The sequence below is a fragment of the Pipistrellus kuhlii genome, unplaced genomic scaffold (assembly GCF_014108245.1).
Source record: "Pipistrellus kuhlii isolate mPipKuh1 unplaced genomic scaffold, mPipKuh1.p scaffold_m20_p_18, whole genome shotgun sequence".
In the NCBI taxonomy this organism is placed as follows: Eukaryota; Metazoa; Chordata; class Mammalia; order Chiroptera; family Vespertilionidae; genus Pipistrellus; species Pipistrellus kuhlii.
The window spans coordinates 18,153,274-18,214,299 of NW_023425493.1; the positions used below are offsets into that span (position 1 = coordinate 18,153,274).

At 60.1% G+C, this 61,026-nt stretch overlaps 1 protein-coding gene across 2 annotated transcripts; it reads right to left on the minus strand.

The window, feature by feature from the left end:
• Positions 1 to 11,266: 11,266 nt before the first annotated feature.
• On the minus strand, positions 11,267 to 50,983 carry QSOX1 (quiescin sulfhydryl oxidase 1). 2 transcript variants are annotated; one of them, XM_045583169.1, is made up of 13 exons: positions 50,633 to 50,982; positions 41,670 to 41,770; positions 33,698 to 33,743; positions 33,058 to 33,160; positions 31,307 to 31,397; positions 28,816 to 28,961; positions 26,983 to 27,117; positions 24,771 to 24,900; positions 21,666 to 21,788; positions 20,765 to 20,912; positions 15,515 to 15,694; positions 12,846 to 13,135; positions 11,267 to 12,042 (listed from the first exon to the last, which is right to left on the minus strand). In XM_045583169.1, exons 1-13 carry the CDS (start codon positions 50,895 to 50,897, stop codon positions 12,034 to 12,036), a joined length of 1,767 nt encoding a protein of 588 aa, XP_045439125.1. In that variant the 5' UTR covers positions 50,898 to 50,982; the 3' UTR covers positions 11,267 to 12,033. The 2 variants fall into 2 exon arrangements, with proteins under 2 accessions (XP_045439125.1, XP_036298270.1); XM_036442377.2 differs by having other exon boundaries at positions 11,267 to 13,135; positions 50,633 to 50,983.
• Between the last annotated feature and the right edge of the window lie 10,043 nt (positions 50,984 to 61,026).

The following is a 61,026-nucleotide window of genomic DNA, read 5'->3' on the forward strand; positions in this document are numbered from 1 at the left end:
AGTTTTCAAACTTCTTTTATGTTGGAATGATAATATTTTGGTTAAACAAAACCCATTATTAATTTCACTTCTTTCTTCTGTTAGCATGGCTTCCAGAAAATTGTAAATCACGCACCTGGCAGGCCCTGTTCTTCTGTTGGGTGCTGCCGTGGGCATTCCGCACTGTATGCTCCGTGCACCCTCGCACCCACGCACCCAGCAGCCCCTTTCCTCCCAGCACCCACCCCGTGTCTGGCACCACGTACGGGACCCACAGGCTTTTGAGGAGGGGGGGTGCGCCCCGGTGGAGCCCCCGGAGAGTGGGGGCCGCACAGGCTGGTGCAGGGACCTCAGCTGCACGGCACGGCCCCAGACACTGAGCAGGTGGCTGTGCCTGAAGAATGACCATCTCCCCCTTGCCGTTGACCCTGACCCGCCACCCATCCATTCTCCCGAGCGCTCAGCCCCGCTCTTTTCAGGGCTTTGATGGCCGAGAGAATGGAAATCCCAGTGCTGCCTCCCCAGGGGCCGGCTAAAAGCACAGAGCACAGCCGGGGGCCGTCTGAAGTCCGGGGGGCCAGGCTTGCTGCCTTCCCTGAAGCCTCCTCAGCTCCCGCAGGGGGGCCACCCTTTTCCTCTGCTCCCTTCCCTCTGTTCTCTGTGTGGTCCTCTCCCCATTCCTGCAGGGGGGTGGGGTAGGGTAGGGATGAGGGGAAACCCAGGACCAGGTGCACAGTCCAGCCAAGAGCCTGCCCTGACCTCCCGGAGCCCCCGTCAGAGCCGGAGGGGCCCTCAGAGAACGAGACGGAAGGCGGCTCCTGAAGATGCTCCCCCGCTCCCACCTAGACGTTGCCAGGGAGAGAGAAAGGGCCGCCCCGAGCCAGGGCCTCACGCCCTACGACCCTCCCAGTGACTGGCCGGGTCTTGTGGCCACACAGCCTGGGGTCTGGGAGCACGGGGCCGTGGAGGGAGGGCCAGCACCAGCAGGAGCTCTGGGGAGCCAGGGGGTCCCTGGGGTGCCCTGGAGCTGGGCTCTGGGCGGGGTTCTGCCCCTGCCCTGGGGCCTGGTGTGTGCACACGGGGACCCATACCCTCCCACGTCGGTCTCTCTCTCCCTCTGCCCCTCTGCTCCTGTCTCCCCCGTCCCCCCCCCCACCCCCCCACGGCCTCAGACACGGAGCAGGACAAAGAGGATTCCCGGAGCATGAGCACTTACCAGAGGCCCCGGGAGGACTCCGCCTTCATGGTGAGGGCGCGGAGGCGGGCACGCCGGGTCCTGGCACGCCGAGGCCGCCGGGTGCTGGTGGCTCTGGAGGAGAGTCAGAGTGTCTGTCCCCCTCGGGTGGGCGCTGGGGAAGGGGCGTGGCGGGGGGAGGGGGTGTCTAAGGAGGAGGACGGGCAGCACCAGAGGAGGCCTCTCCTCAGTCCTCGGAAACGGGGGAAATGAGGGCCTGTCTGGGGGAGGGTAGCAGAGGGGCTGGAGGCCGCCTCGGAGAAAATTAAATTGCACTTGAGGGCAAATTCTATTAGGGAATAGAGCCTGTCTCTCAACAGCCTGCGTCCATTTAGGTGATTAGCTCAGCCCAGCACCTCCACCCCGAGCCCAGCGAGCTCCGGCCCTCAGCTGGGGAGCCAGGCTCCTGGCCTCTGGCCCCCAGCTCAGGCGCCTGCCCCCCAGCCTGCCCTGGGAGGACCCTCATCTGACCACTCAGCCCCCGGGCTCTTTGAGAGAGGCCAGGAGGGCATGAGGACCCCACGGCTCAGACACCGGGATCTCCCCTGCTTAACTCCGGGGCAGGGCCGGGCAGGTCAGGGGTCAGAGGCGGAAGAGACCAGTGGGCACGGGTGGCCAGCTGGCTGGAAGACAGGGAGGATCTGGACGGGGGGAGAAGGGAGCGGAGGGAAGGTGACCTGTGAGGGCAGGGGCAAGAAGAAACGTGCAGAGCTGGACCAGAGGAGGGTTTGAATCGGCACCATTTAGAACCGGGGGTGGGAGGGTGGGGGGGAAGATACAGAAAACTAGGAGTGGCTGCGGTTGGGAGGATGTCCAACGTGATGGTAAACCGATACCACGGCACGGTCAGCGGTAACACACATGGTGGGACTTGCACGCTGCATCCAGGCTCTGGCAGAAGCATCCAGACCTGAGGCCCCCTCACCAGCACCCTTGGCACCCAAGTCCCCGACTGACAGGCCAGTCTCAACCCCTAGATTCTCCTCTGGACCCTGCCACCCGTTTCCACCAGTGGACGAGTCTGTCCTACTCCTTCCGTTTCTGGCGGCAACACGACCTCATTTGCTTAACAAAACATCTTAACCGTCTGAAGAGGGCAGCGCAGTTCCAGAACAGGGAGAAAACCCAGAGCCTGTGTACCCTGTCCCGGACCCGGGACCTGAACGTTCTAGAGCAGGGGTCGGCAAACTGTGGCTCCAGAGCCGCGGTCTGCCGCTCTGTTGACTAATGAGTTTGCCGACCACTGACCTAGACTCTCCATTCCAGTAATTACAGGTTGTTGTTCCTTGTGATTAAGCCCCTATCCCAGTGGTCGGCAAACTCATTAGTCAACAGAGCGGCAGACCGAGGCTCTCGAGCCACCGTTTGCCGACCGCTGTCTAGAGTAAATGCCCTTCCTCTCTCAGGCCCCCCTCAGGCCCCCCAAGTGCCCCGGGGACCTGGAATCGCAGCCCCTCATGAGCTTAACCCGTAAACCAAGGGTTACACGGGTGGTTACACGGCTCTCGTAGTTGCCCTGGTCCACGTGGCAAGGGCTGTGCTCCGTGGGGCGGGCAGAGGCCCGAGGAGGGAGAGTGTGGGGTGGAGGAGGGAGAGTGTGGGGTGAAGGAGGGAGAGTGTGGGGTGGAGGAGGGAGAGTGTGGGGTGCTGGGGACCGGGATGTCCTGTCTCCCGGCGGCCTGCAGCTAGTAGTGAGGCTGGCTGTGGTGGAGGGAGAACCCAGGTCTCTCAGCCGGGCTCCTGCTCGGAGCGGGCTCCAGGGAGAGCCCAGTGTCAGGGCTCGGGGTCAGCGTGTGAAGATGCCTGGGGCTGTGGATGGCCTGCCCCACGCCCCCCCGTCTGCCAGCCTCAGACACACTGAACAGCTCTGGCAAGAACGCCCTGTCCCCTCGACACCCTTGCTAACGAGGGGCAGGGCCCTCCTTGGGGGTCCAGCGGCCTCCATGACCAGAACATCCCCGGAGCACATGCCTCTGCTCTTTTTTTTTTTTTTTAATATATTTTTTAATTGATTTTGTACAGAGAGGAAGGGAGAGAGAGAGTTAGAAACATCGATGAGAGAGTCATCGCTCAGCTGCCTCCTGCACACCCCCTACTGGGGATATGCCCGCAACCAAGGTACATGCCCTTGACCGGAATCGAACCCGGGACCCTTCAGTCCCCAAGCTGACACTCTATCCATTGAGCCAAACCGGTTTCGGCAACACATGCCCCTGCTCTTGACAGAACCTGGGTGTGCCCGCCCTGTTCCAGCCGCCCCCTGCCCGGGCCTCTCGGGCTGAGTCTGAGGAGCCCAAGGCCAGGCAAGGAGGGCTGACTTCCATCAGCGTCCTGTCCCAGCCGTCCTCCTTCCAGGAGGCCTCCCAGAGACCTCGGGCGGCACGTCCTCAACCACAGGCAGGGCGGCCGCACCTGCCGCCAGGACTCCGGGGGCGTCGCCGCGCCCTTGAGCAGCTCCGCAGACGGATAAATGAGGCTCCGAGTCCCGGCCCCCCTCCCCACACCTCTCTCCCCGCAGGAAGGAGGCTGTCTGTTCACGGTGACATTGCCAGCTCCAAGGACGAGGCCCGGCAGACAAGCACGATGGCGTCTTACTTGCTCCATGAGCGGATGGATGGAGGAGGGAGGGAGCTCCTGATTGATCCTCCGGATCGGGGAGGAGCCTGAGAGCATCCTCCCGGCAGCAGCAGCAGCGGCAGCGGAGTGGCCGCGGGGGCCTGTCAGGCCTGGTTAGGCCGTTGGCCTGTTATTGGTGTGGTCGCCTCCGGTTAGAGACTCGAGGTTATGGCTGTCAGGACCCTGCTTGCCTCTCGCCCCTAATGGTCCCTGGCTTTTTATGGACTCCCTGCTCTCCCAGGGCGCTCTGCGGACTTCATTACACGGCCACGTGGGCCCTGTGATGAGAGCAGAAGGAGACGGGGAGAGCCGGGGATGAGGGCCGAGACACGAGGGAACGCCACCCGGGCCTCCTGCTCCGGCCGCTGGGGCTGGGAGGAGGCCGGGGTCCCTGCCTGCGAGCCCCCAGGGTGCCGACCCAGGCCTGGGTGCTGCTTCTCCCCGGGCCCTCCTCCCCCTCCACGGGCACCTCAGGACCGATCCCCCCCCCCCTCTCTCTCTCTCTTTCTCTCTCTCTCCATTTCCCCTCTCTTCCACTCTCTCTAAAAATCAAGAGGAAAAAATACCCTCCGGTGAGGATTAACACCAACAACAATAGACTGTGTCCTCTGTGTCAAACCCCGGCCCCTCCTCCCCCTCCCCCGCCCCCAGCCCCTCCTGCCTGCAGGATCTAGTCCAGACTTCCAGGCTGTTCCTTGGCCCCCTGTTCAGGCCTTGTCAGTGCTTTTCCCACCCCTTCCTTCCCCGCTCTCCCCTGCCCCTCATGCTAATCCCGGTGAAGAGGGAGGTGACTGCTGGGGCCCCACAGCATCCCAGCCCTTCGGGGGCGTCTGTCCACAGGCTGCACTGCCATGGAGCTCCTTACGGGGGGAGGGGAGTCCCCTCTCTAGGCTCCACGCTCCTGGAGGGCAGGACACACAGAACCCTGCTCAGAGTGTTCCTGCCCCTCAGGACAGGCCCACCCCCGGGCTCGCCCCCCAAAAAAAACAATACACACACACACACACACAACACCGGTTCCGTCTTCGCGGTCACAGGAACAGGACGGCGGTGACAGCGAGCGTTGCTCAGGCCACGGGCCCGGGACACACAGAGCACAGCGTGCCCCGCCCGCCAGCGCCCGGAGCCGACAGCTCCCTGGGCCGGTAATCCACCGTGAAGGCCCATTTCACACCCGTCCTCTGGAACAGGCCCCTGGGAGCGGCCCCGGGAGGCTGCAAATTGGAACTCGTCACGGCCATTTGCCCGTGGTACCGCACACGCTTCAGGGCTGACGCGCGAGGTCTGAGCCGTGGTGGCCCAGAAGGAAGCTGACCTCGGAGCCACGGGGGGGCTGGACCCCGCTCCCTCCCTCCCTTGGCGGGGGGACGCCTGGCTACGGGCCTGACACGGCCATCTGTCGGTGTGGCATCCGGTTTGTTCACCTGGCAGCCCCACCTTCCTTGGCCCCGGGGGCCGGCCGCCTGCCAGGCCTCCCCACGGGTAGCCATTGGGTCTACACCGGGTGGTGACAAGGGCCGTGCCGGACCCTGCGAGCGTCTCCTCCCTCCCAGCAGGCACCTCCCTGCTTCCTCGCCCATGGCATTCTCCCGAACAGCAGCTCTTCATTCAAATGCTTGTGACTTGGGGTCTTAGCCCACGGCTGTGGGGCTCTGTCAGTCTCCCATGGTTTATCTGATCGGCTTTGTAATATTTCTCTCTCATGTGCAGGTTTCTCATCCATCTCGAGTCCATCTCTGGATCGGGCAGAGGCCCGGGTTTTTGTTTGATTTCCTGCAGAGTGAGCCCGTGTCCCATCGCTGCCGACTGTCCTGTTGGTGCCCGATGCCACCTTTATCAGGTCTCACATTTCCACACCTTCACGGCTCTACCTTTGGACTTTCCTATGATCCATTGGTCCATTCATTCGTTCCTATGGTAAACTCACACTTAAAAGGAGTTCTTGCCCAACCAGTGTGGCCTAGTGGTTGAGTGTTGACCTATGAACCAGGTGTGATTGCCTGTGAGGGCACAAGCCCCAGTTTTGGGCTTGATCCCTAGTAGGGGCTGTGCAGGAGGCAGCAGATTAATGATTCTCTCTCATCATTGATGTTTCTCTCTCCCCCTCTCTGAAATAAAAAAATATATGTATGTTTTACAAATAAACACACACACACACACACACACACACACACTCTAAGTTAGGGGTGTCGAACTCAATCTAAAATCCAGCCTAAATCGCGGGCCGAATGGTTTACTGAACAGTCATAAACTGTCATTATGATGGAAACGCAGCGGAGTGCAGTGATGACAGCGCGGTGCGGGCCACATTGCAAGGCCTGGAGGGACGGATTTAGCCCGAGGGCCTTGTGTTTGACACATGTGCTCTAAGTGGCCAGATTATTATGATCTCTGAATGCATAATAATCTTGTCATTCAGTCTATGTATGTGTGTATATATGTATATAAATATTAGAGGCCGGGTGCATGAATTCGTGCATGGGTAGGATCTGGCCAGCCTGGCCAAGGGGAGGGGACATGGGTGGTTGGCCAGCCTGCCTGCTAGTCAAACTTCTGGTGGAGGGGACAATTGCATTTTAGCCTTTTATTATATAGGATATACACTGAGTGGCCAGATTATTATGCGTTCAGAGATCATAATAATCTGCCTACTCAGTGTGTGTGTGTGTGTGTGTGTATTTAATTCTTATAGTGCAAACTCCCTACTTTGCTTCAACAGAGTTTGGACAAACAGACCCGGGGCCACCCCTTCTCCCAGCCTCCGGCCACCCTCCATCTCCTATCCAGGCACCACCTTCAGCACCACCTCCGGGACCAGCCAGCACACCGGCTTCTTTTCTACGCTAACCCCTTATCGCCGGACAACCATGAGCTCCCAAATTCGTCAGAATTATCCCCCTGAGGCGGAGGCTGCCATCAACCCCCAGACCCCCTGCCTCTGCGGCCGCCCACACCTACCTCTCTCTGGGCGAGCTGGTGGAGGAGAGGGAGAGGGCTCTGAGCCGTCTGTAAAGCTGCAAACCCAGCTTGGTGGCCGCCCTCTCCCCCAGGATGAGCGGGCAGAACTCAGGGCGCCAGGGAGGCCGCCCTGGCCTTGGGGAGGAACCTGGCCCGGGCCCTTGTGGACTTCTGTGTCCTGGCTCTGCCCCCGCAGACGCTCAGCTCTGACTTCCTGCAGAGCCACTTCCGGGTGAGGAGGTGAAACTCATCAGGAAGATGGGCCACACCTGGCTCCCCTCCGCAGGCTGCGGCCCCCAGGCTGGGCGGGGCCAGAAGCTCCTGGAAAGGCTCCCCTCCAGCAGGACTAGGAGCCTGTGGAGCCCCGAGGCCTTTGAGGGGCCCCTCTGCATCCCCTGGTGCCTGAGCCTCTCCCCGAAACCACTGGCCATTCCTTTAACCATCCTGAGGCCCTCTCCCAGGCACTGGACCAAATGAAACCATAAAGCTTTTTGCAAGAAAAAGAAAAAAAAAAGGCACACTTAAGGCATTTTAAATTACATTATTAAAATATATTTGGTAATAAATATTGTAATAAAAATAGATTTTTGTTTATAGAAATATATCCTTGGACAGCTTATAGCAATACTTGCAAACTCATCTCATTTTAAGATTGCATATTTTGTAATAGTCATATCCCTTTGTCATATTTATGGCATATACGTATATATTTTCCCAGTTTTTAAATATAGCTTGATTTTATTTTTAACTTATTTTGAAAGTTGGCATTAAGTAGATCAAGTTCTCACCTGAGCTAGACTTTCTATTTAAAAAAATATATATATTTTTTTGAGTTTTTACAGAGAGGAAGGAGAGGGAGAGAGAGCTAGAAACATCGATCAGCTGCTTCTTGCACACCCCCTACATGCCCTTGACCGGAATCAAACCCGGGACCCTTCAGTCCACAAGCTGACACTCTATCCACTGAGCCGAACTGGTTTCGGCGACTTTCCATTGTTTTTATACTTACAAAATGAGTGAAATACTCAGTTATATTTTTCTATGCCTTATTATTATTATTATTTTTTTTATATCACTGGGATTTATTTGGGTGAAATTTACCGAAGTAACCAGTATTCCAGCATCCACTGCTAAACAATTCCTCCTGCTCCGAGGCGGAACTCTGGCCACCAGAAGCAAGAAGGTCTGAGAACCTGGTGGGGACCCGGCAGAGCAGGTCCAGGCCGGACGAGGCGGTCCCCTCACCACGGCGGCCGAAGCTTCCAGGCTGACCCGGGCAGAGGCAAGCCACGCTTCCGGGTGATGGGGGACGGCTGGCCAGGGCACCGAGGGCCCTCCTCCTGGCGGGCCACAGCCCCGAGAAGGCTGGGCGCTCTAGCCAAGAAGCACCTGGGCACTGGCCAGCCCTGCCAGGCAGATCTCTCCCCGGAGTCTGAACAGATGCTTCTTGAGTCGTCGGCAATGACCCCCAAGGCCAGTGCCCCATGGACTGTCCCTTAGCTTCATCTCCTCATGCTGGCAGAGGTCCCCGCCTTTGCCTTGTGACTTTGAGACTCTCTTTCCCTGTCTGTGACCCTCCCTTGCACACACCCCCTCCCACCCCCTCCCACCCACGCCCCCGCCCCCGCCCCGGGCAGAGGTGAAATCTGGAGGGAAGGGCCCGGAGGTGAGCAGAGGGCCTGGGCCATCAGCCTGTCACCCCAGTGACCCTCCTGAGGGCACCACGCCCCTCGATGAGGTGCTCTCCTCCAGGGCAGAGACCAGAGCTTTGGAAGGAGTCCTCCTCCGCCATGCCCTGGGCTCCAGGAGCTGGGATCTCAGTGGGAGAGGGAGTCGGGGCCCAGTCAGAAGGCCAATGAGGGATAGAGGGTGGGAGGAATGAGAAGGGGTCTTCTCTCTGGGTGTGAATGGCCACCCCCTCCAGGCTGGACAGCAGGGGAGAAGCCAGGGCCTGCACTGCTGTCTCTCTCTCTCTCTGTGTGTTTATGTGTGTGTGTGTGTGGGGGGGGGGGGGGTGGGAAGGTACAGATACAGGACGGAAGAGGGGGCAAGCCAGCACAAGAGGGCCAGGGGTAAAAATCAACTACTGTTTTTGGAGTCTGATGTAGTTCTTACAGTGGGGGGGGGGTGTGAGGTGTGTGTAGAGATGAGCTTCTGTCCTCACAGGAGGCTGGCCCTGAAGTGGGAGGGGGAGGCAGGGGAGGGGGGTGCCAGGGAAGGGGTGGGTTACGCTGCAGCTTCCCTGCACGCTGGAGGTTCGGAGGGGCCGTCTCGGAGAACTAGGCCGCCGGGCAAAGAGGCCTCTGGGTGCTCCTCCTGGGGCTGCAGCCACGGAGCCTCTCAGGGCTGTTCTGTGCGGACACAGGCCCCGGAGCTGTGGTCTCCTTTCCAGAAGGCCCTGGAGGCACAGCTGGCATCACCGGGGAGAGGAAAAGGCTCCGTAGGGACCATGAGCCCAGGCGGTGGCCTGCATCTTACGGAGGCGGAAACGGAGGCTCCGAGTTCCTGGTTCGCCAGGATTAGGGGCAGCCAGGGGCAGGAGCCAGGTCCTCCTCCTCCTCCAACCGCTGGGACTTCCCTCCAGGGCCAAGGCGGGTGGGTCCCCTGGAGCCCACTCCTCACCCCACCCTGGGCTCCCCACCCCAACCCTGCGCCAGGAAGAGCCAGGCCGAAGGCGGGACGCCTCTCGGGACTGATGGTGGCTTCTGAACGAAGGGGCCCCTCAGGACTGTGGTCCCTCCATGCCTACCCGTGACCCCCTCCACCCCTCCCACGTCTCAGAGCTCCTCACCCCCACCCCCAGCCCCTCAGAGTGCTCACCACCGTATCCTTTTCCCTCTCACCTTCCCTGGAGTGTAAGCTCCACACAATAAGGGGAGTTGCTTCTCTCTTCCTTTCACTCCCAGCTTCCAAAGTGCAACTTTGGAAAACTCCTCTAAGTGCTTTTTGGTTTTTTGCTTCGAAAGTGTTGTAATGACTCTCTTCCTCTGCTGGCCTCGGCCGCACGAGCTTTCTCCTCTGCCTGCGGTGCCCCTGTCCTCCTCCTTTCCTTTGCTCACACGTCTCTCAAAGCCCAGCCCAGGTGCTCCTCCAGGAAACCAGCCTGAATGCTCCTGCCTGGGCGCCGTCCGCCCAGGGCCTGGCGCCTTCGCCATGGGGGCCCCCGGGACCCTCTCCCGAGGGGAGCTCTCCCCCAAGGTGCAGAGGAGGGCCTGGAGCGGAGCGGCAGGTGGTTGGTGTTCAAGCCCCAGAAGGCCCAGCTCCAGGCCTGGCAGGCCGGGGCGGGGAGGGGACCAGCTGGCGGGAGGAGCCCGTTATCGATGCTGGATGCTGCCCAGAGCCCTGGGGAAATCAGGGTGAAAGGCAGCCGTCCTGCTGAGGAGGAGGAGGAGGCCGGGCCCTTGCTTATCAATCAGAGGGGCCGGGCTGCACGGTGGAGACCCACCCCCGAGGCCAGCCGGAGTTCTGGATGCCTGAGCTTGGTTCAGAAAACACGGTCCCTGGAGCTAAGAGCAGGCACATGGAAACCCTCCGCCTTGGCACTCCGGCAGCGCCAGGTGGTGGTGGGAACAGGTGTGCGCCAGTATCCTGGCCTGTGGAAGCCCTTCACCCCCGGGGCCAGGCCACAGGGCCCACACTGTGCGGGCCGGGCAGTCTCTCAGCCTGCCAGCCTGGGCCTGTGGGCAGGGGGAGAAGAGCAAGCTGGCCTAGGAGGACGAGCGGGCAGGGCGGTGGCTAGAGCAGAGGCACAGACAGGGAACCTCAGACAGGGGAGCAGCTCCAGGCGGGGATCCACCCGGGAGGTAACACAGGGCTGACACAACAGGGGAAGGGGGAGGGGGAGACCCCTGCTGGCCCCCCACCCCCCACTCCAGCTGCCCTAGCATAAGGGGCATGCTGGGAACCCACCCCCTCCGTCTGAGCAAAGTGAGGTCAAAGAGAAAAACCCCAAATCGGATTGGGGCTCCTGCTCCCTCTTAATGAGGTTCGTTATCAGCCGCTCTATCCCTGTAAAGCCCGGCAGGCAGGACGGATTAGGGGTAGGCCCTCAATCTGGCTGCCTCCTCCTCCGGCCTGAGCCGCCAGCCCAGGGCCCCTCTCCCTCCGAGGGAGCTGGAGATGCAGGATGCCCGAGAGCCAGGCAGGTGCAGACGAAGGTGCCTCCAGCAGAACGGAGAGTGCCTGGGCGGGTGTTCAGGGGAGACGGGGGTGCGGGGGTGGGGTGGGGTGGGGTGGGGGGGGGGGGAACTGCACCTCCACTGGTGCTGCCTGGTGCTCTGGGAGACTGCTGGGCCCAGAGCACCCAGCGCTCGGGGGCCGCGTGGGGAGGGCCCCTCGAGAAGGGGCTGTGATGGGGTGCTGTGTCCCCTTCAGTCCAGCAGCTCGGTGAGCCTGGGGGAATCGTGTCTCGCTGGATCTCTCAGTCTGCCCAGACCCGGACACTGGGCCTCCAAGTAGCAAGTGACAGGACACAGGGGCGCTTGCCTTAACAAAAATAATTTATTCCACAGCCCTCGGCAGCAGTGGGCAGAGTGAGACTCAAGCCATGTGTATGTACAGCGTCACCCGCCCCTCCGACCCTTTCACCTTCTCACGCCCGCACTCAAAGATTAGCGTCTATCTTGAAAATCAAAATCAAGGAAGATCCAGCTCCCACGGAGCTGAGCCGAAGGAAGGAGAGCCAAAGAGCACACGTGAAGCTTGTTCACGCTACCTCCCCCAGCTCAGCCCCGAGTAAGGCACTACAGGTCCCCACACCCCCAACCTCAACCCCACACCGCCCCTCACCAGGTCCCGCTAAGCCAGCCGCTCACCCCAGCCCCGCCACCATCACCCAGCAAGCCCCCACACCCCAGCCCCAGCCTGTGCCCTCCCTGCGGCAGAGGTCTGGGAGGGACCAGGCCCTACGGGTCCCACAGATGTCACCTGGGAGGTCACAGGATTCCACAAGCTTCCAGTCCCTACGCCCAAGCCAACCCCCACAGCCGGGAGGTCTGAGGGGCCGAGGCTGGGCAGGCCACCAGCCCCAGAGGTGGTCCTTCCTTCTCAGGTGCGAGGGCCTCTCGTATCCAGAAGGGAGCGGGGTGGGCGGGGCCCTGGGGCGTAGGGAGGACTCCTGCTCCAGCCCACTCAGCCCGGGGACCCTCCTCCGATGGGAAGCCTTGGAAACTGAGGCTCGCTTGCCCCCATGTAGGGCCAAGACCGAGCAGGAGACATTGGAGCGGCAGCAAGAAGGAGGCGGGGCTTCAGAGAAGCTGAAAGAGAGGAACGAGGTGCTGAGAAGCCGAGGACAGCGCCTCCCCCCCTCCCTGCCCAGGGCTGCCCCCCCACCCCTCCTCCGTGCTGACTGAGGAGCCTGGACCCTGCACCTCTTCCTGTCTTGGGAACATCCCTTCCCACAGGGACCAAGGAGGGTTCGCTGGGGCAATGGCTCTCCTGGGTTTCCGGGGACCAAGAGCTCGGCGGGGAGGAGGCAGGGGACCGGAGGAGCCCGCGGGGAGCAGCTCTCTGTCCTGCCGCCCGCCCCGGGGTGGGGGACGGGTCAGGCCGTGGGGTGGCCGGCATGGCCCTTCAGGGCCCTCATCCTGGCCCGGAAGTAGGTGTACATGGCCAGCAGCCCCATGAAGGACAGGGAGTAGAGCACCACACAGAGGCTGACGTCCAGGTGCGAGAAGTCCCCCTCCAGCACCTGCAGCCACTGGCCCCGGCCCGGCAGGGCTCCGGCCCCCGGCTCCCGCTCCCGCTCCCGCTCGGGGACGGCGGCCAGCTGCTCGGAGCTGCGGACCACGCGCCTCCGCTCGGCGGGGTCCCCGGGCAGGTCCTCGGCCGGGAGCCCCGCCGGCAGCCCGGCTCCCGGCTCCCGCTGGATCAGGGGCTCCTGCCCTTCCAGCTGCTCCCCCCTCGGGAGACCCGCTCCGTGCTCAGGGGGCCCTGGCTGCAGCTCGGCCCCCGTCACGCCGAGGCCAGCCTGCACCTCCTCCGGGGGGCCGCTCGCCCCGAGTCTGTCCGCTAAGGCCCCCAGGACGACCGTCCCGGGGAACGCGGCCCCTGGGCCCACCCTGCTCTCCGCGGCCGCGGGGCCCAGACTGGAGTTCCCGGCCGCCGGCTCCGGCTCCGGCTCCGGCTCCGGCTCCGCGGTGGCGGCCATCCTCAGCGCTCCCCGCCGGGGCGGCTCGGTCGCAGGAGGGTCCCTGACGATGTTGCTCCAGGAGAAGTGGGTTTTGAAGAAGCTGAGGGTGTTGCCCAGGTCCCACACGGGCGTCCCCCGGAGCTCGTTGTGGCAGGGGGAACAGAGTTCCCGGGGCGGCCACTGCACCTTGGGGAACTGGGGGTCCTCGCTGGGGGCCCCTGGCGGGAGAGAAGCACACAGGTTGGCGGGGACGCTGAGCACCCCCCCCGGAAGCCCAGACCTCATTCTCCCATTCGGAACGCCGGCTCCCCCCGTCTGCAAAAGAGGGCCCAGCTCGAGGAGGCGGGGGTGAGGGGAGGCAGGCCGAACACCAGCTAGCACTGGGCCTGGGCTCCCCCCGGGTGAGGGGAGTCCTCCCAACCCCACCCCAGTACCCCGGTTTCCCTTCCAGTCCTCCCCCATATTTTTAAAAAATATATTTCTATTGATTTCAGAGAGGAAGGGAAAGGGAGAGAGAGAAACATCAATGAGGAGAGAGAATCATTGATCGGCTGCCTCCTGCACGCCCCCTTCTGGGGATCGACCTGCAACCCGGGCATGCGCCCCTGACCAGGAATTGACCCCGGGACCCTTCAGGCCGCAGGCAGATACTCTATCCACTGAGCTAAACCAGCTAGGGCTCCTCCCCCATGTTAATCTACTTTCTCCCTCTGTCAACTTCTCAGCTGGTTTCTCCCCCTCTCCCCAGTCTTGGAAAGACCTGGCTTGCAAAGGCTTCGGTTGGTCTGCCAGTATTGGTCGTCTTTGCCGTTTTCTGAAATTCCCCAAGTCTTATACAGTGAAGATAAGTTACTTTTGTAATTAAGTGGAAGATAAAAAAAATAAATAAATAAAAAAGAGTTGGTGGCACACAGTAATTCCACTGCAGCCCTGTGGGGTGGGGCGAGTTGGTGCAGTTCCCTCCCCAGCTGGGCTCCACGGGGTGGGTGTGGGGAGGCCTGGCCCTGGACGGGAAGAGGGTGAGGAGTTCCCTGCCTCCCAGGCAGCTGGGACCCCAGGCAGGGCCGGGCCGTGGGCAGAACCCCCGCTGAGCCCGAGGGCCTGCCGCCAGCCCCTCTCTCGCTCGCTCGGTGTCACCGGGGAATGCCGATCTGCCCATCCCTCGTGAAGGAGGCGCCGCTCCAAAGGGCTTCACAGGAAAACAGAAGCTGCTGGTCAGAACGAGGCCTCGGCCCTGACCGGATTGGCTGAGTGGATAGAGCACTGGTCTGCGGACTCAAGGGTCCCAGGTTCGATTCCGGTCAAGGGCATGTACCTTGGTTGTGGGCACATCCCCAGTGTGGGGGTGTACAAGAGGCAGCTGAGGAATGTTTCTCCCTCATCGATGTTTCTAACTCTCTATCCCTCCTCTCCCGTCCTCTCTGTAAAAAAATCAATAAAATATATTAAAAAAAAAAAAAAAAAAGAATGAAGCTGCAGAGGAGACGTAGGAGCCAGATGGTTATATCGGGGAGAGGCGGCAAGTAGATTCCAAGGGTCCAGTGAGAAGCGGGGAGCGGGCCTTGCGAAGTGAGCGCCCGGCCTGTGACTCCCCTCCCATCACTGATCTGTTGTAACTGAGGGGACCCTCCATCCACTACCCCAAAGAGAGGGTAGGGAACGGCCTTCCTCAGGTCCCTCGGAGAGAGGCCTGGCTCCTGGCCCACCAGCAGCAGCTGGGCCCCCACGGAAGCCCACAGAGGTCATAGGGTGAGAGGGTCAGACGGAGCATTTGGTGGCAGGGCGGGGGCAGGAGGGCAGGGTGGGAGGAGAGACAGGCACGTGCCTTCTTTTCAGGCCCCCAGAAGGCCCCAGGAGACCAAGACCAAGTGCAGCCCCTGCACCACCACCTGCTCCTGGCAGCGCCTCTGCCCTCCCTGCTGGGCCTTGTCCCCGCCCCGCCCCGCCCCCTGGGCCGGCTGTCCCAGCCGCGCACACTCCCCTCTCCCCGCAGACAGGCCCAGGCTCCTGCCCACAGATGGCTCCCTCCCCCCTGCCAGCCGCTCACCCGGAGACAAATGCTTTTGCCTTGTGGACCCATCGGACTCCTGAGCCGAGGGAACAGAAGCTCTGCCAACAGGGGAACTCAGCAGGCCAGGGCCCGCCCCCTTCTCCCCCGGTGAAATCAGTCCTTTTCTAGAAAGAACCTGGTCTTTCTTCTCCAGCCCTTTTTGTCACTAGACTCCTCCCAGGGGTGGGAGAAAAGCCCAGCACTCACTTTCCTGTTGGCCAAGAGCCAGAAAGCAGAATGGGGAGACAGGACAGGGACCCCACCAGGCCAGAGGGGGGGTGGCCTGTGCAGGGGAAAAGGAGCCTTGATGTCCTCATCCGGAAAATGGGTCTGATGATGCCGACATACACCAGCAGGGCTGGCAGAGCACGCGGAGGGCTCTGTGCGTGCGAAACGCCGTGCCCCACGCGGTGCTGTTCCCAGGAGGCGGCGGGGGACCCTACACCCTGGGGGACGACAGGCGTCCCGTCTCCTGACTCCGGTCCAGGGTCCCCGCCTCCTCCTCCTTCCGGGGGTGCCGCCGGCCGCAGACGGGGTCCTTCCTCACCTGCGAGGCGGGCGTTGACCTTGTTGTGGCTGGACCACAGCCAGAGGACGGCGCTGTCCCGACTGCCCACGCGGTGCATGGAGGCGGCAGCCATCTTCTCGAAGTGGCCGGCGCAGTCCCGGCAGCCGAAGAAGAAGCGGACGTAGCCCCGGATGGCCTGCAGGACCTCCTGGGCCTTGGCTGCGGGGAGAGGAGACGCCATTCACAGGGGCCCTTCGGACCGTCTGCCCTGCCGGCCCCAGCCCCCTGCCCTCCAGGGCCCACACGGTCGCCTCTGCACGGGGCCCTACACCCTCTGCACGGGGCCCTACACCCTCTGCACGGGGACCTACACCCTCTGCACGGGGACCTACACCCTCTGCACGGGGACCTACACCCTCTGCACGGGGACCCTACACCCTCTGCACGGGGACCTACACCCTCTGCACGGGGCCCTACACCCTCTGCACCGGACCCTACACCCTCTGCAGGGGGACCCTACACCCTCTGCATGGGGCCCTACACCCTCTGCACGGGGCCCTACACCTACACCCTCTGCACGGGGCCCTACACCCTCTGCACGGGGCCCTACACCTACCCCTCGCACGGGGCCCTACACCCTCTGCACGGGGACCCTACACCCTCTGCACGGGGCCCTACACCCTCTGCACGGGGACCCTACACCCTCTGCACGGGGACCTTACACCCTCTGCACGGGGCCCTACACCCTCTGCACGGGGACCTACACCCTCTGCACGGGACCCTACACCCTCTGCACGGGGCCCACCTACACCCTCTGCACGGGGCCCTACACCCTCTGCCACGGGACCTTCACCCCCCTCTGCACGGGGCCCTACACCCTCTGCACGGGGACCTACACCCTCTGCACAGGGCCCTACACCCTCTGCACGGGGCCCTACACCCTCTGCACGGGGCCCTACACCCTCTGCACGGGGACCCTACACCCTCTGCACGAGGCCCCTCCACCCTCTGCACGGGGCCCTACACCCTCTGCACGGGGCCCTACACCCTCTGCACGGGGCCCTACACCCTCTGCACGGGCCCTACACCCTCTGCACGGGGCCCTACACCCTCTGCACGGGGCCCTACACCCTCTGCACGGGGCCCTACACCCTCTGCACGGGGGGCCCTACACCCTCTGCACGGGGCCCTACACCCTCTGCACGGGGACCTACACCCTCTGCACGGGGCCCCTACACCCTCTGCACGGGGACCTACACCTCTCTGCACGGGGCCCTACACCTACACCTCTGCACAGGGGCCCTACACCCTCTGCACCGGACCCTACACCCTCTGCACGGGGACCTACACCCTCTGCACCAGACCCTACACCCTCTGCACGGGGACCCTACACCCTCTGCACAGGGCCTACCCTACACCCTCTGCACCGGACCCTACACCCTCTGTACGGGGACCTACACTCTCTGCACGGGACCCTACACCCTCTGCACGGGGCCCTACACCCTCTGCACGGGGACCCTACACCCTCTGCACGGGGACCTACATCCTCTGCACGGGGCCCTACACCCTCTGCACAGGGCCCTACACCCCAGCCTGTCCAATGAGGCGCCCAGGGCCTCCCTGCCTGCTGTCCTCCACCGCCCGAGGGTCACTTTAGAGCTGACTCCATCTCCTCCCGAACTCCTAACCCCCATTCCTTACCTCTGCCACTGACCCAGGCCCCGTCACTTATTAAAGTCCGGACTTGTCAGCAGGACACGCAGGCTCCTTGTGAAGTGGCCAGAGAGGGAGTCGGGGGCCAGAGCGCCCACCCCTCACCCCTCCGCCCCTCCATGGCCCGCTGCTTCAGGCTTCCTGTCCGACTTGCTCCCCATTGCACCTCATCCCTGGGGCTTGGGGCCAGGAGTCCATCCTGATCTGTCAGCACATCCTCTACTGTGTCTCCCCCTCTTCCCTCCCTCCCCATTCCCTCCTCCTGGGCCCTGTGGTCTGGCATCAGCACAGGCTTGATTATTCCCCCCACCCTCCTACTCTGACTCTGGGCTCCTCCCTGAAGATAGCAATGCCTCCCCCTCCCCCGCCCCCCTGTCTGCTAGCCCTGTACCCTCCATATCCCTGAAGGCTGGAGGTAGGGAAATGGCCTCGGGCTGTTCCTGCTGCACCCCCACGCCCGCCCCTGCCCTTCAAAAGGCCATCTAGCCTCACCCTCCATCCACTGGGGCATCAGCACGACATCAGCACGCTGTTCTCTGTCCCACTGAGCCCCACGTCCAGGCCGCTGTTCCTGGCAGCTTCAGGGCCCACCCAGCCAGGCCTTCCTCCCTCCTCCTCCTGCAGCCGCCCCAGTGGCCCACCCTCCACCAGCGCTGCAGCAGTCTTCGCCTCCTCCGCCTGCCTGTCTCCGGGCTCCTCCCTTCTCACCTCCTGTAAGATTTTACTCCTGCAAATACCTTATTTTGTTATTGCATCATCAGCTTCTCCCTTAATATGACATCATTCCAACCGGCAAAACAGCTTCAGAAACGAAACCTTCTCTGACCCGTAACACCCCCGGGACTCCCCATTGTCTCCAGCTCAACCCATCCAGGCCTTTCCCACCACCAAACCAGATAGCTCCGCCAGAAAGGGCCAGCCCCTGCAGCACAGGGCACCCCTTCGGCTGACTAGGGCTCCCTGAATCGCTCCATTGGGGACGCCCTTTTGAAACCTCAGGGGCTGCTCCTTCTTCGTCTCCTTTGCTGGCCCTGCTCCGCTAGCCGAGGCCCAGATGCCGCAGAGCCCAGAGCTCAGGCCTCCGCTCGCCTCTGCCCGCCCTCTCATAGGCTCATCCAGCCTCGGCGTTAACTGTCACCTGTGAGCCAATGACCAGGATGTGCATCTCCATCCTGCCTCTCCCCAGAACTCCAGACTCCACCGTCCACCTCTCCACTCAGATGTCTCCTGGGCATGAACCATCAAGTCCACCTTCCCTGCCCTCTCTCCCTGTCCACTCCCCATTCCCCACCCCTGCCTCACGTCTTCCCATTTTTCGGCTCCTAGGACCATCATCTGCCATAGGTTCAGGTCCCTGAGTCCTAGATCATGCCTATGCTTCGCCTGATCCATCACTGAGTCCCATCAGCTCCACCTTCAACACTCCCCCAAGTCTGACCCACTTCCTCCGTGTGCACACCTCCAGCTCTGGTCTGGGCCTCCACCGCCTCTCCTGGCTGCCCTGCTGCCTGCCTCCCCCACTGCAGCCCGCCCTCCACCCAGGAATCTTTCTCAGGCATTGGTCATTTGCATCATGCCCTGCTTAAGCTCTCCAATGGATTCTCAAAACACTAAACAGCCATCCAAAACTCATGCCCACCTCCATTCCTGTCTCTCCCTGCAGACTGCACCATGCTGGCCACCACACTGGCCTCCCTCTGACGCTCCCTACAGGCCAGACTTGTGCTCTGCACCGCTAGTCCTTGGCCAGCAGGTGTGACAGGCTGACTTGTGTCCTCCAAAATTCCTGTGATGGAGTCCTAACTCCTGCCCTAACCCCGTGGCTGTGTTTGGACTCAGGGTCTTTAAAGAGGTGATCACGTTAAATGAGACCATCAGGGTGTGTAAGAGAGGACACCTGGACACAGCCACGCACACAGAGAAGACCATGTGAAGACACAGGGAGGGGATGGCCGCCTGCACACCAAGGGGAGGCCTCAGCAGAAACCGACCCTGCCAACACCTTCACCTTGGACATCCGGCCTCCAGAACCATGAGCAATAGGTTTCTGTTGGTTTAGCCCCCCAGTGTGTTAGCACTTGGTCATGGCGGCCTAGCAAACCAATTCCGTCTAGAAGACTCTCTTCCTGCCCCCATTCAGGTCTCAGCACAGGTCACTTCCCCAGAACAGCCTCCCCCTAAACACAGCAGCCCCTCCCCTGGGCCCTCTCGCACCCCACTTGGCTCTGTCCTCTTCACAGCACTCATCATTGTAACTGAATCGTGCGTTTCCTGTCGTTTCCTGTCACTGGAATACTGTCCCCTGGAGACAGGGACTTCCACCTCGTACCACTGTGCCCGCCGCTGGAGCAGGGCCTGGCACGCTGGAGACACCTCCGTAAACGTGGGCTGACACAGGGACTGGCTGGCTGTGCCCACGCCCGGCAGCTCCCCTAATGCCCTCTGTCTCTGTTGGGGACCGGATGCCCGTCCTTCCTAGCTCAACTCCTGTTCTTCTGGAAAACACGACACACACGGGGCCGCCTGGAAACGGAGTCGGAGCTGCCGTGCCCGTCTCAGGCCCCCACTCTCTGGAATGGGCTTATAGCAGCATTTTGTCTCAAAGAACTGCTTGCAAATATCACAAAAAAAGCAAAAGCAGAGATATGACTGTTGTGCTGTTGGCTACCAGGCTGAAAACGAAAAACATTCTTTACAATTAGCATCTCTCTGCGGGCCGATCTGCACCAACAGAGATGCCTTCCTTCGCGGATGTAACTGTTCCCCTGCCCGTCTCACAAATGCTCCCTGATCAGCACATGCTTGGGTTTCTGCCCAAATCAGTGCTTCCCAAATAGGCATTCTTTTCATCCTTAAAAAAAAAAAAAAAAAAAAAAATCTCAAGGAAGTGCTTGTTGCCTCTCCCTTTGGCCTTTTTCTTTAGGGTTAACACAACTCACCCGCCTACCCTTCCAGACAGGGGGAGCTTTTCCTCTCTTTCTGAACTTCCTTCTCCCCCTTGGCTCCTGGCCCTGGCACACTCCGCCTCCCACCTGTCCCACCGACCGACCGCCCAGAGCAGGGACTGTCTCTTCTCCACCTTCGCCTCCTCCAGGCTGAGCCAGGGCCTGACATGTCCCCGGGTCCCCAGTAAACGTGGACTGGCCTGGGCTGGATGTCACCCTTTGGGTCACTGAGGGGGGGGGCAGTAAGGGTCATGGAGCAGCTGCACAGTTTGGAGAGGGAGCAGGGCTGGGGAGGGGGGCGAGGTGTCCCCCAGCTTCCACTAGAAAACGACGTTTCAGTGGGAAGCAATAAAATTGTTCAAAGCACACGGCGTAAGTTCTTTTCTTTATAGGAGTACAGAAGATGGAACCACTTGTTCTCCATGAAGACTGAAAACGAAGCAAGCTTATGGCTCCAAGGAAGCCAGGGAGAAGCCTGACGCCTGAGCTTGTGGGGCGCATCCCCCCCTGCCCCCCCGCCATGGTCCCATCTGGTTGTGTCAGAATCCCCTAGAGAGGGGCCTGCAGCCGGGAGCCAGTGAGGCGGGCCAGGGCCAGGCTGAGGCCCGGGGTGCACAGGCCGTGGGCTCACCTGCTTCCTGAGAGCGATCCAGGTTGTGCCGCGTGGCCTGCACGGTCAGGAAGTGGAAGAGGACCCACAGGGAGCAGGGGAAGCCCCGGAAGTGTGGCTCGCTCCCCTGGCAGCCGACCCAGTTCACCTTCTTGGCGATCACGATGCCCTGAGGGACACAGAGGTTGAACGTGAGTGCACAGAGAAGGAAAGGAGGGCGGTGGGAAGAGAAGCTTCCAGGAGACTGGAAGGTCTGCTCACAGCCCTCAGACCAACGAGCTCCCTCTCCCAGGCTGCCAGTTGGAGGGGGGCATGTCCCTACCTGGACCACACCCACCAAAGGGGCATCAGAGCTGAAAAGCTGAGTCACAGCAAGTCACACACTCATTCTACTTCCAGCTTCTCCGTCTGTGAAACGAGGGTTACTGCCCAGCTTCAACACCCTCCGAGTCTATGGCTCTGCCCTCTGCTGGCTGCCCCGGCCCACCTTTGCAATTGGCCCACCTTTGCAATCGGCGGCGTGAGCGGCACCCCCCAGAGAGGCTCAGAGAAGCCACGCTGAGCGCTGAGCGAGCAGCCCGGGTGCGTGGAGGCCACAGGGGGCGGCAGCTAAAATCTGTCACAGCCCGTGTCTCACCATCGCTTTTAAATCCCAACCCAACCACTTATGGGACAAGTGACTTCGCCTCAGTTTCTCCATCTGCTAAATGGGGATGATACCCACTTTCAGTTAACGCTGGGGGATTAAGCTATGCATAGAAAGAGCTCGATAGTAATTTATTAATATTAATGGGAAGACCCAACCAAGACCACCTATTCCTTCCTGAATGCAAATGGGTAGAGGTCAGAGGTCAGTGTTACCCCTCCGCTCCCACAGTCACAAGGCTGGGGAAGAGGATCTTCCCTGGCTGCCCACACTCACCTCCTTCCTGCTTTCCAGGGCCGTCTGGAAGAAGCCGTAGGGAATTTTCTTCCTCTGCTGCTTTTGGAGCCAGTCGTTGACGGAGTGCAGGAAGTTCTGGACCAAGGGCTGGCCGGGGAAGTACTAGGGGAGAAGCAAGTGCAAGCTGGAGAGGAGAAACCGTCCCCCAGGGCCCCCAGCCAAGTGGGCCAAGGCGGGGAAACATCTGCCTGAGACACAGACGTGGCTCCTCCCCACCCTGGCTCTGGGCGCCCGGTGAGGGGAAGAGCGAGGCTGGGGCTCCTGTATGGACCTCTGACCGCATGCTGCCACGGGGCAGAGGGCTGCAGGGGGCCCTGGGGCCCTCACTCGGGGCAGCTGACTTGCTGGTTGACCGGCCGGCTGGGCGAGGCTGGCACACGGCCTGTCATCTGTATTCCGCGGCTGCCAGTGGGGACGAGGCTGCCCACGGGCTCCTAGCCAAGATCCCAATCTCGATGGCAACTCCCAGGAGTCTCTGAGGAACACGAAAAGCTGCTCCGACAAAAAGTCAGCTCAAATCTGATTAGTATCAGCACTTTAAAGCCACAGGGACCCCAGGGAGGAGGACAGATGTGTGTGTGTGTGTGTGTGTGTGTGTGTGAGTGCGTGTGCACAAATGCATGAGGGCCGGGGCGAGAGCGGGGGGCACGGGGAGCAGGTCAGGAGGACAACGCCGAGGAATTTGCAGAGGGAAATGCGAGCGAGGAGAGCTGTGTGAGCGAGGAAAGGTCCTGGAGATGGGAGTGATCACTAAACAGGAGAGCCTGCGCACCGACCCGGTCTTCCGGGAAAACCATCCCCTAATCTCATCACCCCTCCTGGTCTGGGCCCGTCCGTCCCCAGAGGGAGGAGAACCAGGAGGGATCCTGGGCTCGGACACACTGCCTTGTCAGCTCACACAGCTCTGGCTCTCAGCACAGATTTACAGCCTGGAGTCCGTGTCCCTCCCTGCCCCTCCCGACATCGGGCCTGGAACTTCCGCCATCTAAGGCCAGGGTGTCAGGAGGAAGGATGACTTAAGGGCTCAGCTACAGGGAGGCCCCCTCTCTGCTGCGAGCAGGGAAACCCTGGTGACCACACGCCACCCAGTGGCCAGTCCTGCACACACTCACGTGAGAGAGCAGGGAGCGCCCCAGCTCAGCGGGCAAGGCAGGGGCGAGCTAAGCGGGCCTCCCTCCTGCCAGGCACAGCGGGAGCACGGTGCCCCTTCATGCTCTCGGTGCACGTGGGGGGTGAGGGCATGGGTTGGATGACATGTGGGTGCATGTCTCAGGGCCTGGGACAGGTGCTCTCCTCCCCTGGGCCTCATTCCCTCTCTGAGATGGGACCCCACCCTGTGGTTTGCTATAAAACACAGAGAAGCTGATACACAAAAAGCGCTTCGCAGAGACGGGCACACTGGGCACACTGGACACACTGTCCGAGCTCACGAAATGGCAGCTGCTGCTACGGTCACTGCAGGCAGGGCTGAAATACTGGAAATACCTGCAGTCTCCGGGGGCATCTCCAGGGGATGTGGGCCGGCTCACACAGGCCCCTGCTCTCAGTCCTGCACAGCCCACTCCCCTCTGTGCTGTGGGCAGCCTGTCCTCTCTGAAGCCTGTCCTGGCTTTGGGCAGGGAGGGGTCCTTCATCCCAAACTCATTCCCAGCTCCGCCGGGGCCATCGAGAGGGTACTGTCTGAGCCTCTGCCCGACTCCAGCATTTCCCGGGCCCCGTTCTCCCTCTCCCTCTGGCTGCAAACAGTCGCCCTGGGGGCCAAAGAAGACTTTATTTCCCTCATTGACCAGACTGGGGTGAGGGCTGCTCTGCTCTTTTTGAGCGACGCCTGCGAAGTGTCAGATCCAGGCTCTGGTCCCCTTCCGAGCCTGCCTGCTGCCTCAGCACCCACCGCCCTGGGTGCCAGGTCTGAGCTTCTGGGTGCGGGTCCGTGGGGCAGCACACAGAACCACTCAGGGCTTTCCGCCCCCGATTCTCTGGGCCCCGGCCTCAGCGACATGGGGACCGAGCAGCTCCCAGGGCCTCTGAGGAACGGCCTGTTAGCAGAACGGGCTGGTGTGGTGGGGCCTCGGGCAGGGCCACGCGCTGTCTTGCCTGGGACAGTGACAGCACTGTGATGAGTGCTGGCGACCTCACGGGTCCTCCGTGTGATCACACACGCGCGCGCGCGACTAAGCCACGTGAGCGGAAGGCCAGGAAGGCCAGGCTGGCAGAGGGACCAGACTGGCAGGCGGTTCCCGAGGGAGAGGTGCAGGTCACTCCCAGAGGTGACAGCCCCGGCTGCCCACAGACCTGCACCCAGCAGCTCAGACCTGGCGCCCAGGGCTGAGGGTGCTGAGTCAGCAGTTAGGCTCTGAAGGGGACCAGAGCCCGGATCTGACTCACAATCCTCAGCGGCCAGAGCCAGGGGTTGAAGCAGGGCACATGTGGCAGATACAGAACCAGAGGGGTCAGAGGGAGGGAGCAGCAGGCAGGTGCAGAGGGAGGAGGCAGCCCACATGGCACCTGCACAGGGAGCAAGGCGCATGGCAGGGGAAGGTTCTGGAGCCCGACTGCTCAGTTCACATCCCCGTCACCCCTCCTCCTGCCCGGGAGTGGGAGGGCCTCGGGCAAGGCTCTCGAGCATCCCGGGCCCCTTAACTGGGGGCAAGCCTCTCCCCGCTGCAGCCAAGCGAGCAGGAGGATTAAATGCGTCAGGCCCTCCGCTGGTAGGCCTGTAGCAGCTACCTCGCAGGGAGAGGCCTCGTGGGCAGGAATAAGGAAGGCCCGGCGAGGGCTTGGCACCTGGGCCTGGCTCTGCTCAGCGTCTGGGAGGGCACGGGCGAGCCAGAGGCTTCATCCCCTCACTGCGGCGCCCAAGGGTCCTGCTTCCCCGCGACCACGGCCACGCTCCAGGGTTACGCCTGACACTGGGAAATCCCCGTACCTCTGGGCCGTCCCACCCAGGCCCCCGCACAGGGTGGGCTGGCGGGCACGGCTGAGGCTGCAGGGCAGCAGCCCATGGTGGCCGAGGACAGCCGTGGGGGCCCGTGTCCCGAGGGAGGGGCCGGCTGCGTGCACACGGACCCCCGGGGAGCCGCTCACCTGCGCCAGGACCGCCATAAACCTCTTCAGGGCCACCAAGCGCTGCCCCTCCAGGAGGGAGAACTTGCCCACTTCCACCCGCAGGATGTAGTGCAGTGCGGATTCCAGGTCAGCCATGTAGATCTTGGAGCTGAGCACGCAGAGGGGCAGGGAGAGAGAGAAAGGGTGTTCACCACGGGGCAGGCGGGGAGGAGGCCCGGGGCTGAAGGGAGAGGCCAGGAAGGCCACGGCGGGCGGGCGGGCGGGCGGACGGTCCCCGAGTCCTGTCAGCTGGCTCTGGCCTCTGCCGGTGACGGTGGCCTTGGGCATTTCGTTCATGTCTGTGAGCCTCACTTCCTCGTCGGAAAGACGGGCATCATGAGGTGTTCACAGGTAGGCAGCGGAGGGGGTGAAATAAGAGCACAAACATGTACCCCCAGCAGCTCCTGGCATGGAGTAGGGGTCTTGAGGCCACTAGAGGAAGGCTGAGTTCTATTCTCAGTTCTGAACAAAGACCCCCTAAGGACAGACAGACAGTCCCACGCAACATGGCTCTGAAAGGGCTGGGCACGGTGGGGCGGGTGGGGCTCCACTTGCACCTCCTGCTGACCTGGCCGGGGGGGGGGGGGGGGGGGGAGGCTGCAGGCTCCAAGCAGGCTGCTCTGCTCTGGGTCCAGGGCTCACTGGGGTCGGGGCTCAGGGCTCTGATGGGCTGGCTGCTCCTCCAGCCACCTCCTGAGACCCGAGTTCTGGCCTCAGTGCTGCAGGGAGCTGCCTCCGGGAGCTGGGCCAACTCACCCCACCCCCTGGGCCTCAGGGTCGCCCGACCCCCATGGCTGTAAGGAGCTAACAAGGTCAGCTCACAGGGGGCACTGTGACCACCTCCTGTCTGCTCCACAGGCCTCGGTTTACCTCTCCAGTCTCGGGTGCTGCCTGAAGGAGTGGCCTCATGACTGAGAGAGAGGGTGCACGGGAGGTGCCCGGCACAGAGCGTGGCACACGAGGCCGGTGGGTGTCACCGGTGACCGTCTCCGTGCTTTGGGTAATCATGACGAGAGTGATCAGAATGACCACTCCAACCTCTGAGGGGCTCTTCCCTTCTCCCCTGGTTTATTAATATCCTCTCCATTGGCATGTTCCGCCCCAGAAGGCCCCGAAGCTGGGCTGCAGAGTTCTTCTGCAAATCAGACGGCCTCCCCCCCAGTTCTCTCACGCCCCCCCCCCCCCTTCATGGAGGCCGCCTTCCTCATGCGCTTGGTCTGCCGCTGGGGGTCAGCACAGGAGGCTGACGGCGTGTCCCCCTACCCCCAAAGCAGGAATTCTACTGCCAGAGCGGAGTCTCGGGACCTCAGAGAGAAGAGCGGCTTTCTCCTGCTTACCGCTGTGCTCGAGGCCACAGGCCACCTCAAAGGGCAGTGAGCTCCCCGCCTGGCCGTGTGGCTCAGGGGGCTGCGTGTCCGTCATCCCCCCTGGGAGGGTGTGCAGGAGGCAGCCAATCGATTTCTCTCTCTCTCTCTCTCTCTCCTTCTCCCTTTCTCTCTTGCTAAAAGTCAATTTAAAAATCTTTTGTTAAAAAGGCAGCGAGGCCCTAGCTGGTTTGGCTCAGTGGATAGAGCATCAGCCTGAGGACTGGAGGGTCCCGGGTTCGATTCCGGCCAAGGGCACCTGCCTGGATCGCAGGCTCAGTCCCCAGTAGGGGGTGTGCAGGAGGCAGCCAGTCAACGACTCTCTCTCATCATTACTGTTTCTCTCTCCCTCTCTGCAATCAATAAAGATAAAAAAAAAAAAAAAAAAAAAGGCACTGAGCTCCCTGACACTGACACTAGAACATTCCAGTGCAGTCGGTACCTCCAGAGAAGCTGCATGGGCGGGACTCCACCTCCCTGTGCATCCGCACACACACCTCCCAGCACCAGCCCTCTCTCCACACCGCCCCCCGGGCGGGAAGCTGGCTCGGGGGCCACGGGTGATCTTTCCAGGCCGACTGTACTTGTTTTTAAATAGAGTGAAGCTTAAGGAATGTGGGTGTTGGGGAGCATTCATTCCATCTCGGAGGACACGAGGACATGCTGCTGCTCACACCGAGGGCTCTCCTGGGCACCGCCGGCCGCCGGGAGCCCCCACAGGCCCCGGGGGTCACCCATGACGAGGAGCAGAGCGAGGTAGGAAGGGGCAGCCGTGAGCGGAGGGCAGGCTGGGGTGGGGAAGGGCGAGGAAAACCGAGGGGCCTTACCGGTCTGCAACTTTCCACGCGGTGGGCGCGACCGTGTTCGAAGTGATGGGCGCAACCGTGGTCTGGGCGGCCTCCCGGGTGGCCCCCGCGAACCGCTGCAGGTAGGTGGTGTAGAAGGACCGGGACTCCATGAGCCTGCGGGGGGGGAGAGCGCCATGGGGGAGGCGGTGAGCACAGACACGCGGAACCAGAGCTAATTCACGGCAGGCGCGGGGGCAGGCGCGGGGGCAGGGGGGCATCGGACAGACCGTTCACTGAGAAATATCTGAACTCGGGTCAGTGTCAGCCAGTGAGGTCACAGCCAGCACCGATGCCTCATGCACCTTCCTGCCCACTGTTCTGCTGAAGTCCCTGAGGGGCGGGAGGCCGGACACCTCTGGGCCTGGGGTCCACCTCCCCCGAGACTGAGGGCACAGGAAGCTGCCTCTCTGAGGGGCCTGCGGGGCCTGCCGGGGGGACACTGCTCCCCAAGGAAGCCTCACAGGCGGTTTTCTAAAACTAGCAACAAATAAACCAGCAACAGTCTCAAATCCTTTGGGTTTCCTTCTGGCTCATGACAGAGGAGGAGGTGTGCCTTGGCCCGGCCCCGGGGAGGCGGCTGAGAGGACAGTGAGGGTGAGTGAGGGGACCCCGGGAGCTGAGGGAGGGGATCCCGAGGGGCAGTGTGAGGGAGGGGACCCCGGGGGCTGAGGGAGGGAGGGGACCCCGGGGGCTGTGTGAGGGAAGCTGTGTGAGGGGACCTGGGGGAGCTGGCATCAGGAGCATCGCTTTCCACTCCGCTGACCCAGCCGGTGTGTATCAGTGAGCAGATGGCTCCGAAGCAGCGTCGTCACAAACGATTTTCCCCTCCGCCAGCTCCCAGCGAGGAACCATGCCCTCTCCCCCCAGGACGGGAGCGTCTGGGCCTGCTCAGAGGAGCCCCCCTCCTGTCCCCGGTGACTGCCGTACCTCCTCCCATCCACCCCCAGCCCGTCGGCGCCCCGACACCCTCTGCCCAGCGGCCGGGCGACCGGCCAGCGGGGCGAGAGGCCGCCGCTCAGCCTCAGCGCGGGCCCCTGGCGGCCCGGCCCGGAGGCACGGCTCCCCGGGCACCTCCAGCGAGCCTCAATCCCGGCCCTCCAGCTCCCGCTGGCAGGGCCAGGCCGACATCAATCATCGCCCGGGGAGGGCACCGAGGCACCATCTGGCGCCATTTAGCGGGCCGCTCGGCAGCGGCAGCCTGACAGGGGCTGCGGGTGGCCTGATTGTTTTCTCTTGGCATTTTGGAGCTGGCTATTGTCTGGCTCCTAATGAACTTTTCTGCAATTAGAGAGCCAGAGGGAGGGAGGGTCAGGCATACTTGAGTGCCCGCCAGGCCCGCAGCCTGCCAGCTCGTCTGTCTGGGCAGAGGCGGGGGGCCAGGGCCAGGGCCAGGGCTGCGGTGGGGATGGTGCCCAGGAGCCTGAGGCCGGATGCCTGGGCTGGGGTCCAAGGACATCCTCCTGGGCCCCACTCCTGGCTGTGGAGACACCGTCCCACACCTACAGGCAGACGCCGGCTTCTCCTGCGGAGGGCGCTCCTCGCCTGCCCGGGGGCTGCTTGGAAGATGTATGCATGCATGTAAGCATAACCAATAGATGCAAAATTCTGGGGAGGGAGGGCATGTATGGGAGTGGGGGGGGGGCAGGGGAATTGGTAAGATATGTACACATATAATAGCTTAATAGAAAAATGGAAAAAGAAAAAAGAAGATTTCCCGGGAAGAACTGTCAGCCCAGCAGGAGAGGCAGGCTCCCGGGCAGGGAGAAGGGGTGGGCACAGGGAGGGAGGACAGGGGGCAGAGCCCACACTCACACGGGAACCCGGGAGGCAGAGCCGTTGCGGAACAGCAGGTAGCAGGATGGGAAGTCCGTGACGCCGAACTTGCTCACCACGTCGGCCTCCGTGCTGAGGACCCTGCGCACCGCGAGGCCCTGGCGCTGGGACAGGTCCAGGATCACCTGCGGAGGCAGTCAGCAGCTGGGGCCGCGTGTGGGCAGAGGGAGGCCTGGCGCCCACCTGGGCTGGCAGCTCCAGCCCCTCCACACCTTTCACATGGCAGACTACGGCGATGGGTGAGTCTCCAGTCACCAACCAAACCCACGACGGAGGGAACGAGAGCCAAACCCTGCCTACAGGAGGGGCCTGGAACTGCGCATATCGCACACCACACCCCCCGAATCTCCCAGGACAGCCCCGATGTAACATCAGCTTCTTCCCCATGAGAGCAACTCGAAAAAGGCAAAAAGGAGCGTGGGTTCCTTTTACGCTTGTTCTCATCAGGTTTTCCAGCTACATTCCAAGTCAGAAAGACATACTGAGCCCGTCGTGACTGTTTTATCTTCAGGAAGAACAGGAAGGGGAGAAGGATATTAGCGAACTTATACTGGGTATGTGTTACCTGCTGTGCACAGGCTGCTTCATTTAATCTTTAAAGTATCACCATGCAGCAGGACCGGTCCGCAGACCCAGCTGCCTGGATTGGAACCCTGGCCCCACTGCTTAAACCTCTCCCCGACTCAGCGTCCTGACTTGCAGAATTATAACAATACCAATGTTAGAGGACTGGGTAGGTTAATTTTATAAGCGTGCTGGTGACAATGACTAGCAAACGGTAGGTGCTGTAAGCGTTCATTAAAAAAAAAAAAAAGAGCCGAAACCGGTTTGGCTCAGTGGGTAGAGCGTCAGCCTGCAGACTCCCGGGTTCGATTCAGGTCAGGGGCATGTACTTTGGTTGCGGGCACATCCCCACTGGGGGGCGTGCAGAAGGCAGCCGGTTGATGTTTCTCTCTGTCTCTCTCCCTTCCTCTCTGTGGAAAATCAATAAAATGTATATTTGAAAAAAAAAGAAAGAAAGAAAGAAAGAAAGAAAGAAAGAAAAAAACGATTGTAGATGAAGAAACAGAGGCTCCGAGGTGAACCCGCGTTCCCAGGTCACACAGCCAGCGAGCGCAATGGGGCTGCAGAGCCGGGGCCCGCCCCCTCCTGCCTCTCAGATGGATAACCACCCTGAAAACCTCTGCACGGCCAGCCTACAGGGGCCTTGTTCCTGGTTCCTCTGGGGACGTGGGGGAGAGAGGGAGAAGAGCTGATCCCAGTGAACATGTATCCATCACCTGCAGGTGACAGGCATGACCCCTGGCCTGGGACCCCGGGAGGGCCCGGCCTGTCTCCACACGGCTCCCCTGCTTCCCTCCTCAGGGCGAAGGGCAGGGACACCGCAGAGCTCTCAGCTGAGCTGGACGAGTGTCAGGAGGAAAGCCACTCAGAGCCAACGGCGTTGCTGACCGCCCTCCCAACCCCCCCCCTCTCACCTCTTCCATCCCCGGGCGCTGCCCTGGCACCTCTCCCGTGCCCTGGCCCGTCCCCCCTCTGCGTCCGGAGATCCACGGCGGCGGGAAGGGCCGCGCCTGCATTAGGCCAGGGGCCTGGATCTCTACCCCACACCCTCTCGCGCCAGCCACTCCTCCGGGCCCTTTTCCTAAACCGCCTCGGCTGACTTTGCCAACCTTCCTCTGAAGAAAGGCAGTTACCACTGCTTTACCCACAGGGAGGTGAGGCTCAGAGATGTTGAGCAACTGGATGGCAACACAGCATGGAGCGGAACTGCAAGCCTGCCTGGTTCCGTAACTGCCTGCCTGTGCGGACCCCACTTCCTCAGGAAGGGTTGCAGGATCTCCGATGTTATCCCCCCCCAATACATTTCACCCCACTTCTACGGGATGAAAGGAGGGCCAATGTGGAGATGACATGGAGGCAGGCAGAGCCGGTCAAAAGGCCTGCACTGCAAAGTCAATGGCTGTATGACTTTCGACACGTCATGTGCTCATCACTGTTAATCGTGAAGGTTAGCAACTGTGTGTGCCAGCGATCCAAGCCAGCGCTCAACAAACTGCAGGTCGCATCGAGCTTGGCTCCAATGAGGGAGGTAAAAGCTGACACAGGGACATGGTTGGTAACGGTGTATTAACTTGGTGTGGTGATTATTAGATGGTAACTAGACTTACGGTGATAGTTTAAAAATGTACACGAATGTCAAATCCCTGTGCTGCATACCTGAAGCTAACGTAATATTGCATGTCCGTTACACTTCAATTAAAAAAGAAAAATATGTACAAAGGTTTTAAAACAGAATGACCCAGCTCCTGCACTTCCCGTTTCTCCCAGCAGGGGTCAGGCCAGTGCTGGGTTCATAAAGGGTACATACAGGAGACCCAAGAACTTGGGGGACAGCCCTGCTCCTGAACTTGCTCGGCTCTCCCCCAAGTGCTATCCGGGAGCTACAAAGACCCCGAGGGCAGCTCACCTCTCTACCCAGGTAGGAGCCTTCCTTCTCAAAGATCAGAGCCAGGTACTCTTCGTCGTTTCTTGCAAAGAACCCATTAATCTCCTCCAGCCTGCAAGAGACAAGGCCTGAAGTCACTCCACCGCTGGTGGGAATGACACAGAAGTGCTTGTGACACCAGCAGACACAGCTGCAAATACAGCCACACCAACCTCCTCGACTCAAGACTTCCTGGAGGTCACACACACACACACACACACCCTGCGCTCCAGGGGCGGGGGATACTCCAAACCCTTATTCACAAAGGACAGTGCCCCTTACCGATCCCTGGTTCTTCATCTCACCCACCTAGGGGACCTGCTTCGCCATCCTGTCTCTTTATGAGTCAGGAGGGAGGAGGTGTGGTCTGGGGAGGAGGACTGGGAAGGGACACCTGGAGGCCAGCTGTCTCTATGTTCTGGGTTAGGCGCAGGCTTAGTGAATATGGATTCTGTTGGTTCCCTGAGACCATGGTGGGCAAACTGCGGCTCGCGAGCCACATGATGCCCTTTGGCCCCTTGAGTGTGGCTCTTCCACAAAACACCACGGCCTAGGCAAATCTATTTTGAAGGAGTGGTGTTAGAAGAAGTTTAAGTTTAAAAAATGTGGCTCTCAAAAGAAATGTCAATCGTTGTACTGTTGATATTTGTCTCTGTGGACTAAAGAGTTTGCCGACCGCTGTCCTAAGAGACGGGCGATTAGTGGCCACCAGACACGAGCCTTGATCTGTGGCAAAGCACTACCAACGGGGGGATCTGTTCCTTCCTCTCCTGGAGAAAGCACATGAAAGGAACCAACACTCTCTAATCCAACCTCCTCGGTTTAAGGTGAGGAAACTGAGCATTGGTGGAAATTAATGAGGTGGCACATTTTATTATGTCCCCGAATCGGAGAAATAAGCCAACCGGTCATTTTCATAACTCGAAGTTCAACAGAAGATAAATGCTACAAACAAAAATGATTTGTCTCCTAGCTCTGCGGAAAAGCAGAACGTCATCACACATGCCTAAGAGGCCGCAGGCGAGATGCGGACAACCTGGCTCCCGCCGCTGGTGATGTGGTGGCGATCGCCTCGAAACAGAGGGCACCACGGGGGCCAGCATTGGCGCCCAGTGGGGCCAGAGTGCACCCGTTCGTGGGTGGGAGAAGGTATGGCTCTGGCACATCGTTTGTGCTGTCACCGGGCAGGGCTCCAGAGCTGGTCCCCGTGTTACATGGGGGGCTGTCCTAACTATCCACAGAGAGGAAGACATAGAGGTTGACGACGGCATCTACAAACCCAACTCACAGGACTCCTTGTTTTTCCCAAGTGCCCCTCCTCCGGGGCCTCACGGAGACCCTGGACCCGCAGTCTTGGTGTGGGGTGGGCCCAGGAAACATCCACGCCAAACCTGGACCCTGCTCTGTACTGCTTCCATTTCTCAATGACATGTCTCTGTCTCTCGTTTCCTCACCTCCCTCGTGGTGCATTTTCAGCACCTCACTGTCTTCGGAAAGAGACAGCCCTGGACGCCTGCCGGGAACGCAGATACAGGCCGCCAGCCAGCAGGCTGACCCTCGGCTGTCCGGGGAGTGGAGTCTCACCCCACCCCGGTCACAGCCACTGCTCAGAAAAAAAATCACCTTCCCTTCACTTCACAGGCACCGGGACTGACCGGGGTCCCCTCCCTAACACCCCCACCACCTCCCGCCTCCAGGCCCACCCTGCCCCGAGCCCGCCCCGAGCCCAGTACCCGGTGGGCTCCAGCGGAGGACAGGCGGGGGGCCACGTGGTGGTATGGGTCTCCAGGGCGTCGATGAGCCTCTGCCGCAGCGTCTGCATGTCCGCTCCGGCCACTGCGGACGAAGACGGACACGGGGAGGGGCGTGAGGAGAGCAGAGCGGGGCTAGGGTCACCCCCAGAAACTAAGGGCCCAGGAAGAGCAGCGCGTGTCAGGCCTGCTCTGTGCTCACCGCCCTGCACTACGCAAGGGGACTCCTCCCTCGGGGAGGGGCAGGGAAGAGTCCCTCGGACCCGAGTTCCTCCTGTTGGGCCCGCACCTCCGATGCCGAGCCCTGACATTGGGGGTGATCCTGGGAAGGTGGGACCCTCCCCGCTCCCGGGACCCTGGATAGACCGATATGGAAGGGCATGCCAGCCCCTCTGCTTGAAGGCACCTCCCAGCAGGGCGGGCGGGCGGACGGACGGCTAGAAAACACACACACACACACACACACACACACACACACACACACGGCTCTCCGCTGGGGACCTCCGCCCTCTGCAGACCTGGCTGTGCTTCTTTCTGTCCCAGCAGAAGCCCCGGGGCAGAGGGAGGCGGGACAGGAAGCCATAGCCCACGCCCACAGGCCACCAGCCGCCAGGATACCCACCTGCCAGCGTCGCTCCGGGGCCGCTCTTGGAAAAGGCCTTGAAGAACTGGAAACAAACACACGGGCAGTCAGTGAGGGGCAGGTGCGGCCGAGGGCTGACGGGGTGCCTCATGGCGCTGCCCTCAGACCCCACAGCTCGCGGAACGGGCGGCTCTGGGCAAAGGCCCTAAGCTGGTGAGCGCCCGTTTCTGCATGTGCAAAAGCCGATGGAGCTGGACTCGGAATCCCCCCCCACCCCACCCACCGCCTTCCGTCCTCGCATGCAACCCCTAACCCACAGCCCGAGGCCCTGAGGAGCCTAAAACCTGCCCACACGCGTGATGGCAGGTGCACAGCCTCACAGAGCCCCGGAGCCAGCACAGCGGCCGGGAACACGTGTGCATGAACGAACGGGAAGGCGGCGGCTGCTTTCCCTCCCTGACTCGCTGAAAACGGAGTGACGGGAGGCCAGACACGCCCTGGGAACGTCAGCCGCCCCCGGAGGCCGCCTGTCCTGGTCCCTGATCTTGGAAAAGGGGCCTGGAGGCCGCTGTCTCCGTCCGCTCCACTCCCCACCCGGCCAGCCAACGCCCCACGTTCAGTCCCGCTGGAGGCTGAGCCCCGGCCTCTGAAGAGACAGGCCACCTGGACTCACAGCTCTGCCCTCCTCCCATTCCCATGGCACCCCAGGCCCCGTCTGTCCCTCTGGGGTGAGAGGACAGACAGACGGGGTGGGGGTGGGGGGCTGCCACAGTCCGGTTGTCCTGGCAGCAGCCACGGAACTGCCGGGAAAGGGCCCGCGGGCCGGGAAGGGGACTCCTCCCGAGGCCCTGACCCCGGGGCCGCCGTGAACACCTCTGGCCTCTGCCTCCAGAGAGTGGCCAGCTGGCCTCGCCCCAGGCTGGAGCCCGGCGGAGCGCAGGCCCAGGGTCTGCCAGCTGGGTCCCAGGCTGGGTCCCAGGCTCGGCTCTGCTACACCCTGGCTGTGTGACCCTGGGCAATCATAATCCTCCCTGAACCGACGCATCTTTAAAGCGAGGATGACACCATATAAAGAACGGCTGCAAGGGGTCGGTGATAACACAGCTAAAGAGCTTAGTATGGTGTCAGGGGAATACAGTAAAGGGTCTCGACATGTTATCATTATTGTCGTCGTCGTCATCATCCCTCCCCTCCTTCCCAACTCTTTCTCACCAGGAGCCACGGATCACCTGGCCCTTGTTTACAGGCAGAAAAAAGGCAAATCCCGAGGCCAGCTGCCCGGCCTGAGGCATGGAGAGGCGAGAAGCCGCCCCCTCGCCCACCTGCAGCCTCCCCTGCTCCCTGGGCCTCACTCCACCCACGCCTTCGTCTCCGAGAACATTCCCGGGGACTTTCCCTCTGGGCGAGGGCCACCCCTGGCACATGCCACGCACAGCTCCCTGTTTCTAACGGGGTGCTCTGCGGGGACTGAACGCATCTGGAATGAACGGAGTCCCGTGTCAGCGATCACCGGGGAGAGCGATCACCGGTGTCGTGGACTGCGACATGCGATCCGACAGGAAGGCACGGGCAGGCGCGCATGGGCTGACGTGGTGTCTCAGGAACAAAACTAAAGGCACGCCTCTCTGTGCTGCAGGGTGCCCACCCACAGTCACTTTTTTTTTTTTAATATATTCTATTGATTTCTTTTTACAGAGAGGAATAGAGAGGGACAGAGAGTTAGAAACATCGATGAGAGTCACCGATCAGCTGCCTCTTGCAAACCCCCTACTGGGGATGTGCCCGCAACCAATGCACATGCCCTTGACCGGAATCAAACCCAGGACCCCTCAGTCCGCAGACCGACGCTCTATCCACTGAGCCAAACCGGTTTCGGCCCAGCGGGACTTTTTTAAAACGCCGCGGGACACGGGACAAATTGTTAAAAATCGGGACTGTCCCGCCGAAAGCGGGACGTCTGGTCGGTCACCTTAGTTATGACGCTCTCCCGTTTACAAACCCGGGGAGACCTCGTCACCACCGGGGGGCGCCCCCTGCGCTCCCGAACGAATGAGTGAACAAATGGATGCATGGAGAAACCTGCGTGTCCCCCTCGCCAATGCCGTCTGCTTTGTCTCAGGGATTTGCCGTCGGATCCCTCTGTCTCAGGTCCTCCAGGCCCTAGATTTCTGCTTCTTCCTGTGTCCTCCGCTCAGGGGTGGGGCAACACCCCTTTCTAAGATGGAGTCGCCCCTCCCCAACCTGTTTCTCCACCCCTGTCCCCATCTCACCTAGTGACCATCGCCCAGCCCAGCACTGCCCTCTCCCACAGCCCCTCACCCAGCCAGCTGACAAGGTCTGTGGACTGGACCTTTGTGGGCCCTCCCGCCCAGCCGCCTTGTCCAGACCAGGGCTGGCCCCCGGCCTGCCGTGACTGTCCGCCCTGCCCTCACTTCTGCCCTCCCTCAGCAGGTTAACACGCTCAGTCTTCTCATTCCCCGACCATCTTCCTCTCTGCCCGCTGCTAATGTCCCCAAGGCAGTGCTCGGCAAACCACGGCTCCAGAGCCACACACACGCGGCTCTTTGGCCCCTTGAGTGTGTCTCTTCCACAAAACACCACGTGAAGCTTCGTGGCCCGAGCTCAGAAGTCGGTTTTCGGCCTGGGGGGCTGGAGAGCCGCGGTTTGCCGACCACTGCCCTCAGGCCTAATTCTGGTCTGATGGTGTCACTCCTCTAATCTCTTCCCTGACTCCTCGCTGCCAATGGATAATGTCCAGCTCACCCCATTCGAGACCACCCAGAACTTGACCCCAGATGACTTAGCTCCCACTGCCCCCCCTCCCTCCACGTCAGCTACAATGGGCTGCAACTGGAACTTTCCCCCCGCCCGCCTGCCCGCCTCCCTGACTGGGGGGCAGGCCTGCCCATAGCTTGTTCGTCTCGGCCAGCCCCATTGTGCTGGGCACAGTGTCCGGGACGTGGAAGTCGCTCAGAAGACATCTGTGTTCAGTTACACTGAGAGTCTCTGCCCTTTGATCGTCTCGGAGGCTCACGTAAAAGTCACAGTAAAATCTAGTCTGGGCACATTTTTCTCCTCTTATTAACTCAGCTGTGGGAGGCGGGCCCTGCCCAAGGCACGCTGCGGAAGCGGGCAATTAGGGCTCCAGCGGCGAGCTTTCCTTTCCCGGGGAGCACTCAGCCCTTGGCCCCTCTCTCTCTGCCGCCTTACACAGAGGAGAGCTTTCCTTCCCCGGGGAGCACTCAGCCACTGGCCCATCTCCCTCCGGCGTCTTACACGGGAGCATCTGTCTGTCTTCCTCAACCTCGGAGCCGCTGGGAGACCCCCGAGTCCCCCAGAGGCAGGAGTCCCGCTGGCACCGGAGACCAGCTGGCGCCGGGCAGACCTTTACCAGCCTAACCAGGAGCAACTGGCTGGTGGGGGCAAAACAGGGCGGGGTAGAAAGCACACTTTATAGCGGTGACCATCTGTGGCACGGCGTCCAAGCTCTTAGAACAAGTTTGAAGAAATATCACCTCAAATATAAGGTGACCAGACGTCCCGATTTTCAAACAATTTGTCCCGAGTCCCGTGGTATTTTAAAAAAAAAGTCCCGATTTTTGGAAAGAATAGATTTTTAACAATTTGCCGAAACCAGTTTGGCTCAGTGGATAGAGCCTCGGACTGCGGACCAAAAGGTCCTGGGTTTGATTCCGGTCAAGGGTATGTACCTTGGTTGCGGGCACATCCCCAGTAGGGGGTTTGCAAGAGGCAGCTGATCGATGATTCTCTCTCATTGATATTTCTAACTCTCTATCCCTCTCTCTTCCTCTCTGTGAAAAATCAATAAAATATATTTTAAAAAACAAAACAAAACAACAACAACAACAATTTGTCCCGCATCCCACGACGTTTTAAAAAAGTCCCCAAAATCGGGACTTTTTAAAACATTGCGAGACTCGGGACAAATTGTTGAGAATCGGGACCGATGTCTGGTCACCTTACCCAAATACCTTAAGGCGAGCCCAGAGGATCTGTAAGGGTAACAGTTCCTGCGCTGTGGACAGTGAGTGGAGGAGCCGTCGGGAGGGAAGGGGACTGCTGAGCGAGGGCCCTCTCCTTTCCCCAGATGGGAGGGTGGCAGGTGGCACCTTTCTATTCCTGCCCCCGCCTGACATCACACCCTCCAGCGAGAGCCCCTAAGGTAACGGCCCCAACACCATCCGACCGACCGGGCGTCCACACTCCCGGCCTTGCATGCTGGGGCTCCCCCTTCCCGGCATGACCTCAGCCCTGTGCACCAGCCTCCGCTCCGGCCTGACCAGTCTCCTTAGCACGTGTCCTTCCCACACAGGCCTGTGCTCTCACCTCCCACCTGCCCACACGCCTCTCCCGGCCCAGCCCCGCCCGTCCTTCAGCACCCAGCAGGAGCTCCCCTCCCGCAGAAAACCCTCCAGGGAAAGAGCTCAGGGAGCCAGCAAAGCCCCAGCCTTTGCTGCCCACACACCACCCCCCGCCTGGCAGCCCCATGGTGAGCTCTGTGTCCCTGCGGGCGGGACCTTCGTGGGAGGCCTCTCGGAGCCGGGCCTCTCCCGCGACGGTGAGCACATGCTGTGCACCCGGCAAACACTCACGCAGCAGCTGCCTCCGGGGCAGTGCCCAGCGAGGAGCCACCAGGAGGCCTGGGCAGCGGGACGGAGGACAACCAGCGCTTGGCGAACACCGAGGAACGCCTCCGTGTCCCAGCACCGCGCACGGAAGACCTCGCGTCACACGTGGCAACAATCTGTTAGGTGGCTATTACCGTCCCACTTTTACCGACAGGGAAACTGAGGCGTGCGGCTGGGGCCTTCCCGGGTCGCGTACGGGAAGCGGTGAAGCCACACCCATCATCTCCACGAACCTTGCAGAGGGGAGACTCCTGTCCTCTCCCACCTGGGTGCTGCTGGTCCCCGTCACCCCGATCCCACCGGCCTCTGGCCACGAAGGGCCCTGGTCTGTTACCAACTGGGGGGCGGCCCCGTGACCGATGGCAAAACCCTTCCCCGCCCCCTCCCCCTTCCCTCCCCCCCCCCCCCCCCCCCCCCCCCCCCGGGAAGCCCCCGCTTCCAGGTGCCAAGCTCCGCCCAGAACCTGCTGGGAACCGGTCCCTCCCTGCACTTTTGTTTTCTCCCGCCCGGCAGCGCCAGGTGTTTGCCAAACAGGCTGGCCTGGTGGGAGCTCCCTGTTTGCTCACGGTGACAAAGGGCAAGAGGCAGAGGAGGGAGACGGTGACACACGGGGTGATGACCTATGTCACCGGGGGTGGCCGGGCTCGTGTGGGGGCCTGTTCCCGTCCCATCAGGAACCCGCCCTGCCCCTCTTCACCCCGTGCCCTCCTCCCGGTGCCCCCGCAGCCCGCGAGGCAGGAGGGAGGACGGCTCCAGGCCCAGGTGGAGGCAGGCAGGGCGACGGGGCTCGGGGCTCTCTCTGGCCGTTCGCCGGCCGGACTGACGGCTGGTCTGCACCTCTCTCTAGGCACACAGCGGGCACGCCGCCCACAGGCACACCACACCGGCTCTCTCCGGCCAGCATCCCTGCTGATCGGGAATCTGTCGCAGTCGTGTTTCCCAAACACTAAACGCAATCTAGCCGCCGGTTGTCAAGTCAATTTAGTGAGTCACAGTATTTCTAACTAATAAACAGAACAGCCCAGCCGGGTGGCTCAGGGGTGGAGTATCCACCATGAACCACACAGTTCGACTCCCGGTCAGGACGCATGCCCAAGGTCAGGCTCCAGCCCCAATGGGGGGCATACAGGAAGCAGCCAATGGATTCTCTCTCATCACTGATGCCTCTCTCTCTCTCTCTCTCCCTCTCCTTTCCTCTTTGAAATCAGTAGCAAATAAAAACATACACAACAGAAAGGACGCTGTCTCATGAAACATCCGTCTCCGTGGTAACAGACACCCCCTGCTGGGCCTCTGTTAAGGTGCACGCCTCCCCGCAGGGCACACGAACTGTCTGGCCGCCTCTGCCCGGGGTCTCAGGGCGGAGACCCGCCAGAAGCGTGGCCCCCGGGCGCCCTGAACCAGAGTCCCAGGCTCAGGGCGCCGAGCGCCCTCTCCTAGCCGAAACTGACCCCGGCTCCCGGGGAGAGAGAGGCAGGGAGGTCCCCACTGCCTCCGGGCTCTTGAGAAATGGGCAGATGACGACCGGCCTGGCCACCCGGTGCTCCCGTGTGGAGGCAGGGAGGTCAGGGCCTCGGCTGACACAGCCCGCTGGGCGGTTCAGGAGGTGATGAATCACTCGAGGCATCCGGGCTGCGTGTGCTGCGTGACCTGGGCAGGCACCGAGGAGCATGTAGACGTCCCGGCCGCCTCCTTCGCACCCACGGAGGCCCGCCTCTCCCGGGCAGACACCGAAAGCCCACGGGCCAGGCCCCGCACGCCCGCATCGGGCCACGCTGCCAATGCCAGGCCCTTCCCCGGGCCGAGGCCCCCCGCCCCCATCCCGGGAGGGCTCCCGGCTGCCTCGCTGGCTCCCGCAGCTCCCACCCTGGCTCAGCAGGAGAAACTGTCCATATTTTCAGTTCCATATCTCGGGGCCAAGGACAGGGCCCGGCCCTGCCCGGAAGATGTTTTCACCGAGAAGGGCTGATTTATGAACCGTCTCTCTGCTGCCGCCTCCGAAGGACAGGGCAGGAGCTGCCTGGCCTCAGCTGACGGGCCTCGGCCTCGACCCTAAGTGCTCACCGCGGAGCTCCGTGGCCGCGGAAACCCTGAGCCCCGAGGAGCAGAAAGGTGGCACGGAGTCAGAGCCGGACGTGGCTGGAGCCCGGGCCTGGCTCTCCGGATGCACAGAGCAATCAGGCCGAGCTGTGGCTCCCGGTTCTGCTGGGAACACAAAGCTCCTGAGCAGAGAGAGAGCTGGTTCGGGGACCCTGCTTGACTGATCAGTGTCCAGAGGCCTTTTGTGATGATTATCGGTGGCTTTAGAGGAAACTGCTTTTGGCCGAGACCGGTTTGGCTCAGTGGATATAGAGCGTCGGCCTGCGGACTGACGGGTCCCTGGTTCGATTCCGGGCGGGGGCGTGTGCCTTGGTTGTGGGCATATCCCCAGAAGGGGGTTTGCAAGAGGCAGCTGATCGGTGATTCTCTCTCATGGATGTTCTAGCTCTCTGTCCCTCTCTCTTCCTCTCTGTAAAAAAATCAATTATATATATATATATATATATATATATATATATATATATATATAATTATTATTATTATTTTTTTTTAAGAGGAAACTGCTTTTGGAGGAGGCCGGCTATTTAGAGCTGGAGTGAGAGAGAGAGGGGGCTAGTAGATCCGGCAGCCGTGCTGCTCTGGGCTGTCAGGCTCCCGGTGAGAGCCTCAGACAGTGTTGGGATGTTAGTGGCTGGCCGGCTGGCCGGTGAGCCAGAGCTGTGGTGACGGTGCCAGGGCCGGTGTGCTGGGTGTGCCACCAGCCTTGTGACGTGATGGGGATCCCTGCCACCCAGGGCACCTTGGCATGGTGACCGTGGGGTGAGGCCGCCCTGACAAGTCACCTCCCAGCTCCTGGGGTTCAGGGCACTTGTCTGCTGAAGAGGAGGCTTGCCCATGTCTCTGGGGCCCTCTTCTGGGGGCCACGGGGCCACCTGAGTCTGATCCTGCCACGGGCGAGTTTTCTAGAGTTAGATCGGACCTCCAGAGCCAGGCAGTCTGGAGGGAGAGGACCTGGGAGGAGGCCCCTGGGAGCTGGGAGCTCTCACCAGCCTGGGGGGCGGGGGGAGGGGGGTAATGCCTTCACAGCCGAAATCTGCCCCCCATCATGTACCCCACACTCCCCTTCCCGTATAAAGGGGACTTGCCAGACTGCGTGAACCTTTCTTTTCTGCCTCCTAACCCACATCCCTTTCTGCCTTTCACGGTGTCTCAGCGGCTGGGATGTAAACAGACCAGGAGCGTCAGAGAAGCTCAGAGCTGGCAGCCGCTCCCCCCGCCCCCCGCCCCCAGGCCCGCTCCCCACTCCGCGCCTCGCCACACACCCTCACGGTCGGGAAGCCGGGGATGTCGAAGTCTCTGCAGACGGCGCTGTTGGCCTCGTCAGCACAGTCCAGGGCAGCGAGGTTCAGCACCGGCCTCCAGTCTGAAAGGACAGAAACAGCCAGAAGAGGAAGAGGGGCTGGCACCATGGCCTGCTCACTCCCCGTGCAGCACCCAACCCCACCCCCACCCGCCCCCAAGGCCCTTAGAGAAAGGCCCCCTTCCTCGAAAAGACCCTCCGGTGCAGTCAGGTCATGCATCCAGCTTGTGCTGAGGACACAGTGAAACGGCACTAGCAATGCTGTCTGTGACAGCATCTGTGTCCCCCCTAACTGGGGGCAGGGGGGCTGAAGGGAGAGGGGGGCTGAAGGGAGATGGCCTTGCAGGGAAAACCAGCTCCAGGAGGGCGGAGCACATGCCTCGGGAAGTCTGACGTTTCCCAGGGGGCCCTCGGAGACATTTTTCTGGCCAGAGGAACTGGCACTCAGCCCCGCTCGGGTGGCGGGACACGAGGTGCTGGGCACTGGCTCCCCAGCCAGCGAGGGAGGCCGGAAGTCCGGGGAGGAAGGGGGAGGCTCCAGGGATCTAGGAGCCACAGGGAAAGAGCCCCGAGGTCAGGGTCTGGAAGGAGATGAGCAGCGGCCCAGCACCAGGCCCCAGGCTGCATGTCCTTGTGATTTACGGGCAGAGAGAATGGGGGCACGGTCCTGGGCCACAGCCCAGGGTCTGGGAAACAGAAAACAAACTCATCCACCAGGCAGGCCTCCAGAGCTCCGGCTCCAGGTCAAGGTGCCCCGTGAACACCCACCAACGCTCCCCGTCACTAGGAGTCTGCTCCACCCGAGGGCAAGATACACACACGGGGCCACAGGAAGCGCGAGGTGGCAGCGGGCTGGTGCCATGCCGTCTGTTAGAGCTCTGAAGGAGGCTGGAGCCGGGAGAGACCTGCCCTGGGGGCTGAGGGTGGGCCTGGCAGGAAAGGTGGAAACAGAGTGGAACTCCACAGCCAGATTGTCAAGCAACACGAGAAGCAGCGGGTCGGGACCCTCTGAGGGAGACCAGATGGCTGAAGAGGCGGCGCAGGGGTCCTGGGAGCGCTTGGCTGGAGGGGTGGGGCTGACTCCCTCAGCACCTGGAGCCCCTGCTCTCCGGGCAGATGCAGGAAGGAGGAAGCTGCCTGGTGGCACGTGTGCTCCCCACGGGGCCCTACCCCCCTACAGTGGGGTTGCCCAGTACCCATTAAGTGCAAATTACTAATCCTATCTAATAAAAGAGCAAATCGACTGTCACTCCAATACACAAGATGGCTGCCCCCATGTGGTCAAAGATCCTGCCCCCATGTGGATACAAGATGGCCAGCACAAGACGGTCAGCCAGGGAGGGCAGTTGGGAAAGACCAGGCCTGCAAGGGAGGGCAGTTGGGGGCGATCAAGCCTTCAGGGGAGGGCAGTTAGGGGTGGCCAGGCTGGCAGAGGAGGGAAGTTGGGGGTGATCGGGCCTGCAGGGAAGGACAGTTGGGGTGGACCTAGGCCTGCAGGGGAGGGCAGTTAGGGGTGGAACAGGCAGGTAGGGGAGCAGTTAGGCATCAATCAGGCTGGCATGAGAGTGGTTAGCAGTTCAGAGCCAGCAGTCCTGGATTGTGACTAAAAACAGGCAGTCGGACATCCCTGGATTGTGACTACCGAGATCAGGCCTACACGGGAAGTCAGATCTCCTCGAGGGGCCCCAGATTGGAGAGGGCTGGGCTGGGCTGAGGGACACATCATCTCCCCCTCCCCCATCCTCCCATGCGTGAATTTTGTGCACCGGGCCTCTAGAGTCTGAATAACATCCCTGAGAATCATGGCTTTGCCAGGACCTCTTACCTCACCCTGAACCCATCCTTTACGATGTCTGATGCCTACTTCAGAAGGCATCAGCGCTCCCACAAACAGGTGATGCCTAAGGGAGGAGCATCAGGCTCACTTCCACAAGACAGACCAGAGGCAGGAAGAGGCAGGACTCCTCCCTGACAACGCTGGCCCGTCCCTCAAAGGAAAAACAGGTAGCAACTAAGTTGGTCCTTCTTGCGGGGACAGCAGGGAGGGGCCTGGGGCCGGGAGGCAGGCCTGAAACAACACTCTCTCCCTCCCGGTCCCTGCCCCCACCCCCTCTTCCTTTCTTGACGGCAATCCACTCTTGGCACTGAAGCTTCTGGAATCCTGGCGGGAGGCAGTGAGTGGGGGCGGAGGGGAACGAGGGATCGTGTTTAGTGAAAGTGTTTAGCAGAGACAGGTGGGCCACGTCCTGACATGCCACTTCGCCAACCCCCATTGGCACACGAGTTGGCGTGTATCCAAATCTCTGCCAGCTGGTGTGCACGTGTCGGCTGTAAGTCACCCGCTGGGCAGCCGGCACACACTGGCCGTGCTCAGGGCAGCATCTCTGCGGCCCGGCCCTCCGGACACTCTCCCCGCCGGGGATGGGCACCACTGGACGGGGCAGTCAGGCAGTCTGCCACACGGATCCAGGAACCCAGCCAGCCTCCGGATCCTGCCCACCTTCCCTCCCAAGCCTCTCCTCATCTCCTCCCCATCCACCACTAACCCACCCTCCATGGCTACTGAGCTGGTGTGAGTTTCTCAGGGCAGCCCCTCTCCAGAAACTGCTCTCACCAGCCCACCAGCCACCAAGCGAGCCTTCCTCTCTGTCCATGTGCTGTGCCCCTCTCGACTCGGGATTCTCCGGTGGAATTCTCCGATTGCCTTCAGAAGGAACCCACAGCCCTAAGGCCATTCTCCCCGTGTCCCCTGCCCACCGAGCCCCCTCTTTCCACGCCCCCAAAGGTTGAGCTTTTCTTCCATTTGTCAGGAACACTCGGTCCTCTCTCACCCCCCCTCCCCCACCAGGAAGAGCTGCCTTACAAGCCCAAGGCTCTGCTTGTGTTTCTGCCACATGCCCACAAGCCTGGCCATCCCCAAGTGTCTCTTCATTTCTGTATCCCCACTGCCGAGCACACAGTAGGCGCTTCGGGAGGGCTCCGCGCTGCCCGGTGAGCCTCAGTGCATCCTCCGGTCCAGAGAGGGAGTGAGGCTAACACCAGGCGCCCGCAAATGCAGGAGGAAGAGCGCCCGGGTACAGGGCTTTGCCCTGGGTCTCAGGAGAGCACCCAGGCTTTCCTTCTGCCCAGACGAGGCCCCGGGAGGGTGGGTGGGAAGCGCAGGTCACCCCATGGCCACCTGGCATGCAAGAGGCCCGGCTCCTGCTCTGCATCGACGGCTCTGTTCCCCGCGTTCGGGGAGCCCCACAGAAGAGGCCCAGCTGTTTTCAAAAGAGTCAGCAAGTGAATTAAACGTAAGGGCACAGCAGAGGGGCAATATTGCAGCCTTCCACCGGGGAGGGCCGGGCAGGGTGACCAAGGACCACAGGCCTCGATGCCCTGCTCCCCTCCAAGAACGCAAGTCAGCACCCCTGGGCCGGAGTTAGCACCCCTGCCGCCCGCTGGGGAACCAAGACTGAAGGGATGGGGCGGGGGGAGAGGAGGAAGGCAGCGCTCAGTGAGCACCCAGGAGACAGCCAGGCGGTCCCACTCCGCCACGGCCACTGGAAGTGCCGGCATGCCCCCGCTTTACAAGCAAGGACAGGGTCTGAGGCCTCCGCCTGTCCCGGGGCTCCCCGGCTGGCCTCCCCGGGGTCAGGACACCACCTCTGCGTCTTCGCTGTCTGCTCCGTCACCGCCTCCCAGGAGTGAGGGAACGGTAGGGCCAGCTTTGTCGTCTGGCTCCTCACCTGTCTCTGTAGCTCACGGGGTCGATAGCACAGCGGCCGCTCTGACTCGGATGAGAATGACACTGTGTACCTGAGGGTTCGCCATGGGCCTTCCTGGTCAGGTTTAACGGTTGTAACTACCTTTGAGAAAAGTTCAGGGGGTGCTCATCTCGAGGCCTGCTTTCCTGGACTGTGAGACAGATTAGAATACCACGTCCCAGGCACACAGCCCATCCACGGGGAATCTGGGGTCGGAACCCGGGAAGGCAGCCCCAGTGCTGGTCTCAGGAGGGCCCAGGGCCGAACAGAGAGCGGCTCTGTCGGCTTATCTCCCAGGGGCTCGGGGCGGGTGGGGCTGGTGGTAAGGACAGAGGAGGCCTGGGTGCTCCCAGCCCCATGCTCCTGGGCGGTCTTTGCCTCCTTCTCTTTAAGCCTGATTCCCTGTCCCTCCCAGACTCGGACCCAGGGCCTCTTCTCACCTGCCCCAGACCCGGCGGGAGCGGGAGGGAGAGGCTGGGGCCGGTGAGGTGCTGGGAGAGTCCCGGCTGGGGAATGTTTCTCAGGAACATCATTGTCAATGCCTCCGTGAGCCACGATGCCGTAAGGATCTGGGCTGCCTGAACCCCCGTGGGCCTGACTCCTCCTCCCTCTGGGACAGCAATGCAGGGGAGAGGCCCTCCCCCGGTGCTCCCCGTGAAGCCACGTGCACCGCGGTCACAGGCACGGAACCGGCGAGAGGGCCTTTTTAAAGCGGCAGGCGGCTTCAACGCCATCGCCGGCAGGCCTGACACCGCAAGACCAGCACCTCCCGGTGCGATGACCGCCCTGGCCAAGTCCCTTCTCCACCGGCAGGAGAGGAAATGAGCAAATGGCGCAGGGATGTGCGGGGAGGCCCACGTGACCCGGACAGCTGTGGCTGGGAGGGGAGGCGGCTGGCTGAAGGGACACTGTGGTGAAGGGGTGAAGGGCCACTTCTGAGGCCCCAAGCAATGTCCCTGCCCCACTCACACGCCCAGGAAGGGGCACCAGACCCAGGGCCACAAGACCTGCCTGGAGCTCTCACTGGCCGAGGAGGAGAGGAGCCCACACATCTCCTCTCTGGGCCTCCGTTTCCTTCAAACGAGGGCCCGGGCTGGAGCTGTCCACGTCCCTTCCAGCTCTGTAGATTGCTACGTGGCAAACGCTCGGCGAGAAGAATGGCCGTGAGGCCTGTGGGTGGTAAGCAAGCCTGGGTGTCTCCTGAGGCAGAGGCCAGACCCACCGAGAGCCCCGCCAAACTGTCTAGGAATCGTCCTGACACAGGGAGTCAGTCAGGACTATGAGGTCACCGCCTCGTCCCTTCCGCCCTGGGGCAGGCTTATGGGCAGTGAGGTCACGAGATGCACAGAATGGCTTCCCGAGCCTTCATACCTGGCTGACACCCCGGGTCTGAGTCAGGAGGAGCCTCAGAGCCAGCCGAAGGCTCGGTCACTCACACTCACGAGTCCCGTGAGGGTCATGCCCCTGGCCTGCATGAGTGTCCCGCGGGCTCCTGCCCTGTGCCAGGCTCTGCGCCAGGCACCGCGGGGAAGGTGGAGGAGGGCTGGTCTGTGCCCTGGAAGAGAAAGGGAGGCGAGCCAACACTGCTCACCACCGCTCAGACATCCGGGTCTCACCTCCACCTCTCTGCACAGGCCACGTCCCCCTGGCACTTCCCTCCTCCTCCTCCCACCTCTCCCCCAGCCCAAGCTCCGGGAAGTCAGGAAGAGCTGGGTTCAAGGACCTCCTCTAGCATCTGTGATAAAAGACAGCATCTACTGCTCAGACATAGCTCATAAAGATTAGACAGGACAGTGGCCTGCTGAGGCCGAGCCAGCAAAGTGCCTGGCGTTAGGGGAGTTGTTCATAACTGCATGAATGAAGGCCCCTGGTGACCAGGCAGCCAGCCTCCTGTGACTTTCCCCTTCCCTGAATTTCTGCAACAAGGAATGACTCAGGGCCCTGGCCTGTGTGGCTCAGTTGGTTGGAGCGTCGTCCGACCTACGCAATGAAGGGCGGCAGGTTTGATTCCCAGTCAGGACACACACCCGGGATGCAGGTTTAATCCCAGTCAGGGTGTGTACAGGAAGCAACCAATTGATGTTTCTCCCTCTCTCTCTCCTTCCTCTCCCTCTAAAACCAACAAAAAAGAAACCATATCGGACACAGACAACAGGGAGGTGAGGGCATGAGTGGAAGGGTGGGAGGGCAATGGGGGCATAAGGACACATATGTAATACCTTAATCAATAAGGGAGGGAGGGGATGGGAGACACCAGCACTCAGAAAAAGAGAGAGAAAGAGAGAAATATTTTCTTATTTCATTAAATAGTCCAAAGTACTATTTGTTTAAAACCATTAGAATATCTGATTCTAAAGTAACTTTTTTAAGTTGTAGCCATTTAAATCACTTGAGTTTTACACACTATTTTCCCCTTATTTTTTTAAATTAAATTATTATCTGTGCTACACACTATTTTTATAGTAATTGATTGTTCCTTATTGTTCAAAATGTTATTTGACAAGTATCTAACGTCGTATGTTAGTTCAATTTGTTGCGAAAATGTTACCTATATTAAAAGTTAAATACCTGTAAAAATAAATAAAGTAAATAATAAAATTTAAAAAAGAAACCATGTCCTCAGGGAAGAATTTTAAAAACCTGTAAAAAAAAGAAAAGGAGAAAGGAATGACTGAGTGAGCAGCTTTTGGCCCATTTCAAACACCGCCTCTTCCTGGTGCCGAGTCTCCTGCCCTGTGCAGTTCATTTCCCACAAACGCAATGCAAACTATGCTCTGTGCAGAGGTCATCCAACAAATATTTGCTGAGGGATTAGCTGGTGAGGAGTAATGAAGGTCTAAACTAACACAATCCATTTCCCAAACGTACGTGAGGCAAATGAGAGATGCTCCCGCCTGGTCCTCAGCGCTCTGCCCCTGGGCAACCACTGCCCCGAGAACCTACCCCGCCAGTCCCCGGAGAAATGAGCCCTAGCCAGTCCGATCGAATGCCTGAGGCCAGCTGGGCAGGGCTGCAGAATGCTTCTCTCCCCCCTCAATCTTCCACAGTCCTGCTGCTCCTACCCAAGATAGCAGGGGGCAGAGGCCAGGGCCACCCTTCCGGGCCCGGGGAGGTGTGAGAGCAGCCCTTTGCCGGCCCACAACCAAACTTTCTCAAGGAACCTCAGAACGAAGACGAGGGGAGAGCCACCCGGCTTCTCAGCGGGGCCTCCCCAGGAAACGCCATTGGCTTGGGGGGCAGGGGGAGGGCATGTTCCACTGCTACAGGTTTGGCCAGGGCCTCACTCCGGCCACTCACAGGACTCCGCCCTGTCCACCTAACCTCTCACCTCTACAGACTTCAAGGCTCCCATTTTCCCTTCTGATGTTACGTTTTGCTTTTGCCCTCCCCACCCTTCCTTATTTTTAGGGACTGTCACTCCATGAACTGGGGAAAAGACCCCTTTTGGAAGTGGCAACCCTGACCCAGCAGTAGGCTGGGTCAGTCCCTGCTGTGCAATCCATTGGAAAAGTCTGGGTTGCAAGAGGCCGAACACCTGAGTCAGCTGGAAGTTAGGCACTCTCAGGATAGGAGACTCTTCCAGGCTGAGTCCACCCGCGGCCACTAAGGACCTACAGCCTCAAAGTGGAACCCGATCTCAGGATGTGTATGATGCTCAGGTCCACAACGTCTCCTAAGCCCCTGATGTCCCGTAAGGTGTTCCAATTCCCCATTCAACATTCTTCCTCCCTCCTGCCCTACTCAGATGTGCTGACATCACTGACATGGTGTGAAGAGCGGCTGAGAAATGGCGCCTTCAGGTGATGGGACCAGAGAGGCATGCAGACAGGTGTCTACATGTAAACTGGAGGCAAAATGGCTTATTGGTTTCATTCAGAAATAACTTCCCTGGACCCCATGGTTTCTTTGGTAACCACTGTCCAAGCCACTCAAGGAAGAGGTGGGCTGAGTGTGAAAACCATCTCCACGGGGGCTATTTGGCCACCAACAGTTGAGTGTATAAAACACAATACCAGCGGGCCGGCAGGCGTCCCAATTCTCCTCTTTCCAAGAAAGAGGCCCGTTTCTTCAGATGCCCACAGTCCTCATTCAACGACCACCAATGATGAGGAGCCCTGCCAGGCCCCAGCATCACAGTCGGGAAGTAGCTTCGTTCAGAGGCAGCAAGTCAGAAGCAAATCATGACCCCCAAGCCCTCCTGCCTCCCAACACCACGCGAGGCAGATGTGTGACACCGCGGGGGTCTTTAAACCGTGGGAAGGAAACTCGTGGAAAGGAAACTCGGAGATATCGTCTGACATATAGTGAGCCCTCAGTAAATATGATATTATCCCCGTATTCCCTCAGCTCTAAGCCTTAAGCTTTCAAAAACGTTAACATTTCTATAGCAGGGTACACCTTTCACTCCCTACACACAGGGGTCTTCTGATCGCTCTACCCCCGGGGCTGTTAGTAAATGAATGGGGTTTCCTCCAACGGATGGGGCTTTTCGAATCAAAGCTAGAGTGGAGCAAAGGCCAGACACACACTAACCGGCTGCCTTCCCTCAGCCAGGCCTCTGGGCCCACGAGGGTGAAACAGGAGGGTCTGAGAGGGAGGGAGGGAGCGTGGCACCCAGGGGGGGGGGAGAGAAGGATGCGGCCCAGAAGCTGAAGAGCTGGAGGCAGCAGGCCTGGAACTGACACAGGAGAACTGCCCCAAAGGTAAAGCTGAGAAAGGACGTCTGCGAACCAGCTGGGTCAACTACCCCTGAGGGGGGGCCAAGAAGGTGGGGTGTCAGTTCCTGTTCCCCCCAGCACGGACCCCCAGCAGCTGGGGAGCCTGGCAGGAAGGAGCCTCGGCTCCCTGAGCCCGAGGACAGGCACTGCCACAGGCTGGACCGGAGGAAGCCCTAGGGCATCCCCGAGATGGAACAAAGGAGCCCCGGCCGCAGGGAGGGGGCAGTCAGCCGGGAACGGGAGGCCGGGAAGGCAGAGCGGGTCTGGAGTAGAAGCTCAGACAGGGGCCAGGGGAAGACGGGGAAGCCGGGGAGCCACCAGGGAGTGGATGGCTGTGAAACTGGGGGAAGTGGGAGGGGGAGGGGCCCTCTGCGGGGCAGGTGGGTGGGTGGGTGGGTGGGGAGGGTCGGCCTGGGGCGCCCGGGGTGCGGGCCTTCCCTCCGGCCCCCGGGGCTCCTCACCTTTGACGTCGTTGGCCAGCGCCTTCCACATGGGGGCGAAGGCGATGCAGTGGCCGCACCAGGAGGCGAAGAACTCCACGGCCCAGGCGCTGCGCGAGTCCTGCACGGCGCCGCGCACCGAGTCCGCCTGCAGCAGCGTCAGCGGGTCGGACGGCGAGTAGAGCGCCGAGCGCGGGGCCGCGCCAGCGCCGGGCGCCGCCAGCAGCACCAGCAGCACCAGCGGCAGCGACGGCGGCGGCCCCGAGCAGCGGCCGCACCAGCCCATCCTCCGCGCTGCGCCCACCACTGCGCGCAAGTTTCGGATGAGTTGGTGCTCGCGGGCGCCGCCTCACCTCCTGCCTCCGTTCCGTGGGCGGAGCTACGGGCCCCGCCCCGCGCTCCGTCGGCCCCGCCCCGCGCTCCGTAGTCCCGCCCCCGCACTCCGTTGGCCCCGCCCCTCGCTCCGTAGCCCCGCCCCTCCCTCGGCCAAAGGGCCGGAGAGCGGGCGGGGGCGGGGCCTACGGGCCCACGTGCCGGAGTCCAGGCTGGACCACGAGCGCCCCCTTCGCGGTTTCCCCGAGGCCTCGGAGGCGCGCTAGCATGGCCCGGCCTTGGATCCAGGGATGCAGGGAGCGCAGCCCAGGCCCTGGAGCCCTCCCTCATCCCCAAATGGAAGAAGGAGCGGGGCGTTCGCGGAGCTGCTAGGGCCTGGGGGAGGTCGTTTGGCTTCCCGCAGGCCCTGCATCCAACCGAAAATGAGTTGGAATAAGCGATAACATTGTAAGGTAGTTAAAAACAGTTGGGAGAGAAGACCGACTGGTGGTACCATGACTCCTACAGGGATCAGAAGTGTCCACACCGCCAGAGGCTCGGACCACTCAGCTCTTTCCCATACGCCAAGGGGCCAAGGGGCCTGTAGCTTCCCTGACTGTGCATCCTAGATCCTGTGACATCCCTGTCTGCACACCCACCCGCGCTTCCTGCACAGAGCCACTCCTGGCCCCTCACAGGAGAGACAGACCTGGGGGGATTCTAGAAACTGGCCTGGCGCTCCGGTGGCAGTGAGTCCTAGGGTCTTGAGAATCATAATATGATCTGAGAAGTGTGGAGCAGGAGCTTGGGGGGGTGGGATGGGGAGAGGAGCACATCCCTTAGCCCATCCCTTGCTCTTTGAAAAGGGGCCTGACTGGAAGAAGGCTCAGAACCAAAGTCCCAAATGCGGTGTCGGAGGAAGCCTCGTGGCAATCTGGGATGAGAGAGCTCGGGGGAGAAATCTGGAGGTTGGGCTTTTGTTGCCTTCATGTGTTCCTCTTCTCTTGAACTCCACAAAGAAATTACATGTTGACCGGATGGAGTGTTAGTACCTCCCCAGATCCTCTCGCCAACTTCAGATACCGGTACCTCTTCCTCACTTCCAGCAGCCACGGAGAACAGGCCCCACCCAGGGTCATCAGGATTGAAGGCTCTCTCCTAACCTTGGATTCCAGGGGCTGGGAGGATTCCAGTGGCCGGATCAGATGCCGGTAAAAGTCAGATGCCTTCAAATGTCTTCATTGTTAAGCAGTGGTTATCTCCTCCAGGGGCCAGATAATTAAGGAGACAATGTCTGCTAAGCACGCCAGCCTCAGAAAGACACCCTGGATGAGTACACAAAGATGTGCTTGTTCACGTATCTGTTTCGGTGTCAGAAATGGAAAAGAATGCAAACTCCTCGAATAGATTAGAGGCCCTTTCTTGGCGATGGGGCCAAAGAAACGGAGAGTTACAACAGCTGGGGTTCCAATGTCTTGGAACAGGGGTTTTTGACGTTTTCGTCTCAGAAGTCTTTGTTTAAACAGAATCTTGAAGGGAAGCTTAATCAGACAAAAGCAGGCTAAAGTTGTGACCTAGAGTGAGTCCCTCTTTCTGTGGTCTCTGGGGCTCCTTGGGAACCCAGGGCTCCCCATGTCCCCAAGGGAAAGCCACTGGTCTGGAACTGAGAGCAGAAAAGGAAAGACTCACAATGTGCCTGCTTGCCGTTCCAGCAGCTTCGTGGGATGAAAAGGTGGCAGAGAAGGAAATCTACTCAGGAATGGGATACAGAGAGGGAATGAGTGCTGAGGAAAGCATGGAAACTGAGGGTACATAGGAATACCTACCCAGGTCCCCTGCACCCTTTAAAAAAATGTATATAATGGATTTTTTTTCCAGAGAGGAAGGGAGAGGAGGCATAGAGAGCTAGAAACATCAATGAGAGAGAAACATCCATCAGCTGCCTCTTGCACACCTCCTACTGGGGATGTGCCCGCAACCAAGGTACATGCCCTTGACCAGAATTAAACCTGGGACCTTTCAGTCTGCAGGCCGACGCTCTATCCACTGAGCCGAACCGGTTAGGGCCCTGCTCCTCTTCCTATAAGCTGTAGGCAAGTGGGCCAAGATAAATCCAATGAGAATAATAACAGCATTCACCGATACTTTGCACCTGCTATTCTAAGCACTTACAGATATCACTCAGGTAGCCCTCACACCAGCTCTGTGAGGTTGGTGGTATTGTTATCCCATTTCTACAGATGAGGGGACTGAGGCAGAAGGAGCCGGCTGACTTTGCCACGTGTGATTCATCCATGTGTTATGCAGGACAAAAATGAGGTAGATGGCGAGAGGAATGCAGCTTATACACAAATACAGGTCATTGTTATGAGCAACAGAATCGTTTTGGGTAAAATATGTCATCCAATAGCAGCGCATTCAGTGACCTGCCACTGAAGAATTTGCAGGGAGGATCAGAGAGGCAGGAAGCCGGAAGACAAATGCCCAGCAACGGAGAAGGGACCTTGGCCTTGTCCCTTCTCAACTCACCTTCCCACTGCACCTTTCCAAGCTGAGGTGGGTGAGAACACCAGCACCGAAAGCTCGGAGTCTGTGTGCGGCAGGCACGGAGGAAAGTGAAGGCACATTCAGAGGGCTCGCTGAAGGGGGGTCATGGGGTTAACGGTTCACTTACAGAGGTGTGTGCATATGGGGGTGGGTGGTAAGAGAAACTGACCAGAGCTGTGAGGTCCCCAGCACCCAACAGCGGCAGGAAGTCCCTTCAGCATTCTTCCCCTGCAGGGGCTTTACAACAGGCTTGTCTGTGCTCACTGCCTCCACTTCCTGTGATGAGAGGGGCGGGAGCTGGAGCCCAGGAAGAGGGGCCACCCAGCTGGGCCTGTAACTGCGGCCACTGCCACCAACACAGGGAGGCGAGGGGTGAGGGTTGGGGGGGGGGGGGGGGCTCGCACCAGGAAAGTCTCGCTTCACCTCTTTCTCCTCCATCCTCTGTTGTCCTGCCAGGGCTTCCCATTGGCCAAACCCTATCAAAGCCAGAGAGTGAGGCTGCCCTGATGATCGTCCATAAAAGTGGGCTTTCAGCACAAAAGGCAACTTACAGGAAGCGGGAGAGTGGAGAGGACTGTGCCCGGTGCAGGGTCCCTAAACCTGGGTCCTTCTAGGCCTCAGAAGTGAAAACGGACAACTCGAAAACCCCAGCCTCCCCTCCTGCCCCCTCCTGTCCACACGAGGCCCAGTTGCCTTATTCTCTCTCTGGAGGGGAGACTGGGGCCCAGCAAGAATGAAGGGTCGTGCTCAAGGCCACACAGCAAGGTAGTGGCAGCGCCCATTTTCTGGGAGGCTCTCCCCAGGGCTGTGGCAGCACTGAGAAGGGACATTTGGGGCAGAACCCCGGTCAGGGGGAGCTTCCCTGGCCCCAGATTGAGAGTGGGAGAGGCATGTGTGGGGATAGGACAGATATGAGAAATCTGTATTTAAAGGAATAGCGTGCGCGCGCGCGTGCGCACACACACACACACACACACACACACACACAAATATTAAAAGTAGAATGAGTTTGGCTTATGCTGTCTCTTTTTTAAATTTTTATTTATTTTGAGAAAGAGAGAGAGAGAGTGAGAGAGAGAGAGAGAGATTGATTTATTGTTCCACTTATTTATGCATTCGTTGGTTAATTCTTGTATGTGCCCTGACCAGGGTTTGAACCGACAACCTTGGTATATCAAGATGGTGCTCTAACCAACTGAGCTAACTGGCCAGGGCCTCATGCTGTCTCTTTTGATGGAAATAGGCAGGGCAAGCAGAATTAAAATGATGAGGTGGGATGGGGGGTGGTGGGGAGAGGGGAGGACTGAGGCTCAGGCAGGCTAAGAAAGCTGCTCCGGGTTATGTGTCCAGGAAGTAACATTCTCCAGAGCCCACTCCGGACCCAACAGACCACTCACAGGCCTGGTGCTGGAAGGAGGGGGGAGGCGGGGAGAAGGAGGCAGCAAAGGCCACCCCTTCCTGGAGCCATGCTGTTCTACCTCTGCAGTTTGGTGGCTTCCCACGTTCCGAGATAACACATTTTAGATCTTTCCTGTCTCTTTGAACCTCCAACACCCTCATATCCTCACAGGAGACCTCCCTTCAGCCGTTTGGATGACAACATGGAAGCCATCAGATGAGAGCTCCTTTCCTCCCACCATCAGCCCTGCACCTGCGCTCTCCTGGCTCCCAGCTCCCTCCTTCCTCCCACCAAGGCCAACCTCTGCCCTAGGCTCTGGGTCGGGCCCTCTCTCCGCTCAGGGACTTTGCTCCTGAACCCCCTCCACCCACCCTGGCAAAGCTGACTCTGGTCTCCACTAGGCAGGTTTCTCCAGCAAACAAACTCGCTCTCTGGCTCCCGCTAAAAACTGACAGCATGCAGCTCCTGGTGAACATCCTCTTTCCAGTCACGGCCCCATTTCCTTCCTCCCCTCCACAGCCACGCTTTACAGCAGGCTTGTCTGTGCTCATCGCCTCTCCTTCCTCACCCTGTCCTCCCTCCTCAGCCCACTCCCGGCTGGCTCCGGACCTCACCCCTCTGCTGAAACTGCCGCCACACCCAGAGCTCACACCTCTTTCTCTTGCTCAACCTCCCCCCCCCCCTCCCGCCTTCCACACAGCGGGCCGGCTCCAGCCTTGAAACACTTTCCTCTTTCTTTCGGCTTTGAGCCGAAGCCACGTGAATACATCTTCTATTGCTGTAGTAACAAGTTATCCCAAACTTCGCGTCTTTAAAACAATACCCACTTATCATTCGCACACCCAACACTGCACTCCACACACAGTTCTGCAGGTCAGAAGTCCGTCAGAGGGGTCTCATTGCTAAAATCAAAGTGTTGGCAGCGCTGAGATGGAGGGCTGTGCCGGGGTGTCCCTGCCGCTGGGCCCTGTGGGCCGTGGGGAGCCAGCGCCATCCTGGGTCCGAGACCTTGGCAGACCAAGCCTCCACCTTCAGAATTCTCCCCTGTGAGCGAGCTGTGCCTGACGGGGGCCTTCCCCTTGGCTGATAATGATGGCACCACACACACAAGTCCATAGATGTGCAAATTGTGTTAGGTGAGTAATTTTTAGGGGCTACAGATCGACCGTTATTTGATAAGCCTTTAATGTTCTTATTGAGAAACACAGGCTGCCTTTCAAACCAAAGGCTGCCGTGGGCAGGACGGAGGAGGAACGCACAGGGATGTGTAAACAGGATGTCGAAGCTGCCATTCCTTCTTTTGCCCGAGGAGAGCAGATATGGCTGTGAATTCACAGACAGGAACTGGGCTTTTGTGGTCCTCCGCCCTCATGGCTGCAGACCTCAGTGAGGTGCTTTCTCTCTTCCCGGCTTGTTTTCTTTGGATCCCAGACCTCATGCCGGTGTTCGTCTTTGGACAGATGCACCACAGAGTTCCTGATCCACTGTCTGGATTCCAGTGCAGCCCTGCCACTTGCTAACTGGGCATGTTAATTACCTCCCCAAGCCTCAGTTGTTTTATCTGTTAAATGGGTCCACTGGTAGTATCTATTTTAGGGGTGTCGAACTCAATCATAGAAGGGGCCAAAATCTAAAATCCAGCCTAAATCGCGGGGCGAATGGTTTACTGAACAGTCATAAACTGTCATTGTGATGGGAACGCAGCGGAGTGCAGTGATGACAGCGCGGTGCGGGCCACATTGCAAGGCCTGGCGGGACGGATTTGGCCCGCGGGCCTTGTGTTTGACACATGTGATCTATTTCATACATGCAAACGCTCTGAAGTAAAACGCTCAGTATGGCAACCAACAATAGTAAAGAATCAGTCATGTTGCTTATCATTATTATTCACCTCCACGGGGAGCAGGCCAGAGGCTCGGGAAATGGTGTCACCGAGTTACATTCTTAAATGGCTCCCCTTCATCAGAAACCAGCAGATTCTTCTGTTTTCTAGTCTGGTCTCTCAGAAATGCTAAAAATAATAGACAGATACTCCTTGTGACATTGTGTTGTGCATATTTTAGGCCACAAGCGGGAATTATGAACATTGCAGCTCCCAAGGAATTCCTGAGTGAATGCTTTTCTCTAAGTGAGGAAACTCAACCTTGAGACCCGCAGTAGGAATTTGGAGTTCTAATTCCATTTTGCTCAATTAATCATTTGAATTAATTCTCTCAAAATAGCAGCAATGACATCGATAGAGCCGTTAGGGAAGTTATTTAGGTGATTATTATTTTTAAAATATATTTCTTTATTGATTTCAGAGAGAGAGAGAGGGAGAGGGAGATAGAAACATCAATGATGAGAGAGAATCACTGACAGGCTGCCTCCCACAGGCTCCCTACTGGGGACTGAGACTGTAAGCCGGGCATGTGCCCTTGGCAGGAATTGAACCTGGGACCCTGCAGTCCCCAGGGCAATGCTCTATTCACTGAGCCAAACTGGCTAGGGCGGTGATTATTATTTTTAAAAATATTCTGACTTACTTCAGATGGGTCATCACACATGCCCTTTGTGTTGTGGGAACTCAGAATCCTGGAATGTGTTTGGAAGAAAAGTGTGGTTTCAAATTTCCTGGCATGCATTTTTCAGGTGGAGAGACATATGCATGAACTGTGCTTGTTTTTTTTGGTTGTTTTTTGTTTTGTTTTGTTTTTGTTGTTATTGTTAATCCTTACCCATGACTTTTTAGAGAGAGTGGAAGGGGATGAGGGCGAGGTGGAGAGAGAGAGAGAAACATCGATGTGAGAGAGACACATTGGGGACTGAACCTGCAACTGAGGTAGGTACCTGCCCTTGACTGGTAATCAAACCTGAGACCCTTTGGTGCTTGGGCTGACACTCTAACCACTGAACTACACCAGACAGGGCATTAAAATGTATTTTTAAGGAAATTCTTGTCCAGCTTCACTGGAAGGAGAAAGGTAGCAAGCGACAGTTGACTCTGGAGGAGTCTCCAGATGTAAGGCCATTCCATTTGTCCAGAGGAGGGTCCTCCGGTCTTCCTGCTGTTGCTCATTTTCGTGCTGGGCTGTGTCCTCCGGCTCCGGGCCTCCCGGTTCCATCTCACCGGGGATCAGTGATCACCGGCGGCACTGGAGAGGGGATGCGCGGTGACCCGATCCGGGGAAGGAACGGGTGCCAGGAGACGCTACCCGATCCTTTCAGACTTCCGTCAGCCTCTCAGTTTCCGCTCCTGCTGCCCAAGGTCGTGAGCAGACGTGGTCTTGGCCCTGGAACCGTCCCAGAGCTCTGCGCCGGGCGGCTGTGTGGGCAGGCCTCCGCTCCGACTCACGGTGTGCTCCCCGCTCCGCCTCGGCGCAGGTGGCAGGGCCCTCGGGCACGCCCCCAGCTCCTGCATTTCAGACCCGGAGAAGCCTGGCCAGGGGGGTCGGTGCACCAGGCCAGGCGGAGTCGTGGTGGCTCTCCTCTCTCGCTGTGCGTAACCACTGAGCCACGGGAGCGTGGGGCGCTGCTGTCTGTCCCCACAGCCTCCTCTCACAGGCTGGCCTCTTCCCTGGAGGACACGGATCTGCCATTTCACCTTGGCCGCGCAGCCTGGCTCCCCGGGAGGGGTGAGAGAGATTTGGTGCGATGAGCCCGGTTATGAACGAAGCCTAAAACTTGTTTCCTGAAGCCCCTCCCACAGTACTGCCGGACTCTGGGGCTGGTAGGAAGGCTCACAGGAGGATAAGGAAGGGACTTAGATGGCATCATCTGTGGATGGAATAAAAATCCCTCCTATTAATTGTGTATAATAAAGAATCATAAAAAAAAACAACAACACTAAAACACACATGGAACCCACACGGCAACCTAACATGCTCAGCAAGTCACCATCATTGCCCCTCGGGTCCACCGCAGAAGAGAACATAAAAATCCACCGCAGCCCCAGCCGGTTTGGCTCAGTGGACAGAGCGTCAGCCTGTGGACCGAAGGGCACATACCTGGGTTTGCAGGCTCCTCCCAGGCCTGGTCCAGTGTGTGCAGGAGGCAACCAATGGATATGTTTCTCTCACATCGATGTTTCTGTCTGATCTCTCTCCCATTCTCTTTGAATATCAGTGGGAAAATATCCTTGAGTGAGGATTAAAAAAAAAAAAAAAGGACGCCTTAGGTAGAGAAATGGACACAATCACAAGAACCCACCCGCAACTGGGCCCCGCCGAGCGGGCGCAGGCCCCACACACTTGTGAGAATTAGCCACAACCGACTGCTGGTCCCAGCCACGATTCCAGCTGCTCACCGTGTGGGAATCCATTCCGGGTGCCATGTAGACACAGACACTGTCATGGCTTAGAAAACACCTTTGCCACATGCTCAGAGGGCCAACACAGCTCTCATCTGATCACCACACCACGTCCACAGCCCCAACACCACAGCGGCATAGGCGTGGCTTTCACACTCCCATCACCCGCAGACAGACGGGGGTGGGGGAGGGAGGGAACAATAGTGAAATGAGCCGCTCAAGCAACAGCTACACAAAGACAGCTCAATAAGACAACTTACCAGATGGCACTCCCACCTCCGAAAAGCCATTCGCACACCCAACACTGCACTCCACACACAGCAGGAGACGGTGAACTTGGGGTGGGTGGGGGACCAGGCACCTGCCTGATGAGGCTGCGATGGCGGATCCCGGCCTCAGACACCTATCACTCTTTTCTCCCGCTGGAGCTCACGCTCTGGGGCGGCCTGTGCTCCGGGCCCAGTGGGCTTACCAGTAGGGTCTCCCAATTCAACTGTGAGGCCGCGCTACCTTTTGGGCGACTCCCTCCTGGGGGACCCCACATGAACAGAGGGGGGGGGCGGCGACAGAACATCAGGGCACTAGGGTCCCCAGCCTGCGGAGACCTCTGACCTGAGTGGGGGTTGGAGGCTCTGTCCAGGCGTGCCTTCACTCAGTGGTGACTCTCCTCCCACGTGGGGTGACTGGGCCGAAAGGTTGGGGTCAAGCAGCAGGGGCAGTGGGCTCTGAGGCCGTAGGAGAGGAGCATGGCGGGCATCAGGAGCCCATGGAGCGCAGCGAGGTGGGAATTTGAACCTGTCTTCTCACTCCCACAGACGCCTCCCCTGGCCCCGACACAGCACTGATAAGAATGAGTGAGCACAGCCTGGGGAGAGGAGGCAAACTCACACAATGCTGCATCTGTCATCCCAGAATAGAGCCCGCCTCCCGTTTTAATGGCGTGGCCAGGGCACAGCGACCTGGACTTTCCCTCTAGAGCACATGTGTCAAACACAAGGCCCGCAGGCCAAATCCGTCCCGCCAGGCCTTGCAATGTGGCCCGCACCTCGCTGTCATCACTGCACTCTGCTGCGTTTCCATCACAATGACAGTTTATGACTGTTCAGTAAACCATTCGGCCCGCGATTTAGGCTGGATTTTAGATTTTGGCCCCTTCTCTGATTGAGTTCGGCACCCCTACTCTAGAGTCTAGGGATCATTAAATTCAGTAGTCAAGGTAGTGACGGCACCTGAACAGCCCTCCGGTATCTGCTGGCACAACCGGGCAGCTTTTGTGTTCTTGCCAATGCCTCCTGCTGACCTGCGGGCCTCTCCGCAGTGCAGGGGGGTGTGGGGCGGGGGGAGGAGCCACAGCAGATGTCCCAACGCAGCCCCCCGAGACTCATCTTTTGACACTGGGGGTTCTGGTGGCGGACCATCCTCCAGAAAGGCCTGATCGTGGTCCTGGGTCAGGTCTCCCAGTGACCACGGTGAAGTGCTGCCTCAAAACGACCAGGAGGCTCCTGGAGCACTGTATCCATGGAGCTGTTCAGGGGCCCATCGACCCAGCTCCGCCTGCACATCCAAGGTATCGATGGCCGGCCTGGAGGTGTGTGCTTTACCTGCTACTTCAGCGGCTGCACAAGGCAGTGAGTGGGGTGGGCTGTCAGGAAAGGCATTCTTGCGAGGCTCCAGCTTCGGGCCTCCTGCACAGTCACATCCGAATGGGCCTTGGGCCTGGAACACTTTCTTCACTGCCAAGGGAGAAAGCCCTCGCAGCCTGCGCGGCTTGTCCCTTTGTGTGGGGGTGCCATTCCTGCCGTAGGTTCAATGCATGCTCCTTCGCTCTGCGTAAGCACAGGTGGCAGCTTCCTGTGGTACTTCCTCCCA

What these genes read in the sequence shown, in the direction of transcription:
- QSOX1 (XM_036442377.2), bottom strand. Translation starts at nt 50,897, where the DNA reads ATGGGCTGGTGCGGCCGCTGCTCGGGGCCGCCGCCGTCGCTGCCGCTG. An exon ending in GCTCCTACCTGGGTAGAGAG is followed by an intron (nt 28,962 to 31,306) that starts GTGAGCTGCCCT and finishes CTGCCTCCGCAG; the next exon opens with GTGATCCTGGACCTGTCCCA. An exon ending in TCTGCCTCCCGGGTTCCCGT is followed by an intron (nt 27,118 to 28,815) that starts GTGAGTGTGGGC and finishes CCCCCCCCGCAG; the next exon opens with GCTCATGGAGTCCCGGTCCT.